This window comes from Quercus lobata, chromosome 3 (genome assembly GCF_001633185.2).
Source record: "Quercus lobata isolate SW786 chromosome 3, ValleyOak3.0 Primary Assembly, whole genome shotgun sequence".
NCBI lineage: Eukaryota > Viridiplantae > Streptophyta > Magnoliopsida > Fagales > Fagaceae > Quercus > Quercus lobata.
The window spans coordinates 68233293-68305381 of NC_044906.1; the positions used below are offsets into that span (position 1 = coordinate 68233293).

Genomic DNA, 72089 nt, shown 5'->3' on the forward strand with positions numbered 1-72089 from the left:
GAGTAGAAGAGTCATGGGGCTGGAGCTGAGTGTGGTCACAAAATTGAAAGAACAATTTATTCATCATACGTGGCTCTGCAACTAGCACACATGTTTAACACACATCCCAACCGTGACTTCATTTTTTTTTCTTTTTTCTTCCAAGCTATCAAATCCTAAGCTAACAACAGAAAGAAAAAGGCTACAAATCCCAAGATGTGCCGTGCACCAAGTGCACATTTTATTGCTAATTCTGGCCGGTCCTCACAATGGGTGTAGCAGCACTTGAATTCCATGTTGTGGACGAAGGGTAAAATGTTGAACTGGTGAGTGGACATAGGTTGGGGATATGGTGAAGGCATAGCGTTGTAGAATCATTGAAAGAGCAATCTTTGCTTCATTGGTGGCAAAGTTCATACCCACACAAGTCCGAGGTCCCATTCCAAAGGGAAAAAAAGCAGCTATGTTGTTGTTAGTAGCCTTGGCAACACCTTCTGAAAATCTCTCTGGTTTGAAAAGATGCACGTCCTCTCCCCATATTTGAGGGTCATGATGAAGTGCAAGAGGTGGGATGTACAATGATAGATTAGCTGGAAGAATGAGCTTCCCCAGTCTAGCTTCCCTTTCAACTATTCTTAGTACTGAAAGTGTAGGAGTATATAACCTCAAAGTCTCATTGATGATCATGCTCATCTGCATATGAAAGAATATCGAAAAAATTAGAATTTAATATTTGCAATGTTAAAAATCTTATTAGTGCCTCTCTGTCTCTCTAGAAATTTTTCTCTCCCATCATTGCCCACACTTGGTAAAAACACCATCTAGATTTCTATATTCTTCTACAGGCTGTTCTGAGTAAAAAATCACCACCACTGATTCTTATGGAAGTTTGGATAAGAAAAAATTTACTGACAATAAAAGAGGAATTCAGAAGCTTCGAAATCGCTGGCTTTACCGACTTGAAGCAAGTATTAAAAGGGGGAGATGGTGCCTGTGTGTGAAGCAAGTGCATGAGTGATAATAGTGAGTGTATAAGTTTCCAGGGACTGGGGTGTGTATGCAAGTGTTTAATTGAGTGAGTGTTCTATATAAAAACTGAGTGTGTTCAAGGTGTTAAAGTGATATAGAACAAGTAATTGATATGATTTTTAGAAAATCTTACGGTCTTGAGTTTTGTGATGCCATCTGGAGTTGGATTTTTTTGGCCAAAAAAATCGAGCACCTCCTTTCTTGCTTTCTCTTGCCAATCAGGGTGGATTGCGAGAAGAAATACAGTCCATGTAAGTAAAGTAGTAGTGGTTTCTTGTCCAGCAATGTAAAATGTCTTGCACTCATCCACTATATCTTGTACTGAAATCCTTCGGTCAACATTGGCATCATGATGAGCCTTTAAAAGTAATTCAAGAAAATCACCCCCGGTACTGCTGCCGAACTCTCTAGTCATTACCTTCATTTCTCTTTTCTTAATTATCTCTAATATAGAGTCGTGTATATCTTTTTCAAGCTCCTCCGATTCAATTTCATCATTTGTTTTATAAATTTTACTGTAAAAATAGACAAATGCTTAATGTTTAGCTAAAAGGACTTTATCTGATGCTAGGAAACCCTAGTTTACTAGGACTTTACCTGATGCCGGGAAACCTGAGTTTGTAACCATTGATGGCTGTTAACGAGGCCAATTTCATCAACATCTGAAAAATCTTCTTCCCTTCTACGTAACTACTCCCAAAAGCAGTCTTGGAAATCACTTCTGATGTATATAGTCTAATTTCTTCGAATACCTCGATCTCTTTGCCTTCATGATGTTTCCACCGTTCTAGCATTTCCTCCGCACTTGTGATCATTGCTGGAGTCATATTCTGCATTCAAAAGTGAACCTCTTCTAACAATTCAAACTAAGTTATTAATAATTTAATAAGCTAGTTTGTTATTGAGTTTAGTTACAATTAAAAACAATATCTATTTATAAGAACAAGAGGATCATCAAAACTGTACAAATTAGCATGGAATTAAACTTATGAGTTACACTATGAAACTTTGGGAAAGAGTGATTGAACGTAGGTTAAGGCATGAAACAACAATATAGGAGAATCAATTTGATTTCATGCTAAGACGATCTACCATTTAAGCTATTTTCTTACTTAGACATCTAATGGTAAAATATAAAGAGGCTCGTAAAGAGAAACTATATGGTAGGGTCCCTAGAGAGGCTATCAAGTGGGTTTTGGAAAGTAATTAATTCCTATGAAGTATATTAAGTTGATTAAGGATATTTATGATGGAGATATAATTAGTGCGATAACAATTGGAGGAATCACAAGTTTCCTATTCTTATAGGTTTGCATCAAGGATCAACATTAAATCCATATCTCTTTGCAGTAGTGATGGATGAACTTACCAAATCGATCCAAGAGGAAGGCATGTGGTGTATGCTTTTTGCAAATGATATCATATCATATCATATATCATATTGTTTACTATATATAAAAGCAAAAATTGAGAGAAAGTTGAATCCTACAATTAAGGTTGTTTTGCCACGCATGAAAAAAGCCTATTTAAAATTTTACTACTTTGGTTTGGCACTAACACATTTTTATTGTCATTTTTTTTTTGCATGGTAAAAATGAGAAAATTGTGGATGACAATAAGGTGCTACTTTTTCAACTCACTCTTTTTATTTTTGTGTTATAATTTATTTGTGTATAGTAGTTAGTATTCACATGCTATCTATCTAATTAATAAATACTCACATGATATTACATACTATTTCTCTAATTGCATGTTTCCTCACATGTTATTTATGTATATATCTTACATGCTTTGATTGTAAATATTCTTTAACGTTAATATTCACATGTTACATTATAAGTAAATAAATACTCATATGTATACACATATAAATGTTTGCAAAACTTTTTCCAAAAAAAAAAAAACCAAAATGCCAAGTATCTAATTTCTTCTTTAAAAAGATAACATTTAAAATAAATTAAAATGAGATATTATCTTTTTGATAGATATTGTGGGATGCTTAATATATTCCCCCCACATATAATCAAACTTCAAATATCTAGAATCAATAATTCATAAACACAGAATCTAAATGCTTCCGATTAAGTACGACTAAAATAAGGCATAGAGGGTAAGTTTAGTAAAAGTAGAAACAAAAACAAAGGAGGGGTAGTAAAAAATTACTTTCAGGCTCTCGGCATGGAAGGCATGATTGGCCAATTTCTTCATCTTTGCCCATTTTTCACCTTCAGATGCCGAAAGCCCATCTCCGAAGAGCTTCTTCATATAGCCTACAGCCGCTTCCTTCGGATAAGCTTTGTCTTTATTGTTCAGTATCTCTTTGATAAGCTCTGGTTCTGTAATGACCAGTTGAGGTTGAGTGCCATACCATTGAAGAAAATTCTTCCCTGCACCGGAGAGAGGGGGAATGTAAGAAAATGAAAAATGATCAAATTTAGTAAAACGTACATAGTTGGAGTTTTTTTTTTTTTTGTTACCATATTTGTTGACCCATGAATGAACATGAGGCTGAACTCTGGACAATAAATCATGTGATAAACCCATTGGCCTACTCAAGGCTTCTTTTTTCATGTTCAAAATTTCTTTGGTGCTTCCACCGACGAATCTGTAAGGAAGTCCTGTGATTCCCTGTGAACGCATTTGATGTTGTATGCGAATAGGAGTCCACCATAGTTTGTGAACGACCCGGATTAGAGCCAAGACAATGTAGAGGCAGAGAGAGCTTGAAAAAAAGATTGCAAAGATTCTAACAGCACCCATTTTTTCTTTTTCCACGAAACTTTTTGGAACTTCACTTCAGAATCAGTATATATGATTTTCCTCAAGGTAGGTTTCAAAGTCTGTGTGATGGAATGGTGAGATAGAGATGAGAGAGTGAGAAATGATCCTGATGTTTTATAGTTGCAGATGAGAGACTGAACTAACTGAAGTGTGCTACCAAAGACCCTGATAACTGCAGTGTGCTAACTGACGTGTGCTACCAAATACACTGATAACTAAGTGTGCTACCAAACACACTGATAACTGAAGTATGCTACCAAAGAAACTGATAACTGTGCTACCAAACACACTGATAACTGAAGTATGCTACCAAACATACTGATCACTGAAGTGTGCTAAACAGGGGCGGAGGGAGGGGGGAGGAAATATGGTACATTGGTATGTTCTGGAATATGGAGTGGACGAAGTGGTAGCCTGGTAGAGGAGAAAAGTAAAAAGAAAAGTCACTGATAACTGAAGTGTGCTACCAAACACACTGACGTTAGTTGGAACAAGAAGCCTCACAACTGCCCAAAGTCCATTACCACAAGAAGAAAATTGGTTACAGAAAAAAGGATAGAATGATTGTCAGGTCTTCTAGATTTATAGTGTGTGGGTCTCAGCTAAAATCTTCTTAAATTTAAAAGAATTTTCAGCAATTTATTCGTATTTTTATAAAATTCAAACACCTCTAAAATTTAAATTCTAAAAAGTCAGGAGAGTAAAATTCAAACACCTCCAAACTAGTTTTAAATAAAAGTAACAAATTCAAAATGACCTCAAATGGTACAATTCACAAATTAGGCATTAATTTAGTCATTCTATCTATTTGCAGATAAAAAATTTTAGGCGATGAGAAATTTTTGACAAGATCAATGTTTTCCAAGAAGATTTGCGGATTTTACTTCGATTCATTTATTAGTTTCTCGGATATGTTCTAACTTGACTAATTCTTTCTATGCTCGATATAATTGAATTTGAAGAATTATATAAAATGTAAGTGCTTCAGTTAGATTAGGTGAAGCTTTTACAATGGTTTATTGGAGTTTGGATTAAGCTTTTACAATGGTTAATTTTTTGACTTTGATTAATGCCACTATAAAATAACCCAAGGGGTCGAACAATTTCTTAACAGTCTCTTCCCCACCACACCTTAACCCACCTTTGCTCGCACCCTACATGGGGTTTCCTGCCCTAAGGGAGGATGAGGCACCCATGTTCCAATATATACCATCCCTCCCTATTGTCATCCCTAATCAAGCTAATTTTTTTGGTTGGCTTCTAATGTCACCTCATAATTTTACAATAATCACTTTTTTGACATTAAAAAATCTCAAATTATTGTTGCAAAACATAACCAGCAAGACAACTTCATTTTGATTATGTTATGAGACCTCAAGCCTTTCTAGTTTAAGGGGTCATTTTTCATTAGAAAATAAAATATGTGACTTTTGGCTGGTATCTCTTCACATATTAAAGTGGATATCTCTTAATAGTGTAGATGATTTTTACTAAATGCTAACCACTAACTACACATAATAGTTGTTTTGAAAGCTCATAAAAGAAACCAAGAGACATTGTTTTTTAAGGCAAAAAAGAAAGTCATTTAATTAATAAGATATTTCTATCAAAAGTTAACATCTAGATGGCTTTCCAATTAAATAAAACTTTGGTTAAAAAAATGTGCCAGATAATATTTAGGCTTGCTTAAGTATTGGTTTGACACTTTTCTCAACCAAAAAAAAAAAGAAAAAAAAAGTACTGGTTTGACACAATTTCTTCCAATTAGTTTAATTGGTAAAGTCTTTTAGAGTGAAGTAAGAGATCTGAAATTTGATCCCCACCTACACCAAAAATCAATTAACGTCTTGGTCTAATGTTAAAGATTAATCATCAAGTGAGGATGCCATAAATTGAAATTCAAAAAAAAAAAAAAAAAAACAATTTCTTCCATACATAGTCATATATTTTAACATGATTAAGTTTATTTTTCCTAATCCAATCAAATGTACCATCATAATGTTCAACTATCAATTTTTTTCACCCTATAAATTTGCTTCTCTATAAACACAAGTATTTTAGTAATAACTTCCATATATAATGACCATATATGTTGTCTTTTTGTTAATGAATAATAGGATGCTATGAAATCCATATATTGAATATGCATTACTCAGTAAAGCTCAGCTTGTTTAAAGCCCTAAAGTCAATAACCACCATTCATTTTCTTCCTCTATCCTTAAGATATGTAAGAAAAAAATAAAAAAAATTAACTGCAAAATGAATAGAGCTAGTGTAAATTTACATAGCTATTGTAGCAACTATGTATTTTTACACAATTTTGCATGACTAGCCTAATGTGAGTGAATTTTGGGCTTGGTTAGCTAAAATGTGGTACTTTTTTTGAAAAGTCACATGTTAACATAAAAACTATTATAAAATTAGAATAAAGTTTAATTACGAAAACCTTAGACAATAAAATAAACATTACAATATATTTTAAAAATCTAATCGTTGAATTGTATGTTATTTACGTTCTTAATACACATGTTAAATTTTGTGTCAATCATATATTATTTATTATATGATCTATACGTTTATATTTTATACATAATTTTAAACTACAAAAACTTGCAATTTAAATAATTTATTGATAATATAGCTATTGATCTTTAATTTTTTTAGAAATTTATACAAGTATGGAGGATATAAGAAGAAAATGTAATCCAATGGTGGATGTGGGGCCCGACCCAAAATAATGGGCTAGTTAAATACGAGCCCGTCCGAGAAGCATCGTGTCCGAGGAGAAGTCATAGCCAAAACATTATTCAAACCCAACTGCAGCACAAGAAACCTGTCCGAGGAGTAACACATCCTCGGACATTACGAAATCCAGACCAAGAGCTCGCCCTAACCATGGCAGTTCATCCTCCAAGCATATAAAAAAGAATAAAAACCCAAAATATCTCATGGAAAGTTGCCACCACCACATTAAATGTGTCACAACCACCCTCTTAACCGCATTAATGAGGAAAAGACCCCTGAACAGTACTACCTTGGCCACTGCAACTCACAAGGGAGTGATAAGGGTGTCTGATAGGACAGGTGCTCAAGTGGGGGCTTAGATGATCAACAAGTATAAGGTTCAGATAAGAATGAGAGGGCTATATAATGTAGTGGAGTCCCTCAAAGAGGGGGACGAAAAAAAAAAATATTCGGTACTGAGGAAATAGAATCTTCTGTTAGATATCCATGCTTGTGTTTTTGTTTCTGCAATAGTATTGTCCATGCATCAAACTGACTAAGTTCACTGAGACTAAGTTCTTTGGCCCATCCTCTACAAAGATCTATTGTGTGTTGCGCCTTGGGCTAAGGCCTGATCAGTAGGGTTTGGACCAGGAAAATCGTGTAACTACAGTGGATTTTTCAAAATTCACCTCCAATAAAAGAATATTGAATAAGGTTGTAGTCTAAGAATACAACTAATTTTGTAGCTAAACTTTATCCATAAAGTTATTTAACCTTGCCAAAAAAAATTACTTAGGATCTGTTTGGTTGGAATGGTGGAAAAGTGAAAGAATAAAAAATGATGAGAGGATGGAAAAGTGAGAGGATAAAAAATATTTTAATTTTTCTACTTTTTGTTTGCTTGGAAGTGGAAAAATGGAGGGATAGAAAAAGTGATTTTGTATAAATTTACACATATACCCTTGTTAAAAAATGATATCCAATTAAAACAAAAAAGTGACAAACAATTAAAAAAAAAATCAATCACCTAAATTTATTAAAAAATAAAAATCATGTCCATAAAAAAAATCAAATCTAAACAAAAAAAAAAAAAAAACAAAAGAAAGCAAAAGAAAAAGAGAGAATACTAGATAAGAAAAAGAAAAGAAAAGAAGAAGAAAGAGAGGAGGCATGCAACGCCTAGACGAAAAGAAGGAAAAAAAAAAACGTGTGAAGAAAAGCAACGTGGATGAAGCAGCTACAAAACATGTGGGTCTATAGCCAGGTTTTTGGCTATAGCCGCGTTTGCAAAAACCCGTCTATAGATATGCTATAGCCTAATAATGTGGCTAAGTACCGGTTTGGTTTGGTCGTTTTACTGCATTTTAGCGTTTGCGTTTTGGGCATGGGACCTACGTTACAGTTGCAGGCAGTAAACGTGTCCTTCTTTTTTTTTTTTTTTTTTTTTTCTTTTCATGGAGGAATGCAGCTACTGTTCATGCACTGTTCATGAACATTAGCCGCAAATGTTGATTTTTCTACAGTGAACAGTGTACTCGTGCATTGTTTACGGACCCATAAATTTTATTTTTCAACAACTTTTTCATTAAAAATGGATCATACAGTAGTATTCACACATTTATATTCCCAATTTGAGCAACTTTTTAAAAATGTGTTTTAAAAAAATATTTTACTACAGTATTTACAGTTTCAGTAAAAATAAACTCAATTCAAATATATCAAAAACAATGAAGGTGCGTTTTTAGTTTATGCAGCTGCGTTTTACCGGGGCCTATGGGTCCAGCACATTTTGCATTCCTTTTCCTAAAAAGAAGTCCTACTGCCGTGTTTAGAAAATGCGGCCATAGGTTGAAATCCTTAAAAAAAAAAAAAAAAAACTCTCAGACCCTCGATTTTTCTCTCTGTCTCTCCCACCCATCACCTTCTCTTCGATCTAAACAATGCACAGCCTTCTAGTGCCGTCGTGATGCCCATCCGCCGCCACCACGATGGTGCATCCTTTTTCTCTCTCTAAAACTCAGTCCCGATGGAGCTCAATACTTGGGGCTGCAATCCCCTGATCCGTTGAGCACTGGTTCTCCTAAGCCCGTTGACGCGCGATTCAGATAAATGTGTGGATTTCGGCGGGGATGGCGAGGTCTTGGTGTCTCCGCTGTCTCTAGGTGAATAAATTTTCAAGCTTTTGGCTTTTGCATGTGGTTTTGGAATCTGGGTTTTTGTTGAATTTTGATTTTTTTGTTTTTGATTGTGCCTTTTTTCTAATTTCAGGTGGAGCTGCTGTGGATGCAGAGAAATCTAAAGCGGCCGGGGTGGAGGCTCTTCGGGCAAAGAAGCGCCTTACCAAGCTTCTTTCCCAGTGCTCTCAGGTGGGTTTTATGTGTAATTCGGTTCTGCAATCTTGTTGTTGTGATTAGATTGTTGCTATGTTTAGTTGTTTGGAAGAGAAAAAGAGTTGCCTTTTTATGTTTTTGTGCTTGTTTGTCACTTAAGCATTGCTAATTATGATAAACAATTTGGTTTGTTTGTATTGTCATTCGTTTTCTAGGCAGTTGATGGTTGTGTTAATGTTTTCAATGCTGTAATAATCACAAGTTCAATTTTCTATCAATGGTCTTCCTGGATAAATCTTTATATCATACTAAAAGGTTTTATTCAAGTTAAATAGGAGACTTACATTCCTGTTTGGGGACACAAAATGAGCCTTATATGGTTTGTCCCAAGGCACGATTCTCATTAGTTTTGTCAGTTATTATATTTTCAAGTGAAACACCATACAAGGCACGATTCTCATTATAATACACATATTCACTGAGCTTTGGATCTCCCACCCCCTCTTATATATTGTCCATTAGTTGTATGTAATTGAACTACTTGAAAAAAACATAAAGGTTGTTTGTAATTGATCTATTATTCTTGGCCCTTTCAAGTTCATGTGTGTGTGTGTGAGAGAGAGAGAGAGAGAGAGAGAGAGAGAGAGAGAGAGGACATTTTTATTTTTCCTTGGACAGAGTATGGCTAGTGTAGAGTAAAAGAGTTTATCTCATATTGTCATTCCACCTAAAACTCAAATACTCTACTGTGATGATCTAGGTATGTGGATAGTAAGCCTATTAATTGTCCATGTTGAGTCACATGCCTTTTCAATTTGCATATTTCGCATCCTGCCTGTTTACTCTCTTGAAACCAAATTACATCACAGTGCAGTTTCTTTACTTTCACAAGGTTTTAGGACAAATTACATTTTAGATCCAGTTGTTTAAGGGTGATTGCAAATCAAACCATGGAATTTCAAATCTTGCATTTAAAATCTTAGACTTTCTCAGTCATCCCTAAACGAAAGATTTAAGGAAATTTTGTTACAGTTAAGAAAGTCTGAGGTCTTAAATGCAAGATTTCAAAGTTTAAGGTTCAATTTGAAACCATTATTATAAAGTTTAAAATGTAATTTGGTCAAAAGTTTTAAATATTGATTTTTAATATACAGAAGATACAATAGTTTGTTTGGGAGGGGATTGTAGGGGCTGGGGTTGGATCAGTGTGTAGGTGGCCATGTGGCCTTTTTGTTTGTTTGTTTAGGGATCAAAATGATGTTGTTTTTGCATCATTCTTGTTTTAGGTATGTGTTTGGCAAACAGTGTGAGAGAAAACTAGATGGAGGAGGTGAATTGAAATGTATTTAAAAACTCAAGGTTTTAATTGGAACTTTCAAATGTTTAAGGTCTAAATTTGAAGCCACCCCCACACTATAAGGTTTAAAATGAAGTTTTCCTTTCATTCCCCTGTTTCCTGTATTATTTAGTATTGTTCTACTTTTTTGTCTTTCTATTTTCCAGTTTGACATCTTGGCTTCTCTTCATCCAAGTCCAGCAGTTTGTGGGTTTCCAACAGAAGAGGCACGTCTGTTTATTGCAGAAACTGGTGATTGCTATTTGACTGTAGTTTTTCAGTTGCACTGTCCTAGATTTCTTTATTTTATTTTTTTGGTTATTTTATTTTACTGTAGTTTTGCCCTCTCTTGAAATGCCCAAATGGGCAAATCCTTCTTCTCATTCTCTTATTTTCCTCCTAAAATCCTCAGGTGTCTCTCTGTTTCTGTGCTTCTGTGGTGGACTAGAGGTACGAATCCAGAAGCAACATTTTTGAAGTTGGATTTCATTTAAATACTAAAATAGATATGAGGAGATGATGGTACTGGTTTGCATTGCAATAAGAATTGCATGTATATTACTTACATTAATGTCATTTTTTTCTTTGATGTAATTAATTTTATTTTGGCAATGAAAGCAGCATGAAATTAATTGACTGTGTTTTGGTGATCAACTTAAGCAGAACTATTCACACATGGCATGGCGTTCTGGATTTGGATTATTAACCCACATGAGAAACTTTCATAAGCTATTTGGCATTGACCATATGAATCTTTTTCTCATGTTCTGCCATATGCGGGGCCATGCCTTTTGCTAAATTATAAGATTTTTTTCATCTCAACCTTGACTCCATTATCTGACCTTTGGCCTTGAGCACTAAATGTACCAAATTGAAGATAAAATGGTGGTTAAGTTGTCATAAGAGTGTTATGTGAAATGGAACACTAATCTTTTTAAGCTTGAACAATCAATTTTGTATTGATAAGGTGCCAACTAGCTTGGCTAATAAAGTCTCTTTTATTAGAAGCATAACCTAGATTCAAATCTCATCTTTATAGAGTTAAGGCATGAAAAAGTTATGTTTCCTATAATGCGAGCAGTCTCCAATGGAATCCACCCCCTCCACTCCCCTCTTTCTCTTGCTCCCCAAAAGAAAAGGCTTTGTTATTGCTATATGTTAATACTCATTCCTGATTACAAGGGAAACATTTGGTTCTTTGAACTCATAATGATTATGCATACAATATAATTTTTATGGTATTACACCTCTCTCTCTCTCTCTCTCCCCCCTTTAAAATTGTTGAAACCTATTAGGTAATTGGGATGATAAACATGTTTGGAAATTCTCAAGATAGATACCATAAATGGTGCATCTTGAGAGGAATAATGATTAAGTCTTTGACAATATTGGGTTCCAGTATATTATGAAGCCAAAAGTAATCTGTTTCTCATCTGTAATTTGGACTTACCAACAACCAAAAAAAAAAAAAAATCTGTTTCTCATCTGTAATTTGGAATCTGGAGCATTATTGTAGTTGGATTTTAATTCCAGGTAAGTAAAGAACCTGACCTACAGGAAAGACATTTGGGGGATCTTCAAGGCCTTGTACTGCGCGAAGTAGCCAAAGTTAGTACTAAGGCTTACCAGGCTTTTTTTTCCCAAAGCACAGATCAAGAAATCCCGGTAAGTACTCTTTACTTTAGAGTTGCAATACCCTATTGGAGAATCTTATGGCCTGTGAAGCATTGAAGTTTGTTCTATAAATGTATGGCCAAGTAATGTTGGTTCAGTAGGTGCTGGTGGATCTCAAGCTGGATGTTTGATAACTCTTTTTCAGGGGTGAGCCTACTAGATTGATTATGGGGACTACGCTTGATGGAGTGGAGGTCGCTAGTTCCTCTTTATCCCTCCCCTTGGGTGTGAACTCACTTATAAAAGTGAATAAATAAATAAGTTGGAAGTTTGAAGGGGGATACTTTAGTATCTAGAGGTTTTATGTTAAGCAGAGCTAAAATGGAGTATATGAACTGCAAGTTTAGTGACTTATCAAAAAAAAAAAGAAAAAGAAAAAAGAATTGCAAGTTAAGTGAAAAATAGAAATAAGGAGTGAGAGATAGTAAAACTTGATGGTTGAGAAATACCAAGAGTGATTGATTTTGGTATCTTAGGATGGGTAATTGAGGAAGACTTGGCTAATAGAAAATGAGTAGGTAGATGAAGTGGCAAAAAGTGTATTTGTAATATTATGTGACCATTGAATATCTACTAAAAAGAAAGGAAAACTCTATAGGACTACTGTAAAACCAACTATGCTTAATGAACAAAATTTCGAGCTCTTAAGAAGCAACTTGTTTGTAAAATGAGCTTAATCAAAATGAGAAATCTTAGAATAATGGTTAAATAATTAAATTCAACATTTCCTAACAGCTTAAGCCCTTTGGACAATCGGTAATTTATCATATTATCATAGAATGTTTGATGCTAGACAGAAGCCTGCATGGGCGTTGATACCAATTTTGATGTAGATAGACTAGGATTACTAATAATAAATTAGAAGGTACTCGAGAACTTCTAAACAAAAGGACTCTAAACTCCAAATAGACTCCAACAGAAATGTCCACTGTTCAAAATCCGTCCACCCCTAATTATCGAATTATCAAAAAGGAGATGACAGTCTATTATTCTAGATAGGATAAATTGGGGGAAAGAATACTTAGGGTTGATCGAACTAGTTGATGAGAATTTGTATCTGCCCCAATTTAATTGAGATGAGTTAAACCTGTTCCATATGATTGATTCTGCTATGTGCTTTTTTTTTTTTAGAAAAAAAAAAAAAAGCAAAATAGTTCGAAAAATATGATTAAAACAACAAGTACTATAATATTGAATGTGCATGAAATTTTAGTTTGGAAATAAGCAGAAAAATTGTTGGATCAATCTCTTTCATTACATGCAGGGTAGTGGAGAAAGTCTTGATCAACTTTATGAACATTGCACGTCTTCATTGGAGAGAATTGGTAGAAAGCATAAAGGTATGGCATCATTTGGCTTGTCTCTTTTATAACTTTTCCATTTGGAACATTTTAAAAAGTTAATTTTACGTACTTCAAAAACCTTTTCAATTTGGGAGTGAAGAAATTTTACTAAGTGTTACAATTCATGAAATGTATGTGTGCCAGCCATTTTGTTTTATGGTTTGTATTAGTACTTCAGTAAATTGCAGTACACATAAGTTCTACCTCTATGGGGATATGATAGCAGAGGCTTGACTTGGATTCCCAACCACCCTGACTTTGGTTGGGGGACAACATTAAAGTTTCAATATCGTTTCTGTGCTTTTGTGCAGTAGATTTACACAGTTTTACATGATTAGAAGTTCAGGGTTAGTTCAAACTTTGGAGAATAGAACAATTTTTATACCATTTTTTTTTTGGATTTATAGATAAGCAAATAAATAAAGAAAGAAATTAGCGCTACTGAGTGATTTGATATATATAAGTGATTTAAGTGAATGACTTTACACCAATTAGCGCTACTGAGTGATTTAAGAAATTAGCGCTACTGAGTGATTTAAGTGATTTGATTTGTCTTCTATTAGGTTTTCATAAACTCAAAACTTTTGCTATGATTTAACTTATAACTGAGCTACTCTTCCCTGCTATCTTTGATTCTTAAGGTGCAAAAGCCCAATAGCCCTACACCTGTGACAATTGACAAGGAGTAAATCTTTATAAGTTTCTCTTATAGATTAATAATGAAAAATTATGAGACAGAAAAATTTGGCTTACTAGCTTAAGATGTTTAATATCCTAAATTTGTTTAATATTATTTATTTATAATGTGCCAATCTGCCTATCAGTCAAATATTGGATTGACTACAAGATTAGAAATCACTCACTTTTCCAGTTCTTTGTCTAGTCCATTGGCCAAACCTTGGTTCAACTAAAAAATAAGGTATCACTCTCTTTTCCAGTTCTTTGTCTAGTCTAGTTTTTAAAACCATGGGTGGGATGAAGGCTTAATTAAGTTGAGGGTTGATGACATGGGTAGAGTTAGGAAAACTTGTCTATGTATGCTTATGATGGGCATAGGGCTACAAAAATTTGCAGATTTAGGATTTAGTATCTTCAAGAAAGGGTTAGGATTTGTAAGAGTTGGAAATTTTTTAATTTTGTGGCTGTTTGGTAGGGAAATCTGATTTGATAAGGGAAGGGCATGGATTTGATTTAGGTTTGTAAAAAGAGAAGAAAAGAGAGACTAGCCACATGAAGCAGTAACTGTGAGCCAAAAGACAAGAAGAAAAGAGAGATTGAAAGAGAACACTCTAGGCACTCTTGCTTCAAAATTAAAATAACTAAATATTCTGTCAATCAATTTCGGAATTCTTTGAGTACATTGAACACAAATATAAGGACTTTTCCTAGCATTTGTAGCATTAGGACTCCTAATTTGACTTGAGAACTAAAAATCTAGTAAGGTATTAATCAATATGAGACCAAATGATTGGGAAATGGGTGGTGTGGATGAATTTCTCCGTACTTTGGGTTTTTTTTTTTGATAAGTAATAAGATATATTGATAAAAAAGGAACTCCCAAGTGCACCGGAAGTGAACAAGGGAAAGGAAATCAAATACAAAAATTTCAAGAGTCTAGGAAAACAATAAAAGAATGGAAAGATTTATTTTGCAAAGCAAACAACCAATCCCTTAAAGTTCTAAAAAAGAGAAGCTTGAGGTCTGGAATAGATCTCTCAGAATCTTCAAAACATCTACTATTCCTCTCCCTCCAAAGGCACCACAATAAGCAATGAGGAATGATAGACCAAATAAAACCATTTCGATGACGACCAAAGCTGCCTTGCCAACACCGCAGCAGCCCCAAAACAGAGTGTGGCATAACCCAAGAAACTCCAAAAACACCCAAAACCATAGACCATAGATCTGTAGCAAAAGGACAATGAAGGAATAGATGGTCAACCGATTCACCATTTCTCTTACACATGTAGCACGAATCCAAAATCCACACCTTCCTTTTACGTAAATTATCAATCGTCAAGCATTTCCCTAAGGTAGCAGTCCAAACAAAGAAAGCTACTCTAGAGGGAATCTTCTACTTCCAAATACTTTTCCAAGGAAACCCAAAGAAGGCGGAGCCAACTAAAATTCTATAATAATCACTAACCAAGAAACCCTTAACTTTGCTAGGAATCCAACACATTTTACCCTCACCTAGCCCCCTTATAGGAGAACCATAAATGGTTTCCATGAAATCTGACATAGCCTCTAGATCCCGAGCATGCACACCCCTAACGAATCTCACATCCCAAAAGCGGACACCATTGGTGGACATCATAAGCTCAGCCACACTGACATCCTTATTCCTGCAAAATCTGAACAAGTCCGGATATCTAACAGCAAGAGAAGTCTCTCCACACCACCGGTCCTGCCAAAACTTCACTCTAGACCCATCACCAATATCATATAGAATATGGCGAGAGAAGGAAGGCCATCCCTAATTGATATTTTTCCATAAACCAACACCATAAGGGCCAATCACAGCTCTGGTACACTAGCACCCCCACACACATCCATATTTTATCTCTATCACTTGCCTCCAAAGGGCATCTTCCTCAATCCCAAATCTCCAAAGCCACTTCCCAAGCAAAGCTTCATTGAAAAGTCTTATCTTCCTTATCCCTAAGCCACCCAAAGAAATAGGAGAAGAAACAGCAGCCCATTTAACCAAATGAATTTTAGGATCATCTCCAAAACTGCCCCATAAGAAATTCTGCTGGAGCCTCTCAATTCGGTTAGCCACACTAGCAGGAATAGGAAATAACGATAGAAAATAAGTGGGTAAATTAGAAAGGGTGCTTTTGATTAGGGTGAGTCTACCTCCCTTGGATAAGTATAAGCGCTTCCAACCCGCCAATCTCCTCTCCATTAATCTTCCTCCCACTGAGAATGGAGATTGTATACGATGGAAGTTGACAAAGAATGGGGATTTTGATATCCGTTCGTTTTACAATAAGTTGAGAAGCCCCTTGCCCATTATTTTTCCTTGGAAAGGTGCTTGGAAGGTTAAGGCTCCTCGGCGTGTTTCCTTCTTTGTGTGGACTGCTGTATGGGATAGGATCCTTACAGGTGACAATTTGAGGGGTAGAGGGATGGTTTTTGTTGACTGGTGTATCATGTGCTATTGTAATGGGGAGACGGTGGATCATTTATTACTTCATTGTGGTAAGGCTTATCGGTTGTGGAGTTTGGTGTTTAGATCTTTTGCTATTTCTTGGGTCTTGCCAAGATCGGTTGTAAATACTCTTTTTGGTTGGTGGAATTGGCCTGGAAAGCATGTGTCTAGCATTTGGAATTTAGCTCCATTATGCTTGATGTGGTGTCTTTGGAGGGAGTGAAATAGGAGGACGTTTGAGGACATGGAAAGTTCGGATGACCAGCTATTGGCTTCTTTCAGTGGCTCTCTGTTTGATTGGTCTAGGGATTGGGGACTCACCTCTAGTGATTCTCTCCCTTTGTTCCTTAGCTCTCTCCTGTGTAATTAGTATCTTTTCCTTTCTTTTTCTTTTTTCTCTTTCTTTCCCTTTGTATTTTTCTCTCTGCCTTATGTTTTTCTGCATAAGGTAGTGTTCTTGAATATATCTTTATTACTTATCAAAAAAAAAAAAAAAAATCTGAATATTTTAAGTAAATTGAGCACAAAAATATAAGGACTTTTTCTTGCATCCAAGACACTTGGCAACTCCTAGGAAATTATAGACTGAATGGCCAAATAAAAATTGTTTCAACCTATAGAATCATACAATTTGTGCTTAAATTGGACTTCACAATTTCACTCATAAATAAATCTTGATTGGATGCAATTGTGAACTAGCAACAAATTAATGTTTCATCATTGCATCAATTGAGGTTTATGAACTAAAAAGTAAAGGGCTATGGTTAGCACTTGAAGGTGCTCAATATACAGCGTTTGTATACGGTTTCATGAAATAATAGAATAGGTGCTTACGTGTACTACTGGACTGATTAACTTTTATTTTTGGTTTCACCTCTCAAAAAATTGAATTGGTAGTTACTACTTTACTTAGAAATCCTTGTGTATTTATCATAATTAAGTTGAGTGTATTATAATATATATATATATATATATATATATTTTGTAAGTGAACATTATACATATTCAAATAAATTTGAGTCATTGTCTACCATACTTTAGGAAAATCACTTGCATGTGATGCATTAGATTTGTAATTGGCACTGAACTTGTTGAATACAATTCATTGTCCCATATAAAGTTTAATAAACTATTTATTTGTGCTTGTGCGAATTACAATCAAGGGCATTCATCCCCTGTAGGACACAAAAATAGAAGGCTAAATAGAAGTATAACCAGGTAATGCACTAGTATCATTAGTGACTCTAACTAAAATTTATGAAGAACCATCAGTATTGAAGGTGTGAGTTTCAAAATCTTTACTGAAGATGTCAGCGAGTTGGTCCTTGCAGACAGAGCAAACTGTAATTAGATTATTGGTAATCAAGTCTCTTAACAAAACAATATTTAAAGTGCTACACTAGAGCTTGAAGTACTTGTTTTGGCAGCATGATGAGTAGTACTAACATTGTGAAATGAAGAACCAAGAGTGGTTGGAAAGGTCTTGAAAAACATGGAGTAAGGATCCATAGCACTTTGGAGGTCATGATGGCTAGTGTTTTGAACTCAGCTTCTCCACTAGATGAAGAGACAAATAAAGTTTTGACCTTACATAAACTAGCTGTAGTCACAATGAAAGGTCCAGATGAGGATAGAGTCTAAGAAAATTACGCCTTTTAGGTTGTAAAGGCTGTGTGAAATCATTTGATGGCTTAGAAGTGAACAGTGGTTTGTTTGTCACTAATTTGACAAGTGTGATTGCCAGGACAATGCAAGGCTGCCATTTGTCATTTTGGTGTAGGTCAAAGTAACATAAGCCAGGCTGCATTGTTGTTCAATATTGTGAGGCACTAACAAAATTCTTCAATAACTCATAGGTTTTGATAAGGGAGCTCTACTAGTGCTAGAGATTTGGAGCCTATGCGGACAAGGTTTGTAACTAAGAGCCCATTTGAGAAAAAACGATGATTATTTGGTTTGAATAAGAATTAGACCAGCAGGTTTGCTGTGAGCTTCAATACTAAGAAAAGTAACAAATTCTGAGGGACAAAAATAGTCATTACAGTGACATTTTAAAATTTGAGTTTGGGTAATTCCTTTGACATTGAAAGAGGGAAGGGATTTTTCAACTCCATGAGAAAAGAGAGAATCTCTATTAAGGAAAAAAGTTAAGGGAAACTTCGACCCTCGAGGGCTAGTTGGGGTAAAGGAGGAAGGAGAGACAAATAACTAAAATAAAACATTTAAAGAATTTTCCTTTATTTTTTCTCATTTTTTTTATTGTGCTAAGATAACTAGGAAGAAGGTTTTAGAATTGAAGTTTCAAGTTTTGGTTCCTTTGCACATACATCTCTCCTGACTCTATAAACTTAGGAGAGTTCAAATAAGTAATTGACTTCCCCATTGGTTGTCTGCATTCCACAGGGTGAAGATTATATATGTAATATACATCCCTCTTCTTTCAATCATGAATTTTGTTTTCAATTTACTTTTTTCTTTTTGCTTTTCAACACTAGTTCTAATTTTTCTTTCATAAAAGAACATAACTGGATGAACAAACGTGTTTAAGTTCTAGAATACAAATTTTAAGCAAGCATATACTTTGTGATATTACAAGTACAAATATCAAGGTTTTGGACATGATACCATTGCAGTTTCTCTTTTCAAATAAAAAAGAGAAACTAATAGAATGCTGGAAATAAAAAATGGTAGTCAAGTGAATCTGAGTTAAGTCGAATTTATTAAATTTAATTACCTTTTTTTAGAATCATTAAAGTTAATTACCTAATAATCAAGTTCCAGGCCATTTAAACCTTATTAAACTATGTACTATTATTCTTAAAAAAAAAAAAAAAAAAACAATGTACTATTTGCCTCTTCTTCTTTTTTTTTTTAATTTTAATTTTTATTATTTATTCATAGAAAGGTAGTACTAATATTTACGATTTACTTGTCAATGTTGATTAGATGAAGAAATGGAAAGCTTGGGAATCGGAAACTGAATCCTTGGAATATAAATTCACAAACGGTAATTCCTTCTTGAAACTTTTTTTCAAGAATTCTACGTATTTCAGTTGTGAGATTCTTATTAACATTATATACGTATTTCAGTTGTAACTGTTACTGATTGGTCTTTTTTTTTTTTCACTCTTGTCGCAAACTCACCACCTCATGCAGGCTATACAAATGATAGTGCAGGTGGGTTACATGTCAAATATAAATCCTCTTCAATGCTAGTTGAATATAAATTATATATAACTTTTCAGTCATACATTTGGATTATGTGTTCATCTCCAATTTCAATATTAAGATATCTATTTAGAAATTTTTATTGATTGGCTTTTTATCCTTTTTAGGCCAAATGGGGGAGGAGCCAACTAGGGATGAGGTTTATATATTAACCAGCACACATAAAGATGGGAAACTTGTTAATTAGGAAGCAGCAGCCAAAATTGTATGTTTTTTTTTTTTTACTTTTTAAAGTAACTTGCATTTTACCAATCTAATTTTTGGCATGAGTTTGCCTTTTCTATCTCTGAGTGTTATTCTGCCTGCTTCTGCTTCATTATGTTATGCATTTTGTTAAAATTGTTGTGTCTTAGGAATACAGGTAGATGAGGAGAGTGGAGAAGAGGCCTCACTTCACTTTTCTCTTCATTTTTGGGAGAAAACTTTTTGGTAGGTTCGGGGAGAAAACACCTGGGTCCTACCATTTATTTTCCTTCCTACTCTCTTAGCCAAACACACTCTAAAAAAGTTTTCCTTCCCATTTTCTCTCCAAAGTTTTCCATCCACCATATTTCACCTCCAAACAAACACATCCTTAGACTAGAGGCCATTTAAATTGAAAATGTTCATTATATATATATATATATATATGCTTATACTTCAAAAAATCATAATTATTAAACAGTACCTATTTGATAAAAAAAAAAATTAGAATAAATTGAATTTATAAATTATATTATAATTGGACAAAAGTTTGGCTGCAATTTAGTTTGTAGCTAGTGGCTACAGCATCACTCAATATGTTTTTATCGTATGTAAATTTTGATAAATCCACAATTAGATTACATTTTCTTCTTATAACCTTTATGCTTTTAAAATTTTCAGAAAATTAAAGATGAATAGCTATGTCATCTATTAAATGTTTAAATTTCAAGTTTTGTAGTATAAAATTATGCACAAAAATAAAATTATAAATTGAATAGTAAATAACATCTGATTATCACAAAATTTGACATGTTTGTTAAAATATAAAGAATATGCAATCCAACAATTAGATTTTTAAAATATGTAGTCATATTAGTTTTTTTAGTAAACGTATTAGCTATTGGTTACAAATTAGTTTATAGTCAAACTTTATCCATTATCTTTGTATCAAATATGTATAATCATTTAGTTGTATATAAAGGAGAAGGGTTTAAGTCATTATAAATTTAACTTCATAAATAAGAAAACTTATAAGGTTGGAAAGAATTGATGGCTAGGAAATTTATGAGAAAACTCATGGTGACAATGATAGATTTACTTATCCTTATTCTCCTTGAAGTGCAAGCTAATAATCTTGTCTCTACTTTTTCCTATCCTTCACTTTCAAACCCACTTCCAATTCCCTTTGAACTTGACAATGTTAAGGACCAGTGTATAATTGCCTTGATGTAAATGTCGCACATTGTAATAAAATGGCTAAAAAATCTTTTGTCATCTTCTTTGCAGAATGTGTTAGTATGTGTTAGAGATAACATTCATTGAGACGACCAAGTGTGGTCAAAGGCTCAACAAGGCTTGCATCATTGTACTGTAGAGAATGAGCGGACCCCTAAGTTTTTCGTTGATTTTGCAGATTGCTTACTTTAATGGTTTGAAAGAATGAAAAGGGATTGAGATGTCATTTATATATTTATATAAAACCGAAGCCTCTGAAACTCTCACAATTTTTCACGTCAGCACAATATTATAAAAAAAAAAACTTAATAAAACTTTTCTAAAACCCGAACTCGATGCTCTGCCTTCTCTTTCTCCAAAATGCACGCTCTGCCTTCTCTCCTTCTACCAGCTCCCCCAACCCAATGCTCCTCTATGCTCCTCGTCTACCAACTTCCCCAACGATCAGACCCACGGCAAACCAACAGCAAAGCATCTAAAGACACCATACCCACCATACCCACAGATTCCTTAATCAAAACCCACCATACCCACAAACCAACAGACAACTTCTTCCTCAGAACAAATCTATAATAAATACTATATAACTGAAACTTTTGAACCTTTATTAATCTCTCGAGAGAATGCCACATCAGCTTTGTTGGCTCCTTACTCACCAGCCACAGCTAAGGAGGTCGATGGTGTGTTGTACATGACAGAAATTTCCAAAAGTGAAAAAGAAAAAAGAAAAAAAATTTAGTGGCAGAACTCACGCCGATGCCGTTGTTATCACTTTTTTCCTATTGTCATCTCACGTCACCAGTCATCTCCCTATACTACTCAAGTTTTCTCAATCTGCCCTACCTTTCTCTTTCATCTCCTTCTTCTCATGTTTTGAGTTGTACTACCATCCTTTATTTTTCTTTTATATTATGTGGTAGTTGTGGGCTCTTGGTTTACGAGCCACCTGACATCTCATGTGAATTTACTATAATGTTTTGAAACTTGAAACAACTTTTTGAAATATTAAATTTCAATTATACATGCTTTCATTTGTTATTATTAGTTTTTTATTGTTATCATCCAAGTCCTTTTTTTATATCACCACGTTTATTATTATTAGGGTAAATTACGTTTTTGGTCCTTATCTTATACATCATATTTCAATTTGATCCCTAACCTTTCAATTGTGACAATTTGGTCCTTAACCTTTTAGTACCGTGTTAATTTAGTCTACGTTGTTATCTTTTGGATAAAAATTGATAACATGTCTAATGGCCATTAATGTGAGAATAAACTAAAATTTTATTTTGGTCGTTTTCCATGTTATCAATTTTCATACAAAATATAATAGTAGGGTCTAAATTGACACGAGGCTGAAAAGTTAGGGACCAAATTGACACAATTGAAAGGTTAGGGATCAAATTGAAATATGGTGTAAAGGTTAGGGATCAAATATATATTTTACCCTTATTATTATTATTAATGCTGAAATTTAAGTACTAATAGACAGGTATATTAGTTAAAATATATGCACATATAATTTTAAGTATTTTAAACAAATTATATGAACTCTAATTAATAAATATTTAAATATATTCAAAATCTAAGTACTCCAATCAAAAGAATTCAATTATTTAGTTTACGACCTCGTGTCTACAATTTGTCATTTAAATTTTATATTTGCCCTCACATAACATATAGGGTGTGTTTGTTATTGTTGCTTAAATAATAGTTTTTAATATTTAAACAATATTACACGTATTTCCACACACTTTTTCACCCACACGTATTTACATAAAACAACAATAACATTACTAGAATTTTCTTACCAAACAAGCCCTAATAACTTGGACTTCTAGAACCTTTTAGACATGAAGAGACTTTAGCCTCATCATTACCATTAAAGGTGTGTGACAAAATGTCTGATAGAAATTTGAAATTATTTCAATTATTTTCTTTTATATGTTTTGATCTATTCACGTAGGGAGTAACGAGGGTTTTCCCTATTTTAATAGTCATAGATTACAAAATGAACATTTGGTGAATATATCTATAAATTTCTATAATATGGTTTTTTTGTTTCATGTTGTTATTAGTTCTTGAGATTGATGAGGGCTATGATTCCTAGGTATAACCTATTAAAAAAATAAACCGAATTCCTAGGTATTGATGTTGATCTTTTACTCAAATTTTGTTGCTTAATAATTGATAATCAAGTAGATGGTTTAGTAAATATACTTTTTTCATTCTAATAAAATTTAATAAATTCAAAGTAAAAGTATGATTTCTCCTGCATTGTACGGGATTAGCGACTAGTTTATACATAAAATCCAGCTAGCTCGAGTTTTGGATTTGGTAATATATATATATATATATATATTTTGTCTTCATTTAATTTGTTGGTTTCTAAATTACATGCTTGACATGTGAAAGTCTATTATTACAGTGAAAATACGAACAAATTCTTGTTATGGCACCTGAAAAAAATAAAATAAATATTAATCTTAATTTTTTAATACTAGAGTAAGTTATTGGTGATGATTTTCGAGGTCAAAATTTGTTGTGCTGGCAAGTGCCCTTGGGCCACCCAAATGATTTATTGCAAGTATGAGTATGGGTATCGGCCCTATCAGGCTTTCCAAATTTGGGAGTACATGTTCCTACTATCCAACTAGTTCTCTCAAACTCTTATAGAAGCGGTGCCTTATGCACTAAGAATGCCCTATTTTCAATTTTACTATGAAAAGCTTATAATTGACGTAGAAATGAATACTAATGATGCTACTTTAACAACTTAATAAATAAATATTTGAATTACTTTTTATGTAAATGGTGCTACTTCAACAGCATAATAACTAAATGCTTAAATTACTTTTTTATAATTGGTAATCAATTTGTAAGACTTGTGTTGTAAAAGTTATAGTATTCTAGCGTCACTTTAGTTGAAAACTTCTTTAATATAAATGATTAATTTCTTACTGTGGCTATTCAATGGCGAGCTTAGTGGTACCACAAATATAATAAGCTTTTATATTTTCTTTCTTTTCTTTTATGCATTATGCATAATTCTTATAGACTTGAGCACCTACTTTTTTAAATAGAAGCATATTCTTCTTTATCTACTTTATTTAATGAGTTTTGTTTCACTTTTTTTTGTGCGCTATGGTTTTAGATTTGATCGAAGTGGTTTCAAGGTTGATGCAATAGCTAAACTTGATATATGAAAGTGTTTAAGAGTATGTTTTTAATTGTAAAATAAAATTATTCAAGGATACTATTTTACCTAATTTTATACTATTGTATTTTTCAATTTTAAATTATTGAGTAGTGTAACATCATTTAGAATTATAATAGGTATAACTTGAACCCAACTATATATATATATATATATATATATAGTCTATCAAATTTATGGATTGTGATGTTGGATAGTATCGAGCAATATACATATTTTATTTTGTTCAGAATAAGTGTTTAACATCTATAAGTGTAGTGATACAAGAAGGAATTTCCTCTTCCTCTAACCATATCCTCGTAGACTCTACATATATAGCATCCAAGGAAGGGGCATGGGCTACTCGGTTACTCCTATTGGAAACGCATTGCAAGCCTACTTCAGTTTTTTTTCTTTTCTTTTAATAGTTTGATAATTGAGGGGAGGAGATTTGAACATTGGATGTTTCTGCTAAAACTATTAGGAAGTGCTAGTAGAGTACAAGACTCCTGGCCATCTAATTGGAGTGTTGAATTATTTGTGCAAAACTTTCATAAGATTTGTCAGATGATTGTAGTTTTTGAGAATAACAATGGCAACTCTTTTACTGTAGTATCTTCCTTTGCTCCAGTTTCCATCACATACTTATTGTTTTATAAGCAGTGAATTCCAATGAAAATATTCCAAAAGAAATGGACTAGTGTTGTGTGATTAAAGCAACCCTAAGTCACACAGTTCTAATTTAAACTATAATAAAACATATGGGGTGTTATTAAAAATAGTCAGATATAGATACATTTTACTTTCTTTTTTTTTTTGGGTTTTTGTTGTGAAAATTTGTGAAATAATCTATTTACGCTAGGTTAAAGAATAGAGAAGAGAAAATATATGACATAAGGAAATTTACGTGGTTCAACAATATACCTACGTTCACGAGAGGCGACAAACTAAAGTTTTATTATGACTTTGGAGATTACAACAATAACTTGAAGACTCTCGCACAAACCCAAATCTCAAATACAACCTTATTAGTTCTCTTACAAATAAATAGAGAACACCGTATTGTATTTAGACAAGATTTGCAAGACACTCTAGCTCCCTATCTCTGGTGCACACACATGGAAGAAATTCTTTGCTATCTCACACAGGAGCTCTCTTACATCTTCTCTCAAACTCACCATCTATTTATAGCTAGAGATTCAGCCCAAGTTGAAACAGTTTGATCACATGAAAATAATGCAACACTTAATGCAACATAGTGGCCAAGAATCCATGCAACATTTAACGCAGGGTGTAGTATTTCTTCACACACTCATTTGCTGGATTGCAAATCTTTGGCTTGGTTGAATATCAAGCCATACTTTCATCCTTTCTGACATGGGCATGCATGCAAACATTTAATGGCTTGTTGGCTAATGTCAAGTCATCAACTTTTGACAATTCAAGCCATTCCAATAGTTTCTAAATTACATGCTTGACATGTGGAAGTCTATTATTAATTAAAATGAAAATACGAATAGGTTTTGTCTTTGATGTGTATTTGTGAGTTCAATATGAAGACCTAAGATCTGTTGAAGAAAATGATGTTTCTAGAATATTAGTACATCCTCGATCAATCGAGAATTGTGGATTCAATTGTTGATCTAATGCGATTTTATTAAGTTTGTTATACAAGTGGGTTTTTGTAATCTTAATTAGGGAGCCTAATAAAGGCCTATTAAACAAGTTTTAGTTAAACAAGAGATAATATTAATTAAACACACTCAAAATGTTAAAATGAAATATTTGAAAAGATGGATAGATGAAAAATAATTTTTTTTAAAACAATTTTTTAGGGAGAAAAAATTATCTTCTACAAAATTTAAAGAACAATTTACACATCATACCACAATTACAAAGTGATGTTTATTCTTACGTATCACGTAGAGCTGCAACTAGTACACAGATTTACACACATCCTATTTTTGAACCGGAACCGTGACTTCATTTATTTTTCTTATTTCTTCCAAGCCATCAAATCCCAAGCTAATTAACTAACAACTGAAAGAAAAAGGCTATAAATCCCAAGATGTGCCATGCACCAAGTGCACATTTTATTGCTAATTCTGGCCGGTCCTTACAATGGGTGTAGCAGCACTTGAATTCCATGTTGTGGACGAAGGGTAAAATGTTGAACTGGTGAGTGGACATAGGTTGGGGATATGGTGAAGGCATAGCGTTGTAGAATCATTGAAAGAGCAATCTTTGCTTCATTGGTGGCAAAGTTCATACCCACACAAGTCCGAGGTCCCATTCCAAAGGGAAAAAAAGTAGCTATGTTGTTGTTAGTAGCCTTGGCAACACCTTCTGAGAATCTCTCTGGTTTGAAAAGATGCACGTCCTCTCCCCATATTTGAGGGTCATGATGAAGTGCAAGAGGTGGGATGTACAATGATAGATTAGCTGGAAGAATGAGCTTCCCCAGTCTAGCTTCCCTTTCAACTATTCTTAGTACTGAAAGTGTAGGAGTATATAACCTCAAAGTCTCATTGATGATCATGGTCATCTGCATATGAAAGAATATCGAAAAAATTAGAATTTAATATTTGCAATGTTAAAAATCTTATTAGTGCCTCTCTGTCTCTCTAGAAATTTTTCTCTCCCATCATTGCCCACACTTGGTAAAAACACCATCTAGATTTCTATATTCTTCTACAGGCTGTTCTGAGTAAAAAATCACCACCACTGATTCTTATGGAAGTTTGGATAAGAAAAAATTTACTGACAATAAAAGAGGAATTTAGAAGCTTCGAAATCGCTGGCTTTACCGACTTGAAGCAAGTGTTAAAAGGGGGAGATGGTGCCTGTGTGTGAAGCAAGTGCATGAGTGATAATAGTGAGTGTATAAGTTTCCAGGGACTGAGGTGTGTATGCAAGTGTTTAATTGAGTGAGTGTTCTATATAAAAACTGAGTGTGTTCAAGGTGTTAAAGTGATATAGAACAAGTAATTGATATGATTTTTAGAAAATCTTACGGTCTTGAGTTTTGTGATGCCATCTGGAGTTGGATTTTGTTGGCCAAAAAAATCGAGCACCTCCTTTCTTGCTTTCTCTTGCCAATCAGGGTGGATTGCCAGAAGAAATAGAGTCCATGTAAGTAAAGTAGTAGTGGTTTCTTGTCCAGCAATGTAAAATGTCTTGCACTCATCCACTATATCTTGTACTGAAATCCTTCGGTCAACATTGGCATCATGATGAGCCTTTAAAAGTAAATCAAGAAAATCACCCCCAGTACTGCTGCCGAACTCTGTAGTCATTACCTTCATTTCTCTTTTCTTAATTATCTCTAATATAGAGTAGTGTATATCTTTTTCAAGCTCCCCCGATTCAATTTCATCATTTGTTTTATAAATTTTACTGTAAAAATAGACAAATGCTTAATGTTTAGCTAAAAGGACTTTATCTGATGCTAGGAAACCCAAGTTTACTAGGACTTTACCTGATGCCGGGAAACCTGAGTTTGTAACCATTGATGGCTGTTAACGAGGCCAATTTCATCAACATCTGAAAAATCTTCTTCCCTTCTACGTAACTACTCCCAAAAGCAGTCTTGGAAATCACTTCTGATGTATATAGTCTAATTTCTTCGAATACCTCGATCTCTTTGCCTTCATGATGTTTCCACCGTTCTAGCATTTCCTCCGCGCTTGTGATCATTGCTGGAGTCATATTCTGCAATCAAAAGTGAACCTCTTCTAACAATTCAAACTAAGTTATTAATAATTTAATAAGCTAGTTTGTTATTGAGTTTAGTTACAAGTAAAAACAATATCTATTTATAAGAACAAGAGGATCATCAAAACTGTACACATTAGCATGGAATTAAACTTATGAGTTACACTATAAAACTTTGGGAAAGAGTGATTGAACGTAGGTTAAGGCATGAAACAACAATATAGGAGAATCAATTTGATTTCATGCTAAGACGATCTACCATTTAAGCTATTTTCTTACTTAGACATCTAATGGTAAAATATAAAGAGGCTTGTAAAGAGAAACTATATGGTAGGGTCCCTAGAGAGGTTATCAAGTGGGTTTTGGAAAGTAATTAGTTCCTATGAAGTATATTAAGTTGATTAAGGATATTTATGATGGAGATATAATTAGTGCGATAACAATTGGAGGAATCACAAGTTTCCTATTCTTATAGGTTTTCATCAAGGATCAACATTAAATCCATATCTCTTTGCAGTAGTGATGGATGAACTTACCAAATCGATCCAAGAGGAAGGCACGTGGTGTATGCTTTTTGCAAATGATATCATATCATATAATATATCATATTGTTTACTATATATAAAAGCAAAAGTTGAATCCTACAATTAAGATTGTTTTGCCACTAATGAAAAAAGCCTATTTAAAATTTTACTACTTTGGTTTGGCACTAACACATTTTTATTGTCATCTTTCTTTTTTCTTTTTCTTTTTTGCATGGTAAAAATGAGAAAACTGTGGATGACAACAAGGTGCTACTTTTCCAACTCACTCTTTTTATTTTTGTGTTATAATTTATTTGTGTATAGTAGTTAGTATTCACATGCTATCTATCTAATTAATAAATACTCACATGATATTACATACTATTTCTCTAATTGCATGTTTCCTCACATGTTATTTATGTATATATCCTACATGCTTTGATTGTAAATATTCTTTAATGTTAATATTCACATGTTACATTATAAGTAAATAAATACTCATATGTATACACATATAAATGTTTGCAAAACTTTTTCCAAAAAATAAAAAAACCAAAATGTCAAGTATCTAATTTCTTCATTAAAAAGATAACATTTAAAATAAATTAAAATGAGATATTATCTTTTGGATAGATATTGTGGGATGCTTAATATATTCCCCACATGTAATCAAACTTCAAATATCTTGAATCAATAATTCATAAACACAAAATCTAAATGCTTCCGATTAAGTATGACTAAAATAAGGCATAGAGGGTAAGTTTACTAAAAGTAGAAACAAAAACAAAGGAGGGGTAGTAAAGGATTACTTTCAGGCTCTCGGCATGGAAGGCATGATTGGCCAATTTCTTCATCTTTGCCCATTTTTCACCTTCAGATGCCGAAAGCCCATCTCCGAAGAGCTTCTTCATATAGCCTACAGCTGCTTCCTTCGGATAAGCTTTGTCTTTATTGTTCAGTATCTCTTTGATAAGCTCTGGTTCTGTAATGACCAGTTGAGGTTGAGTGCCATACCATTGAAGAAAATTCTTCCCTGCACCGAAGAGAGGGGGAATGTAAGAAAATGAAAAATGATCAAATTTAGTAAAACGTACATAGTTGGAGTTTTTTTTTTTTTTTGGTTACCATATTTGTTGACCCATGAATGAACATGAGGCTGAACTCTGGACAATAAGTCATGTGATAAACCCATTGGCCTACTCAAGGCTTCTTTTTTCATGTTCAAAATTTCTTTGGTGCTTCCACCGACGAATCTGTAAGGAAGACCTGTGATTCCCTGTGAACGCATTTGATATTGTATGCGAATAGGAGTCCACCATAGTTTGTGAACGACCCGGATTAGAGCCAAGACAATGTAGAGGCAGAGAGAGCTTGAAAAAAAGATTGCAAAGATTCCAACAGTACCCATTTTTTCTTTTTCCACGAAACTTTTTGGAACTTCACTTCAGAATCAGTATATATGATTTTCCTCAAGGTAGGTTTCAAAGTCTGTGTGATGGAATGGTGGGATAGAAATGAGAGAGTGAGAAATGATACTGATGTTTTATAGTTGCGGATGAGACTGTACTAACTGAAGTGTGCTACCAAAGACCCTGATAACTGCAGTGTGCTAACTGACGTGTGCTACCAAAGACACTGATAACTGAAGTGTGCTACCAAACACACTGATAACTGAAGTATGCTACCAAAGAAACTGATAAGTGTGCTACCAAACACACTGATAACTGAAGTATGCTACCAAACATACTGATCACTGAAGTGTGCTAAACAGGGGCGGAGGGAGGGGGGAGAAAATATAGTACATTGGTATGTTCTGGAATATGGAGTGGACGAAGTGGTAGCCTGGTAGAGGAGAAAAGTAAAAAGAAAAGTCACTGATAACTGAAGTGTGCCACTAAACACACTGATGTTAGGTGGAACAAGAAGCCTCACAACTGCCCAAAGTCCATTACCACAAGAAGAAAATTGGTTACAGAAAAAAGGATAGAATGATTGTCAGGTCTTCTAGATTTATAGTGTGTGGGTCTCAGCTTCATTTGTCGGTATTCCCCACTCGTGGTTCACAGCTAAAATCTTCTTAAATTTAAGAGAATCTTCAGCAATTTATTCGTATTTTTATAAAATTCAAACACCTCTAAAATTTATGAAGTAAAATTTAAATTCTAAAATATTAGGGGAGTAAAATTCAAACACTTCCAAACTAGTTTTAAATAAAATTAACAAATTCAAAATGACCTCAAATGGTGCAATTCACAAATTAGGCATTAATTTAGTCATTTTGTCTATTTGCAGATAAAAATTTTTAGGCGGTGAGAAATTTTTGACAAGATCAATGTTTTCCGAGAAGATTTTGAGATTTTACTTTGATTCATTTACTAGTTTCTCAGATATGTTCTAACTTGACTAATTCTTTCTACACTCGATATAATTGAATTTGAAGAATTATATAATACGTAAGTGCTTCAATTAGATCAGGCAAAGCTTTTACAATGGTTTATTGGAGTTTGGATTAAGCTTTTACAATAGTTAATTTTTTGAAGTTGATTAATGCCATTATAAAATAATCCATTTCTTAACAGTCTCTGCCCCACACCACCCTAACCTACCTTTGCTCCCACCCTACATGGGGTTTCCTGCCCTAAGGTAGGATGAGTTACCCATGGTCCAATATATACCATCCCTCCCTATTGTCATCCTTAATAAGCTGGTTTATTTTGTTGGCTTCTAATGTCACCTCATAATTTACAATAATCACTTTTTTGACATTAAAAAATCTCAAATTATTGTTGCAAAACATAACCAGCAAGACAACGTCATTTGATTATGTTATGAGACCTCAAGCCTTTCTAGTTTAAGGGATCATTTTTCATTATAAAATAAAATATGTGACTTTTGGCTGGTATCTCTTCACATATTAAAGTGGATATCCCTTAATAGTGCAGATGACTTTTACTAAATGCTAACCACTAACTACACATAATAGTTGTTTTGAAAGCTCATAAAAGAAACCAAGAGACATTTAGATGGATCTCCAATTAAATAAAAATTTGGTTACAAAAAATGTGCCATATAACATTTAGGCTTGTTTAAGTATTGGTTTGACACTTTTCTCAACCAAAAAAAAAAAAAAAAAAAAGGTACTGGTTTGACATAATTTCTTCCCATTAGCTTAATTGGTAAAGTCTTTTATAGTAAAATAAGAGATTTGAAATTTGATCCCCACCTACACCAAAAATCAATTAACATCTTGGTCTAACGTTAAAGAGCAATCATCAAGTGAGGATGCCATAAGTAGAAACTCAAAAAAAAAAAAAAAAAAAAAAAAAACTTCTTCCATACATAGTCATATATATTTTAACATGATCGAATTTATTTTTCCTAATCCAATCAAACTTACCATCATAATGTTCAACTATGAATTTTTTTAACCCTATAAATTTCCTTCTCTATAAACACAAGTATTTTAGTAATAACTTCCATATATAAAGACCATATGTGTTGTCTTTTTGTTAATGAATAATAGGATGCTATGAACTCCATATATTGAATATGCATTACTCAGTAAAGCTCGGCTTGTTTAAAGCCCTAAAGTCAATAACCATCATTCATTTTCTTCCTCTATCCTTGAGATATGTAAGAAAAAAAAAAAAAAAATTTAACTGCAAAATGAATAGAGCTAGTGTAAATTTACATAGCTATTGTAGCAACTATGTATTTTTACACAATTTTGCATAAGTAGCCCGATGTGAGTGAATTTTGGGCTTGATTGGCTAAAATGTGGTACTTTCTTTGAAAAGTCACATGCTAATATAAAAACTATTATAAAACTAGAACAAAATTTAGTTACAAAAACCTTAGTCAATAAAATAAACATTACAATATATTTTAAAAATCAAACCATTGAATTGTATGTTATTTACGTTCTTAATACACATGTCAAATTTTGTGTAAATCAGATTTTATTTACTATATGATTTATAAGTTTATATTTTATACATAATTTTAAACTACAAAAACTTGCAATTTAAATAATTTATTGATAACATGGCTATTGATCTTTAATTTTTTAGAAATTTTTGCAAGCATGGAGAACATAAGAAGAAGATATAATCCAATAATAGATTTTTCAAAATTCACCTCCAATAAAAGAATATTGAATAAGGTTGTAGCCTAAGGATATAACTAATTGTGTAACTAAACTTTGTCCATAAAGTTATTTAACCTTGCCAAAAAACATTACTTAGGGTCCGTTTGGTTGGAATGGTGAAAAAGTGGAAGGATAAAAAATGGTGAGAAAATGGAAAAGTGGGAGGATAGAAATAATTTTAATTTTTTTCCTTTTTATTTGGTTGGGAGTGGAAAAATGGAGGGATGGAAAAAGTGAGTTTATATAAATTTACACTTATACCCTAACTAAAAAATGATGCCCAATTAAAACCAAAAAAGTGACAAACGTCCAAAAATAAAAATAAAAATCAATCACCTAAATTTATTAATAAATAAAAATCATGTCCATAAAAAAATCACATCTAAACAAAAACAAAAAAAAAAAAAAACACACACACACACATACACACACACACAAAAGAAAGCAAAAGAAAAAGAAAGAGTACTAGACAAGCGTGCCGAGTAAATCAAAATCAAAATCAAAAGGAAAAAAAAAGAAGAAGAAAGAAGAAGAAGAAGAGGAGGAGAGGAGGCATGCAACGCCTAGAGGAAAAAAAAAAAATAGAAAAAAAAAAGTGTGAAGAAAAGCAAGTGGATGAAGCCCATGTGCAATTGCATATGGACATTTTTGACCAAAAATGATGCCCAATTTCTCCTTTCAATTTTCTCTTCATTTTGGGAAGAAAACTTTTTGGTGGGTTCGGGAAGAAAACACCTAGATCCCACCATTTATTTTCCTTCCTGCTCATCCAACCAAACACACTTTAAAAAAGTTTTCCTTCCTATTTTCTCTCCAAAGTTTTCCATCCACCATATTTCACCTCCAAACAAACACATCCTTAGACTAGAGGCCATTTAACTTGAAAATGCTCATTATATATATATATATATATATGCTTATACTTCAAAAAATCATAATTATTAATCAGTACGTATTTGATAAAAAAAATTAGAGTAAATTGAATTTATAAATTATATTATAATTGGACAAAAGTTTGGCTACAATTTAGTTTGTAGCTAGTGGCTATAACTTCACTCAATATATTTTTATCTTATGTAAATTTTGACAAATCCACAATTAGATTACATTTTTTTCTTATAACCTCTATGCTTTTGAAATTTTCATAAAATCAAAAATGAATAGCTATGTCATCAATTAATTGTAGTATAAAATTATGCACAAAAAAAAAAATATATATATATATATATATAAATTAAATAGTAAATAACAGCCGATTATCACAAAATTTGATATGTTTGTTAAAAATATAAAGAATATGCTTTCTAACAATTAGATTTTCAAAATATGTAGTCATATTAGTTTTTTTAGTAGACGTATTAGCTATTGGTTACAAATTTGTTTATAGTCAAACTTTATCCATTATATTTGTATCAAATATGTATAATCATTTTATTGTATGTAAAGGAGAAGGGTTTAAGTCATTATGAATTTAACTTCATAAATAAGAAAACTTATAAGGTTGGAAAGAATTGATGGCTAGGAAATTTAGGAGAAAACTCATGGTGACAATGATAGATTTACTTATCCTTATTCTCCTTGAAGTGCAAGCTAATAATCTTGTCTCTACTTCTTCCTATCCTTCACTTTCAAACCCACTTCCAATTCCCTTTGAACTTGACAATGTTAAAGGACTAGTTTATAATTGCCTTGATGTAAATGTCGCACATTGTAAAAAAATGGCTAAAAATCTTCTGTTATCTTCTTTGCAGAATGTGTTAGTATGTGTTAGAGATAACATTATGCATTGAGATGACCCAGTGTGGCCAAAGGCTCAACAAGGCTTGCATCATTGCACTGTAGAGAATGAGCGGACCCCTAAGTTTTTCGTTGATTTTGTAGATTTTTTACTTTAATGGTTTGAAAGAATGAAAGAGGATTGAGATGTCATCTATATATTTATATAAAACCGAAACTTCTAAAACTCTCACAATTTTCCATGTTAGCACAATATTAAAAATAATAATAATAAAAATAATAATAAAACTTTTCTAAAACCCGAACCCGATGCTCTGCCTTCTCTTTCTCCAAAATGCACGCCTTGCCTTCTCTTCTTCTACCAGCTCCCCCAACCCAACGCTCTTCTATGCTCCCTCTCTACCAACTCCCCCAACGATCAGACCCATGGCAAACCAACAGCAAAGCATCTAAAGACACCATACCCACCATACCTATAGATTCCTCAATCAAAACCCACTATACCCACAAACCAATAGACATCTTCTTCCTCAGAACAGATCTATAATAAATTCTATATAACTGAAACTTTTGAACCTTAATTTATTAATCTCTCGAGAGAATGCCACATCAGCTTTGTTGGCTCCTTACTCACTAGCCACTGCTAAGGAGGTTGATAATGTGCCGTACATGACAGAAATTTCCGAAAGTGAAAAAGTTAAAAAAAAAAATAGTGGCAGAACTCACATTGTTGCCATTGTTATCACTTTTTTCCTGTTGTCATCTCACGTCGCTGGTCATCTCCCTATACTACTCAAGTTTTCTCCGTCTACCCTACCTTTCTATTTCATCTCCTCCTTCTCATGTTTTGAGTTGTACTACCATCCTTTATTTTTCTTTTATATTATGTGGTAGTTGTGGGCTCTTGGTTTACGAGCCACCTAACATCTCATGTGAATTTGCTGTAATATTTTGAAACTTGAAACAACTTTTTGAAATTTTTAATTTCAATTATACATGCTTTCATTTGTTATTATTAGTTTTTTATTGTTATCATCCAAGTCCCTTTTTTATATCACCACGTTTATTATTATTATTATTATTATTAATGCTGAAATTTAAGTACTAATAGACAGGTATATTAGTTAAAATATATGCACATATAATTTTAAGTATTTTAAACAAATTATATGAACTCTAATTAATAAATATTTAAATATATTCAAAGTCTAAGTACTCCAATCAAAAGAATTCAGTTATTTAGTTTACAACTTTATGTCTACAATTTGTCGTTTAAATTTTATATTTGCCCTCACATAACATATAGGGTGTGTTTGTTATTGCTGCTTAAATAATAGTTTTTAGTATTTAAACAATATTACACGTATTTTCACACACTTTTTTATCTACACATATTTCCAATAAACAACAATAACATTATTAAAACAAGCCCTAATAATTGAGACTTCTAGAACCTTTTAGACATAAAGAGAGTTTAGCCTCATCATTACCATTAAAGGTGTTTGACAAAATGTCTTAGAGAAATTTGAAATTACTTCAATTATTTTCTTTTATATGTTTTGATCTATTCATGTAGGGAGTAATGAGGGTTTTCCCTATTTTAATAGTCATAGATTACAAAATGAACATTTGGTGAATATCTATAAATTTCTATAATATGGTTTTTTTTTTTTTTTTTTTTTTTTTTTTTTTTTGTTTTTGTTTTTGTTTCATGTTGTTATTAGTTCTTGAGATTAATGAGGGCTATGATTCCTAGGAATAACCTATTAAAAAAATAAACTGAATTCTTAGGCATTGATGTTGATCTTTTACTCAAATTTTGTTGCTTAATAATTTATAATCAAAATAATTGATAATCAAGTAGATAGTAAATATACTTTTTTTCATTCTCATAAAATTTAATAAATTCAAAGCAAAAGTATGATTTCCCATGCATTGCACGGGATTAGCAACTAGTTTATACATAAAATCCAGCTAGCTCGAGTTTTGGATTTGGTAATATATATATATATATATTGTGTCTTCATTTAATTTGTTGGTTTCTAAATTACATGCTTGACATGTGAAAGTCTATTATTACAGTGAAAATACGAACAAATTCTTGTTATGGCACCTGAAAAAAAATATATTAATCTCAATTTTTTAATACTAGAGTAAGTTATTGGTGATGGTTTTCGAGGTCAAACTTTGTTGTGCAGGCAAGTGCCCTCGGGCCACCCAAGTGATTTATTGCAAGTATGAGTATGGGTGTCGGCCTTATCAGGCTTTCCAAATTTGGGAGTACAGATGCCTACTATCCAACTAGCTCTCTCAAACTCTTATAGAAGCAGTGCCTTACGCACTAAGAATGACCTATTATCAATTTTACTACGAAAAGCTTACAAAATGACGTAGAAATGAATACTAATGATGCTACTTTAACAACTTAATAAATAAATATTTGAATTTAATTTTATGTAATTGGTGCTACTTCAACAACATAATAACTAAATGCTTAAATTACTTTTTTTATAATTGGTAATCAATTTGTAAGACTTGTGTTGTAAAAGTTATAGTATTCTAGCGTCACTTTAGTTGAAAACTTCTTTAATATAAATGATTAATTTCTTACTGTGGCTATTCAATGGCGAGCTTAGTGGTACCACAAACATAATAAGCTTTTATATTTTCTTTCTTTTCTTTTATGCATTATGCATAATTCTTATAGACTTGAGCACCTACTTTTTTAAATAGAAGCATATTCTTCTTTATCTACTTTATTTAATGAGTTTTGTTTCACTTTTTTTTTTATGTGCTATGGTTTCAGATTCGATCGAAGTGGTTTCAAAGTTGATGCAATAGCTAAACTTGATATACGAAAGTGTTTTAAGAGTATGTTTTTAATTGTAAAATAAAATTATTCAAGAATACTATTTTACCTAATTTTATACTATTATATTTTTCAATCTTAAAGTTATGTTGATTGCCGCATTTGACCTAAAATTGATATCATGTGGGAGTTGAATTATATTGGATCATACATACATACATATATATATATATATATATATATATAATTTGGTTCAAGTTACACCATTCAATATTTTGTAATTAGATGCGACTTTTAACAAATCCACAGTTAGATTATATTATCTTCGTATATTCTCCATATTTGCAAAATTTCAAGATGATGAAAGATTAATAACCATGTCATCAATTAATTGTTTAAATTCGAGTTTATGTAATTTAAAATAATGCATAAAAAATGAGTTTATGGATAAAAGAGTAAAAAAATCAAATTGACATGAAAATTGGCATGAAAATAAAAAAACAAATAGAACATATTATTCAACGGTGAGATTTTCAAAATATGAATTCTATAATAAATTATTTGGTAGTATAACATTGCTTAGAATTATATCAGGTGTAACTTGAACCCAACTATATATACATATATATAGTCTATCAATTTTATGGATTGTGATGTTGGATAGTATCAAGCAATTTACCATTCTTCTTTTTTTCATGTCAAACAACATATTTTATTGTGTTCAGAAAAAGTGTTTTACATCTATAAGTATGTGTAGTGATACAAGAAGGAATTTCCTCTTCCTCTAACCATATCCTCGTAGACTCTACATATATAGCATCCAAGGAAAGGGCATGGGCTACTCGGTTACTCCTATTGGAAACGCTGTGCAAGCCTACTTTAGTTTTTTTCTTTTCTTTTAATAATTTGATAATTGAGGGGAGGAGATTTGAACATTGGATGTTTCTGCTAAAACTATTAGGAAGTGCTAGTAGAGTACAAGACTCCTGGCCATCTAATTGGAGTGTTGAATTATGTGTGCAAAATTTTCATAAGATTTGTCAGATGATTGTAGTGTTTGAGAACAACAAGGGCAACTCTTTTACTGTAGTATCTTCCTTTGCTCCAGTTTCTATCACGTACTTATTGTTTTATAAGCAGTGAATTCCAATGAAAATATTCCCAAAGAAATGGACTAGTGTTGTGTGATTAAAGCAACCCTAAGTCACATAGTTCTAATTTAAACTATAATAAAACATATGGGGTGTTATTAAAAATAGTCAGACTTAGAGATATATAGATACATTTTACTTTCTTTTTTTTTTGGTGAAAATTTGTGAAATAATCTATTTATGCTGGGTTAAAGAATAGAGAAGGGAAAATATGACATAAGGAAATTTACGTAGTTCAACAATATACCTACGTCCACAGGAGGCGACAAACTAAAATTTTATTATAAGTTTGGAGATTACAACAATTACTTGAAGACACTCTCACACAAACCCAAACCTCAAATACAAACCTTATTAGTTCTCTTACAAATAAATAGAGAACACCCTATCGTACTCAGACAAGATTTGCAAGACACTCTTAACTCCCTATCTCTGGTGCACACACGGAAGAAATTCTTTGCTATCTCACACAGGAGCTCTCTTACATCTTCTCTCAAACTCACCATCTATTTATAGCTAGCGATTCAGCCCAAGTTGAAACAGTTCGATCACATGAAAATAATGCAACACTTCTATCGTTAAAGAAGTCACATAGTGGCCAAGAATCCATGCGACATTTAATGCAAGGGTGTAGTATTTCTTCACACACTCATTTGCTGGATTGCAAATTTTTGGCTTGGTTGAATATCAATCCATACTTTCATACTTTCTGACATGGGCATGCATGCAAACATTTAATGGCTTGTTGGCTAATGTCAAGTCATCAACTTTCGACAATAGTTTCTAAATTACATGCTTGACATGTGAAAGTCTATTATTAATTAAAATGAAAATACAAACAGGTTGAGTCTTTTGATGTGTATTTGTGAGTTCAATATGAAGAAAATGATCTGTTGAAGGAAATGATGTTTCTAGAATATTAGTACATCCTCGATTAATCGAGAATTGTGGATTCAATTGTTGATCTAATGCGATTTTATTAAGTTTGTTATACAAGTGGGTTTTTGTAATCTTAATCATGGAGCCTAATAAAGGCCTATTAAACAAGTTTTAGTTAAACAAGAAATAATATTAATTAAACACACTCAAAATGTTAAAATGAAAAATTTGAAAAGCTGGATAGAAGAAAAATAATTTTTTTTTTTTTTCAATTTTTAGGGAAAAAAAATTATCTTCCACAAAATTTAAAGAACAATTTACACATCATACCACAATTACAAAGTGATATTTATTCTTACATATCATGTAGAGCTGCAACTAGTACACATAGATTTACACATCCTATTTTTGAACCGAAACCGTGATTGCATTTATTTTTCTTATTTCTTCCAAGCCATCAAATCCCCAGCTAACTAACAACCCAAAAAAGGCTACAAATCCCAAGATGTTTCATGCACCAAGTGCACATTTTATTGCCATTTCTGGCCGGTCTTCATAGTGAGTGTAGCAGCACTTGAATTCCATGTTGTGGACGAAGGGTAAAATGCTGAATTGGTGAGTGGACATAGATTGGGGACAGGGTGAAGGCATAGCGTTGTAGAATCATTGAAAGAGCAATCTTTGCTTCAGTGGTGGCAAAGTTCAAGCCCACACAAGTCCGAGGTCCCATTCCAAAGGGAAAAAAAGCAGCTATGTTGTTGTTAGTAACCTTGGCAACACCTTCTGAGAATCTCTCTGGTTTGAAAAGATGCACGTCCTTTCCCCATATTTGAGGGTCATGATGAAGTGCAAGAGGTGGGATGTACAATAATAGATTAGCTGGAAGAATGAGCTTCCCCAGTCTAGCTTCCCTTTCAACTTTTCTTAGTATTGAAAGTGTAGGAGTATATAACCTCAGAGTCTCATTGATGATCATGGTCATCTGCATATGAAAGAATATCGAAAAAATTAGAATTTAATATTTGCATTGTTGTAAATCTTATTAGTGCCTCTCTAGAAATTTTTCTCTCCCATATCATTGCCCGCACTTGGTAAAAACACCATCTAGATTTCTATATTCTTCTACAAACTGTTCTAAGTAAAAAATCACCACCACTGATTCTTATGGAAGTTTAGATAAGAAAAAATTTACTAACAATAAAAGAGGAATTTAGAAGCTTTGAAATCGCTGGCTTTACCGACAAAGGGGGAGATGGTGCCTATGTGTGTGAAGCAAGTGAATGAGTGATAATAGTGTGAGTGTATAGGTGTCTAGAGACTGAGGTGTATGTGCAAGTGTTTCATTGAGTGAGTGAGTGTTCTATATAAAAACTTAGTGTTCAGGGTGTTAAAGTGATATAGAATAAGTAATTGATATGATTTTCAGAAGTTCTTACAATCTTCAGTTTTGTGATGCCATCTGGATTTGGATTTTGTTGGCCAAAAAAATTGAGCACCTCCTTTCTTGCTTTCTCTTGCCAATCAGTGTGGATTGCTAGAAGCAATATAGTCCATGCAAGCAAAGCAGTAGTGGTTTCTTGTCCAGCAATGTAAAATGTCTTACACTCATCCACCATATCTTGTACTGTAATCCTTCGGCTAACATTGGCATCATGATGAGCCTTTAAAAGTAATTCAAGAAAATCATCACCCCCAGTAGTGCTGCCAAACTCTCTAGTTGTTACCTTCATTTCTCTTTTCTTAATTATCTCTAATATAGAGTAGTATATACCTTTTTCAAGCTCCTCCGCCTCAATTTCATCATTTGTTTTATAAATTTTACTGTAAAAATAGACAAATACTTAATGTCAACTAAAAGGACTTTACCTGATGCCAGGAAACCTGAGTTTATAACCATTAATGGCTGTTATCGAGGACAGTTTCATCAGCATCTGAAAAATGTTCCTCCCTTCTAAGTAACTACTCCCAAAAGCGGTCTTGGAAATTACTTCTGATGTAAATAGTCTAAATTCTTCAAATACTTCGATCTCTTTGCCTTCATGATGTTTCCACCATTCTAGCATTTCCTCCACGCTTGTGATCATTGCTGGAATCATATTCTGCATTCAAAAGTGAACCTCTTCTAACAATTGAAACTAAGTTATGAATAATTTTATAAGCTAGTTTGTTATTGAGTTTAGTTATAGTTAAATATAATACCTATTTATAAAAACAAGAGGATATTCAAAACTATTCAAATTACCATGGAATTAAACTTATGAGCCACACTATAAAACTGTGGGAAAGAGTGATTGAACATAGGTTAAGACATGAAACAACAATATCGAATAATCCTTTTGGTTTCATGCTAAGATGATCTACCATGGAAGCTATTTTCTTAGACATCTAATGGTAAAATATAAAGAGGCCCATATAGATCTTCACATTGTTTCCATTGATTTAGAGAAAGTATATGGAAGGGTCCCTAGAGAGGTTATGAAGTGGGTTTTGGAAAGAAATTAGTTCCTCTAAAGTATATTAAGTTGATTAAGGATATGTATGACAGAAATGTAATTATTAGCGTGATAACAACTGGAGGAATCACAACCAAGTTTCCTATCCTTATAGGTTTTCATCAAGGATTAACATTAAATCCATATCTCTTTGCACTAGTGATAAAACAGAAAAATATTCAAACTATTTATTGTGTTTGAATTTTTTTCAAGATGGAATTTTAGATGCAATTCCTCTAGCATGCATGTGCTTCAACTTTGGACATCAATTTATAAAAAATTGCTATAGAACTATTTGAATTACTAGAATTATGTGCTTTTAATTATTAATAAAAATTTGCTTGACACAAGTGGAAATTTGCATTCTTAGAATTCAAAAGTCAAACTACAAAATATTGAGCAAAGTATAACGTGGAAGAGAAAAATATGTATTTATTTTTCTTTTCCAATTTTGTTTTAGGTTATTTTTTTCTTTTATGGTTTTCAGAGATTTAATTTACATGTTGTTTGTCTATTAAAAATTGCCATTGTTAACTATGTTCGATGCATTTTTTATCTATTTAACATTCGAACATCAATCATGGGAATCTACATCCCAATTTGGATTTCCCTATCAAGTGTAAGTGATTATGCCAGTTAGTGCTAAGGCTATAAAAGATCTTATAATACTAACAAATATATTAGAGTTCCTTTGAAGTATCAGCTATGTTACCTCTTATCAATCGGTTACCATATCAAAGTCATGTAGATCTAGACCACCAAACTTATAGAGTTTAAGGTGATGTTTTTTCCATTAAGGTTTGATTTCGGTTTGTCCATATTTAAATTTTGCTTCTTAGAGAATTTCTACATATAAAAATTGAAAAATTGTTTCTTTATATATACATTGGAATTTTACCTTATATTATTATTGAATATGCTCTCCTTAGTTTTTGTGATTGTTAAAATCAGTAGAAATAAATTATTAAAGTTAAGTGTATCCCAATGTATTTTATAAATAGTGTAATTAAAAGCAGGACAAATGAATGGATATACAACATTACTTGGATGAATTTTAAAGAGTTGATTGTATTTTAAATATGTAAAATTTTTCTGCACATTGCGCAGTTTAAATACTAGTATTTTTAATGGATGAAACTAGAAGTGTAACTACTACATAGTTAGAAATTTGGCAAGACACCCTAGAATGTAAATGCTTATGGTTCAGTACGACTAAAATAAGGCAAATAGAGTGCAAGTTTAGTAAAAGCAGAAACAAAAACAAAGAGGTAGTAAGATTTGATGGTCAAGAGATACTAAAGAGCGAAAATTTTCGATATCTTGAATCAATAATTCATAAACACTGAGAAATTTCGTAGGATAAAAGACATATGTGATCATGTTAGGAACATATGTTAATATAGAATTGGCTAATCCTTTGACAAAACGCACTTTACTTGTAATTGGGTAGATCTAGGATGTGTTTAATACTTCAAGGAACAAAGTTTCAAGTCCAAGTGTTAAAGCCATGCAAATTTGTCCAAGAATCAAGTAAAGAAGTACTAGATTTTAAAACTGGACAGCTAGCTCGACAGATAGCATCTATTGAGGTTTAAAAGACAACTTTTGCCTGATGCTCGACAGTTGCTCGATAGATACCCTATCTATCGAGATTTATGAAAATCAAATTTTCAGTTCTGATTTTCATCCAATCCGTGTATACATGTTTGGGCTTTCTTTTTTTACAACCCTAAACATATATAAGGATTATTTTAAGAACTGTCACAGTTGATGCAAGTGAGTGCAACTTAATGTAAGTGAGTGCAACTTGATGCAAAGGTTTTCACAAGCATATTGTGATCGGAGACAATTTGCCCTACTTCATCTTTCTCTTCAAGAAGCTGCTACGTTTGTATGCCGTAGGGTTTTGTAAATAAGGAGCTTCGTGATCTTCGTCGTGTTGATGAGCTAAAGAATTTTGCAGCCAACATCCTTCTTAAGTTGGTGATTAGTTACGTACTAGGAGTCGTGCATTGAAAAAGAGAGATTGTTACTATAAAGCAAGTCCAATTGAGTATTGGGGTAAGGGTTCAACTGTAGGTTGGTATAAGGTATTGGGATTCTTTTACTTGTAATCGCTTGTTGTGATAATAGTGAATTCTCGGGAGTGGTAACCTTAAAATCACCCGGTGGAGTTTTTGCCTTGGAGGTTTTCACCATTCATAAACAAATCACCATGCCAACTTTATTTTCCACTGCATATTAACTTAGTTGGTGATTTGTTTGTGCTACCACGTGTATTGCATGTTAATCTGATTAATTAATTAACTTGGCTAATTAATTCATCACAAGAGGTCAATACATTCTTGGCCTATCAAAGATGGATATAATGGAGAAGTGCATAAGAAGTGTTGTACAATTGTAGAATACCTATTAAGCTAAAAAGAAAATTTTATAAGACTGTTATACGACTAGCTATGCTTTATGGTGTGTTGGGTTGTTAAGAAGTAACATATTCATAAAATGAGTGTAGCTGAAATAAGAATGTTAAGATTGATATGTGAAAATACACATAAAGATAATATTAGAAATGAGGAAATTTGCTTAAAGATAGGGATAGCCCCTATTGATGAAAAGATGGAGAGGTCGCTTAAGATGATTTGGTTATGTTTAGAGGAGAGCCACTAATACACCGGCAAAAAGGAATAAGTTGATCTGAGTTAAGGGAACAAAAAAAGGTAGAAAAAGACCCAAAATCACATTAATAGAAGTAATATAAAAACATGTTAATTAAGGGAGTAACAAAAAATTTAACTTTAAGTAAAATAGAATAGAGGAAAAGAATATATATTGACCCTTACTAATCTGTTGAGCATTTATAGTTGACTCAAAATTTTGGGATCAAAGCTAGACCTGTTTGGTAACGTAACTCAAATAACAGTTTTCAGTGTTTAAATACTGAAAATTGTGGGCCTCAAAATAATAACATGTTTGGTGGGAGTGTTTTTTTAGGAGTGTTTGAGTTACGTTTCTCATTTTAGGGTGTTTAAACACTAAATTTAGAAAACTCCTTTTACCAGTTTTCATTTTTCAAATAACATTGTTTGATGGCATTTTTGTAAATATTTTAAAACTGTAGGCCTCACTGATTAGGCTACATGTCATAATTTTTTTTTTTAAAAACACACACACACACATGTACCAAACACAATTATATTTTTTTACTTTTGAAAAGACATTATTAGAAATATAGTATTAAACACATTTTTTTGCTTACTTTAAATATGTGTTTTTACAACACTTTTTAAACCACATTTTTCACATTATTTTGAACAATAATACTCAAACACGTCTACCAAATTTGTTGTTGTTATTGTTCTAAACTTTTTTGATAAAATTATTGTTGTAAACTTAAATGTAATAAATTAAACATGTTTTTCAAAGCAAATAAGAGATTACTTTCAGGCTCTCGGCATGGAAGGCATGATTGGCCAATTTCTTCATCTTTGCCCATTTTTCACCTTCAGATGCCGAAAGCCCATCTCCGAAGAGCTTCTTCAGATAGCCTACAACCTCTTCCTTCGGATAAGCTTTGTCTCTATTGTTCATTATCTCTTTGATTAGCTCTGGTTCTGTAATGACCAATTGAGGCTGAGTGCCATACCATTGAAGATAATTCTTTCCTGCACCGAAGAGAAGTGGGGGAATGTAAGAAAATGAAAATTGATCAAATTTAGTAAAATTTACATAGTTGGAGGTTTTTTTTTTGGTTACCATATTTGTTGATCCATGAGTGAACATGAGGCTGAACCTTGGACATTATGTCATTTGATAAATCCATAGGCCTGCTCATGGCTTCATTTTTCATGTTGAAAATTTCTTTGGTGCTTCCACAGACGAATCTGTAAGAAGGACCTGTGATTCCCTGTGAACGCATTTGATGTTGTATGCGAATAGGATTCCACCATAGTTTGTTAACGAGCCGGATTAGAGCCAAGACAAAGTAGAGACAGAGAGAGCTTGAAAGAAAGATTGCAAAGATTCCAACAGCACCCATTTTTTCTTTTTCCATATATGAATATGATTTTCCTCAAGGTAGGTTTCAAAGTCAGTGTGATGGAATGGAATGGTGGGAGAGAAATGAGAGTGCGATGTTTTGTAGTTGCAGATGATTGACTGAACTGTGTTACCGAACACACTGATGTTTGAATGTCATTATTGTTTGGTCTAACAAGGAGGCTAGCTAAAAGTCTATTATATTACAACAAAAAGATTATTTAATTTATGTAGTTGAAATTGAAAGAGAGATTGAGGGAAGGAAAAGATTTTGCCAACGTCTCTGATCACGTGGTTATAGGAAAAAGGATCGAGTGATGTCAGGCCTTATAGATTTCTAGTGTATGGGTCTTAGCTCCATTTTTCTGTACGTGTTCATATATACTTTTGGCTCACAGCTAAAAATCCTCCTTAATTATTATTATTATTTTTTTTTGGAGAAGAAAAATCTTCCTAAATCTAAATACTCAAAATAGTCATATTGTAGAAAGAGATTAGATATAAGAGTGATAGGAGAAAAGGAATAAATTGAGTACGTACCTCCCATTTTGAGACTTTCAACGGGTATTTGAGGGTTGGCTAAATAAATAATAAATCTATATCTATATATATAAAATTAAAGCCAAAACTTAGAAAAAATTCAATTAGATTTCAAATTAGAAAGCCTAATTTTAAGCCATATATCTCATCTAAATTTTTAAAATTTTTGTGCCAAAATAAATGATACATTAACACCTAATATAGAAACCAAGTCTCTCAAGCTCCTCTCTCTCTCTTAAATATTTCTCTAAAGATAAATCTCAAAGAACTATCATCATAAAAGAACTATCAACAACACACCAAACCCCCCCCCCCAAAAAAACACCAATGTAGTCGATATCGTACCAATACCGTACAGTATGTACTGTATCGGTATGTATATCGGTATCAAAACACCAATGTTTTGTACCGGTTTAAATACCGGCCAATTTCGGACAATACTGGCCAATTTCGGGTAATACTGGTCGATACACCAAAAAAAAAAAAGCTTTTTTTTTTTTTTTTTTTTAGTTTTGTAATTTTTGAATTTTTGTAAGAGTAGAATAGTAACTTATTTGCATTAACTTATTAGTATTATTTGTTTTCTTAGTATGCAATGAATTTTTAAGCTTTCTATTTTTTATATTGTGTGTTTTTTTTTTTCTTTTAATTGATGCTAAGGTTTAAAACCATGAATAATTTGTTCTGAATTGAGGTAATGTTTTATGGTAAATTTTTATATTTATCATAATACACACACAATATTTATAAAAATAAAAAATAACGGTAAACCCAAAACAGTACATCGGTATTGACCGATACCGAAATATATCATTCCACCAATCAAACCGATATAGCTTCCAGTACGAGATTGACTCCCTTGCCCAACACACAACAAACAAATTTGTAAGTAAACTTGCAACCCCTTCTCTACTCATATTTATTGACTTATGAAACATTGTCAATTTCTTTTCTCACATCTTTTTTTCACAGTTAACAAATCCTTTGCTTCATAACTAACCATTGAATTTAACAATATGAAAAATTTAAATGTATAAAAGAACTTTAAATCCCATATGAGGATTAAAATAAGCAACTATAGGAATTTGAAAAATATGGCTTTTGGAAACCATACTTCATTATAATGTTATTTAGAGATTTTATTTATTAGTATTAATTTTGTTGTTGTCGAATGCCTTTTTTGTTTTGGGTTGCATCTTAACAATAAACAAAGCCAGTAACAATGACTAGACTTTAATACAAGTTTTTTATATATACAGTTAGGTAGATGAGATTTATCAATTAAAAATTTAAAATATATTTAGTTTCTCAATAGGTAAATCTAAAGAGATAGTATTTACTTAATATGGGGGATGACACTCAAAAGCGGTAAATATTCATCAATAGCTAAAATATAGCATTCCATATGAGTTGTTGTTGTAACTTATCTTTGAAAAGATCCTATCCAAAAAGAAACACCAAAAAATGAGAAAAATTATAAATTCAACACATTATCAGAGAAATTTGATTAGCTTTCTAGCTTTTATAATAGGTTTTTTTTTTAGTCTTCCATAGTGCTCTTCAAAGTATATACTTAGTTATGTGTGACTTTTAATGAAGCTAAGCATTGCTAGAAACAGTGGTATCATAGTAGAAAATATAGTGGAACAAATGAAAGCTCTAAGTGAAAGCTATTTATTTGTCTTAATTCGTGAGTGAATTTTGGTTTGGAAGATTCACAAATGAATTGAATGAATCTGAAAATATTTCATATGAGAATCATATAGCATAATATAATAGTTGGTGAATGCCATGCTTGAGAGAGAAGAGACTTTAAAGTTTGATTTGTGAGCCGGGGGATAATAGTGGGTGCATGCCGTTTGATAATTGTGTCTTTGACCATATAATAGTCTTTGCTCACAAAACAATACGTAGGTTTGGGTATGTTCTTATTTGTATGACTTTTATGGTGTCAATATGGACTTTCATTTTCATTAATATTTTTTATCTTTACATTTTCTCATCTTCCTGCCACATTGTAGGTTAGAACATTGTTCGCCTAGCGACAGCCTTGCCTTAATGTGCAGTGTATGCTTGAGACATCGACTACAAAATACTAGTGCTATTACGGCTCTTGCAAAACGTCACTATAAATCTTAAAAATGCTGCTATAGGACCATCAGGTCTCATGAACGAGTTGAATCCCCCTATAAGCTTTGCAAATCAAATGTACATAACTTAACGTTGACTCTTGAGGCATTGTCATTGTCCATATAGTTCAAGGCAAGCTCTGAGTTTTTAATTTTTTAAGACAAAACTTTTTCTCCTAATTATTGTCATTCATACTCATTTTGTGTCATGTTGAACTTGATATCAGAATCATATATGAAGCATAGCTCCTACATGCGCCCATGGAATGAGGCTTATAGTACATGTAACCTAATCGCCTTCTCAAAAAAAGTGAATACTAAGGTCCCTATTCAAGCAAAAGCCAAAACTTTTTTATGTGTAGCGGAATTAGTAGGTCAAATGTATGTAGCTTTAGAATGTGGTAATTGAGGGTAATTCCAAAAATTGTGTTGAGGTAGTGATCAATAGATCCAAATTAGTGCACTGGAGAACTGTTAATTTTGTTGTTGAAGTTAGATTGCTACATGCAAGATTTGACCAGCTTGAGTTTGTCAAATTAAGCTGCACATGTCTTAGCAAGATGGACTTTGTCAAACTCTTTTCCAAGTTATTTTGGAGAAGGGGATTGGTCCCTTAGGAAGAATTGTCTTGGCATGACTAATTCTATTGTATATTTCTTTCGTGGTCCCTATTTAAGATTTTGCTTCGATTCATTTACTAGTTTCTCGAAGATGTTTTCACTTGACTAATACTTTCTACATTCGATATAATTGAATTTGAAGGATTATATAAAACGTAAGGTCCGCCAGTTAGATCCGGTGAAGCTTTTACAATGGTTTGGAGTTTGGATTAAGCTTTTAGAATAGTTAATTTGTTGAAGTTGATCAACAACACTATAAAATAAACCAAGGGGTTGAACAATTTTTTAATAGTCCCTGCCCCACCACACCCTAACCTACCTTTGCTCCCACCCTACTTGGGTCACCCATGGTCCAATACCATACCTCCCTATTGTTAACCTTAATCAAGTTGGTTTATTTTGTTGGCTTCCAATGTCTCCTCATAATTTATAATAATCACTCTTTTTACATTAAAAAAATCTCAAATTATTGTTGCAAAACTACATCATTAAGCCTTTCTAGTTTAAAGGGTCATTTTTCATTATAAGATAAAATATGTGAGTTTTGGCCGATAACTCTTCATATATTAAGAATCCATTTGGAATCTGCTTATTTTGCTAAAACTAAAAACTTTTACCTGAAAGTACGGTAAATAAAGATAAAAGTTAGCTGAAATAGTACAATGAGACCCATGAATAGTACCAAAAAGTGCAATAGGACCTTTAAATAGTAGCAAAAATAAACTGAATAGAAAAATAAGTTGGCAAAAATAATCTTTACCAAACGGACACTAAAGTGGATATCCCTTAATAGTGAAGATGACTTTTACTAAATGCTAACCACTAACTACATAATAGTTGTTTTGAAAGCTCATAAAAGAAACCAAGAGATATTATATATTTTTTTAAGGCAAAAAAAGAAAATCATTTAATTAATAAGAAATTTCTATCAAAAGTCACCATTTAGAATTAGATAGCTCTCCAATTAAATAAAACTTTGGTTAAAAAAATATTGTGCCATATAACTTTTTTTTTTTTAAGGCAAAAAAGAAGTGCACACAAAAAAAGCATGGGAAGAAGCCAAAGAAACAATTGTTTAAAAAAAAAAAAAAAAAAAAAAAAAAAAAAACACAAGAAAGAGCATGAAGTTCCAATGAATTAGAGAAAGAGAAGAAAAATACTGAGGTTGAAAAAAGAAATGGAAAAGAAAGCATCAACCGTTGGAGAGAAGGAAAAATTCAAAAAAAGAACTGTTCATCTAATCCCTAAGAATTGCTGCAAGGCGGCGAAACTAAAAGCGTGCAAAGAAAGAAAAGAAGTCCACTGCCTCCAAGAAAAATCTATAGAATCAACCTATTGGGCCGCCCATTCTTGGGTTTGTTTGTACACTTGCTACATGCAGGTCAAATGTTTCTTTTCAAAACTTGATTGAAGCTTGTAACAATGGACTTAGTTTTATATTTTCAATAGTTGGTCCAACAAGACATGTTCTGGTCCTCATACAAGTAGGACCAAGATGATGAACACCAAGCACCTCTAGTTGGGCTTTCCAATTAAGGTGATACTACGCCAGCTAATTGGGCCGAATTATTACAAGACAATTCTTTGATATGGGAACTGTCTATATGTGCCTACAGATTTTATGACTCGTTCCTATGTGCATGAAGTGGCAAGTGAAGTCTAGTATCATTATCAAACATCTGCAAGTTGAAGTTGTTAAGACTTAAGAATAATAATATTCATGCAGTCTAAGGCTCGTCAGTCGTGCATCAAAATTCAAGTTTCGAGACTTGCTCACTCACCATGTTCAAAGATTATGTATGTGAACAAGTCTCGATGGGAAATTTGTAGAAGTGGAAATTTTGCAACCAATCACAGAGCGCCATATTCTCCTTTTTTATGATTCTCTCTGACTCTCTCACACCCTCTTTGACCTCACATGGCAAAACATGCAAAGAATTTCAATTTGGAAAAATTCATTTGTCCATTGTAGTAGATGCATAATAGTTATGTCAACAAGCTAGATTTTCACTGCACATGAACCATGTTCAAAGAGATATATAATCTGCTACATTAAAACAGTTTAACAGATAATTGTATCCCTGCAAACCGTTTGGTTATTTTTGTGAACAATCTTAGTATGCCACAGCATGACTAAGAGAGAACCCTTTACACTATGCTGGATGAGAAAGGCTAGTCTACCAATTGTATGGTCTAATTTTTATGGTGATACAACCAAAGCACCCTTCTTATGAGTGACAATGTTAGGTACTTAGGCCTCAAGTGTATTTTTTGATGCAAAACCTCTTAATTGGAGCATCTGGAAGTCAGATAGACATGGAGGTCTTCAATCTAATCTTTCCATAGGTTTGCCATGAATACCTGAAGCTATTGTTAAAATTCCTATTACATGCCAAATAGTGCCTTTGCATTGCCACTAAGGATCACTCATCCGAGTGCTACATTTATAAGGTTCTCGATATTCATTACATGTCCTTCATTTTATCTTTTTGGCAATGAAATATTGTAAATGATTAAGAGTCCATAAGGATCCCTTTAATTATTCTTGAATTAAAATTCTTTGAAATGCAAAGGTAATAGCATATGTCTGATATTGGCAAGAGTTTGGGTATGGGTGCTATGGGTTTTGAGGACCTCAAAGTTTCTTTTAGTTGGAAAATAAAGTTCTACTTCTTGAGCTGCTCAAATTTTCTTTTAGTTGAGCAATTGGTTAAGAAAAAAGGAATATATTAACATAAAAAGTGAGTTGTACGCTCTCTAGTCTATCCTTTAGAAGCCTCTCAAAATTGATAGTCAATAGAAATCCATCTCACATGAAAGCCTAAGTTGTTTAAATAAAAAATAATGAGTGTCAATTCATCGTTGACAAGCAATTTATCTTAGCAACTTGTGACTTCAATTTTTAGTAGTTAGTATCTCTCATGGTAAGTAGTTAACATTATCCACTAAATTTCTCACACGGCCAAACACCAAACAAATTTCAAAAGGTTTCATTTGGCACCACACTCTACGTACTACTCACTCTAATCAAAGGAGACTCAATCATGATTACGTCTCTAGGAAGGGCAACAAATTCAAGTTCTAGTTCACATCATATGAGTATCAAATTAGATGAAGTAGATGAGGGAAATGATGGGGAGTGACTAATATTTTACATAAAGTTGATGCGAAAGATGATGGGGGTTACAAAGTTTGTGATGACTATAATAATGGTCTATTGCTCAATGAGGTTGATGATCATACACTTTTAGGATTGCACGGTATTACTTTTGTTAGGCATAGAAATTACTAGCTAACATTTTTGTGCTTTTTTAGCCTTTTCCTTTTAAGTATGTTGTCATATAACCATGTACATGATGTCTTCATTTTGATCATGGTTATTAAATATCATATTTGTGTATATCTTGTAAATTACATGATTACATGATTATTTTATTAATAATTAATATTAACTTTAGCAAACATTTTAAAAAAAAAATAATGTAGGGTTCACTTCAATCAGGCACACACCCTAACATTTCATTGTTTTTTATTTATTTATTTTTTTAATGTGGGCTTCACTTTTTATCATATTATAATATTATATGATTAGTTAATCGCTTCAATCAGATTGGATGGCAAGATTGTTGGGTCAAGCATGGAATCATATTGGGTTGTAAGATTGTTGGGCCAAGCATAGACAATGTAGCGAGAGACATAAAATATAGATGTGCAGACCTACTGGTCTAAAGTGGAAAGGAGCCTATCAACCCAACTAGTAGAATATCAGCAATGTCTACCATTTGTATTTGTAATTATTATTTTGACAAGGGAGTTGTAATTGTTTTTTATTATTTTCTTGGAGTGTGATATCGTGGGTTGTAATTATTTAATAAATAAATTGAGGGGAAAAAAATAATTAGAGGCCCAAGCCTAAAAACAAATACACAATGCTATCTATCTAGTTTAACAGAGTTGACCCAACCCATTTAATAAATTGTCATTAAAAAAAAAAGTATTGGCACCCAGCCTACACCTAACCTAAGATAGCGATTGAAGAAGAGCAAATAGGAAAGTCTACACCCAACCTTAAGGTAGCCATTGAACAAGAAAAACAAACACACAATGCTATCTATCCAAACCAACACCCAACCCTTTTAATAAATTGTCATTTAAAAAAAAAAAAAAGTATAGGCACCCAGCCTATACTTTACCCTAAGGTAGTCATTGAAGAAAAGCAAACAGTAGAGCCTACACCCAATCCTAAGGTAGCCATTGAAGAATAACAGACAATGATCTAAACATGAGGAAAAGAGAGGTACGGTATATATTGTGTTGCAGGATTGTTGCAATAAAATAGGTAGCCATTGAAGATCATTCCAAAAAAATGATAACATTGAAGGTCTTTCCAAAAAAAGCAAACACAGTAAAGTTTCTTTGGTGATTTAAACATAGGGAAAAAAGAGACACTGTAATTTTTTGTTGCAATGACCACTAAATCTTTCACCATCAGCATTCCTTAAAATTTAAGAGATTTGTAGTATCCAGTAAAAAGATGACAAGATTACAACTTAGAGTTTAGTATGCTTAATTTTCTTACATTTATCTGATTTATACCCTAGTTTTCAATTTTTCTTATTTTTAATAGAGGAAGATAATCTGAATTTGAAAGTTTGGAACTTTAGGAAAGCTTTGAAGAGTGACGGCACTTATAAAGTAGAAGTTCTAAAGGATTCCACAACTTCTGTAGAAGTGGAGGTTGTTGAGAAGATCGCCCCAAGAGAGGTAAAGTTAAGTTTAGCTCTAGACTTTGCTAGGAGGCGTTTAGAAGGCCAAATGATTAAGGAGAAAGGATTTGAGGAGATAATTGAGGAGAAAGACGTTGAGGAGAATATCAAAACTCTTGAGTTCAATTCATTGAATGAGACTGGGCAATTTTTTTTAGGTTTGATTGAAGGTAATATAAACTTTAAAGTGTTATAATTTATTATTTTTAAATTGAAATTCCTTTTTTTAAATTGAATTTTTTTTTCTTTGCAGATATAAGGCAAGGAATTGAGGATAAAGTTTTAGACGTTGTTGTTGTCCAAATTTGGAGTAAAAAGTAAACTGCACCAGTTGTGGAGCTAGAGACCCCTATATTCTACGGCCCTATATTCAACCCAAAGAGTGTTGGTCTATATGAAGATAAAATATTGTGAGCAGATGATGAATACCCCTTAGAGTGGTTTTTTTTTTTTTTTTTTTGGGTGTGTATATATATATATATTTTGTATATATTTTTTTCTTGTTCACATCTTAGGTTTAAATCAATGAAATCGCTGATTATCTTTTGGAAACATCACTCGCCCATACCTGGCACAGATTTGAAGGATTTCATGTTCAACGATGAAGAGACAAGGGTTTAATTGTTTTCATTCATAATGTGTTTTTTTTTTTATGATTATTTATTCATAAAGACTCATACTTAGACTACTAAATTGACACGACCTTCACTTCAATTTTACTTCACATGAGGATCCAATAAAATAATTCTTGAATAGGCGAATTTGCAAAGTTGTAGCAAATTAATCTTCATAACTTCATCATGCTTGTTTTGATACATTGAATTTTTTTATGTAGGTATTTAAGAAATTGCTTATTGAGAAGAGGTAAGGTTATGAAACCATTTGTGTTTTTCAATAACATTTTTCATATTTGGCATATTTTATAATTATAAATAGAATTTTAAAATTAATTTATATGTTATTATCATTTAGGAATGAGATGCAAGAAGCAGCTCATAGCTATACTATAGTTGACGATGAGGATGATTGTGTAAGTATTATGACAGAAGGTATTATTATTATTATAGTTCAAAATGATGATATTTTTGTTTATTTGATAGCATGGATATGTTCGCATACTAGGAAAGTACAGCATTAATCGTCACTCTAAGGTGTCTCTTGATGATTACCGCTTGAAAGACCTCCTCATATAACAGAGGTTCCAACTAATAGGGTCAACCAATATTTTAGAGAAAGATTCATTAAACTTTGATCAAAGCAATTTATGTTTAAATTATTTCTAATGAATTCTTACTTACTTTAAAAAAAAAAAAAAAAAAAAAAAAAAAAAAAAAAGTTAAAAATTTGCAAACCCATGGAAGTGAAGAAAAAAGTGTTTTCAAAATTTCTAAATTATGGAGACAAGTTGTTTGGGAATGATTTTATAGATGATACCTCTGATGAAATTTTTATGAAGATAAGAAGTTAATAGGATCACTACACCAAAATAAATCTATTACATCAAGTGTTAATATAACAAAATTAGTATAGTAACATTAAACGTAATTATTTAATATAATTATTTAGTAAATAAACTGAGAGGAAAAAAAAAAAAGAATAACTAGAGGCCCAAGTCTTAAAAAAGAGATATGCTATCTACCTAGCCTAACATAATTGTCCCAACCCATTTAATAAATTGTCATAAAAAAAATAAAAAAATAAAAAGTATAGGCACCCAGCCTAAATCTAACTCTAAGATAGCAATTGAAGACGATAAACAGTAAAGTCTACACCCAACTCTAAGGTAGTCATTGAAGAAGAAAAACAAATACACAATGCTATCTACCTAGACCAACAGAGTTGACCCAACCCATTTAAGAAATTGTCATTTAAAAAAAAAAAAAGTATAGGCACCCAGCCTATACTTTAGGCTAAGGTGGTCATATTTTATTATCGTGTAGGAAGAACATAAAAGAAGTGTTTGCTATCTATACTATGGTTGATGCTAAGAATGATTGTGTAAGTATTATTATTATTATTATAGTTCAAAATTATGATATCATTGTTACTCTTTTCTTGATAGCAGGTATATGTTTGCATACAAGGAAAGTACAGCATTAATCGTTAATCATTACTCTAAGGTGACTCTTGATGATTACCGCTTGGAAGACCTCCCCATATAATAGAGCGGTTCCAACTAATGGGGCCAACTAATGTTTTAGAGACAGATTCATTAGGCTTTGATCAAAGCAATTTACACTTTTTGGTAAATTATTCATAATGAATTCTTACTTACCATAAAAAAAGTTAAAATTTGCAAACATTCTAAATTTCTAACTTTTTTTTTTTTTTTTTTTTTTTTTGTAGGCACAAACCATGGAAGTGAAGAAAAATGTGTTTTCAAAATTTCTATATTATTGGGACAAGTTGTTTGGGAATGATGATACAGATGATACCTCTGATGAAATTTTTATGAAGATGAGAAGTGATTAGGATCACTACACCAAAATAAGTCTATTACATCAACTGCTAATACAACAAAATTAGTATAATTACATCTACAAGTTAAAAGTCATTGCAATAATAACTTAAAATTGGTAAATTATTACATCAATAATAAGTAGTTGTAATAACTTATAATTTTCTGTTACAATAGAGGCTTTAATACAAAATTGCATTAGGAAAATTTGTTGCAATAACTTAAATTAAAGAAATCATTGCAATAACTTGATTCAAATTATTCATGCAATCCATTACAATGAAAATTTCAAAATGATAGCTTATTGCAATGAAGACATCTTTGCAATAACCAAATATCAATTATTTTACAATTTATTGTAATGATAAACATGAAACAATTAACTATTATAACAAAGATATCATTGTAATAACTTGACCTGAATTAGTTTGTCAATTATTTACAATCTATTACTATAGAATTTGTGAAGTAATAGCCTATTGCAACAAGAGATTCAAAACAATAAATTGTATTGCAACAAAAATTATACATTGCATTAAAGTTATCATTAAAATATCTAAAATTTATTGCAACGAAATTTTTTATTCTACAAACCTATTACTTCAAATTTTATTGCAACACCTTGCATCAACTATTGCAATGTCCCCAATATCATTGCAATGGTTTTTTTCATTGTAATAAACATTTTTTTGCAGGTATGTATGAAAATAAAGTCCCTGAGGATGTTAAGAAATACCTAAATTTAATTGTTCAGATAAGTTCGGACAATTGTTTTTAGGTTTGATTGAAGGTATGTATCAAATTTATATCAATTACAAAATTACAATTTAGATTTTAATTTATTTTTTTGCAGATATAGGGCAAGGAATAGCTGATGAAGTGTTAGAGTCTATTGTTATCCAAATTTGGAGTAAAATGTAAGTAGCACCTGTTGAAGAATTAGAGATCCCTTTAAGCTACGGCCCACACAGAAATTCATGGTCAACGATGAAGAGACAGGGGTATGTTTGTTTTCATTTATAATTTTTTTTAATGATTATGATTTGATGTAGGACAAATTAGGGATTTGTCTACTTTTATTTGTGGTGGATTTAGGGTTAGGAAAGAAGAAGAATTAGAGAGAAATAAGGGCAGGGAGGTGGAATAGATGGAGAATAAGGTTTAGGAAAACAAAGTTCATCAAAAAGAACATGTTTGGTAGATCTTGCCAATAGAAGGGTAAAAGCAAATGTAACCCTTGGTATTAGAAGGATAACCTAAAAGTAGTAGTTCTGAATTGGAGTTTATGTTTGTTGTAAGGCCTTAGCAGAGGATAACAGTTGCAGCCAAAGGTTCTAAGCTGAGAAAGATCAGGTTTGGAAGGAAAAAGGGCCTCTGAAGCGGAGTGAGAATTAAACACTGAGGAGGGCAGTCTGTTAATCAGAAAAATTGCGGTTCTTACTGCATAGGACCAATGAGTGAGAGATAAATTGGCTTGTGACAACATTTAGTGTAGACTCTACAATGTGTCTATGTTTCCATCTGACCTAAGAACCTTTAGTTGAAAATTGAGTTTCAATGAGAGATTTAAAGTGAATAAAAGTAGGTAGAACTTTTAGATTTAGGTTTTAACAAAAATAGTCAAGTGAATCTGCTGTAATCATTGACAAAGAGCAAATAAAAACAAAATCCATGACTTTCACTTAATGACACATGTCCCTATGAGTTAACTTTAGCTTCCATTGAATTACATGTAGCTTTGGTCATTGTATTACTGTATTTGTATTGTCGTTTCGCCCTATGTCTCTATATATCTCTTTACAAAAGACACATACTTAAACTATTGAAATGACATGACTTTCACTTCAATTGGACGTCACATGAGGATCCAGTAAAATAGTTCTTGAATAGGCGAATTTGCAAAGTTGTAGCAAATTAAGCTTCCAGAACTTCATCATCCTTTTTTTGATACATTTCTTTTTTATATGTAGGTATTTAAGAAATTGCTCATTGAGAAGAGGTAAGGTTATGAGACCATTTTATATTTGGTTCATTTTATAATTATAATTTTAACATTAATATATAATGTATTATCATTTAGGAAGAATATGCAAGAAGGATTTGATAGCTGTACTATGGTTGATACTAAGAATGATTGTGTAAGTATTATGAGTTATGATAGAAGGTATTATTATTATTATTATTATAGTTTAAAATTATGATTCACTGTTATTTTTTTCATACGGTAGGGATACGTTCGCATATTGGGAAAGTACAGCCCTAAGTATCGCTCTAAGGTGGCTCTTAAGCGTTACCACTTGGAAGACCTCCTCACAACAAAGAGGTTCCAAGTAATGGGACCGACCAATGTCTTAGAAATAGATTCATTCAAATTTTATTTTTTGGTAAATTATTTTTAATAAATTCTTACTTACCTTAAAAAAAATGTTTAAATTTCTACCTTCTTTTTTTTTTTTGTGCAGACACAAGCCATGGAAGTAAAGGAAAAGGTGTTTTCAAAATTTCTAAAATATGGAGTCGAGTTGTTTGGGGATGATGATATAGATGATACTTCTGATGAAATTTTTATCAAGATGAGGAGTGAATGGGATTCATTCAAGCTTGGTCTTGCAAAAAAAAAAAAGGATAATATAGGAGTACATTTTGGAGGTGCTGTGAGGGAAAGGTTTGTTCTTGTTAGATCTTAGCATTAATTGTTTTTTCTCCTTGATTTTTTTTTCTGTGCATGTGCTTGGAATGCATACTGAAGTGATTCTAATGGTTTGGTAGGATCATTTGAGCCTTTTTGGTTGGAAGAGCAATATATCGTGTTTTTGAACTCTTTTTGATGTTTTTGGGTTGTATTTTGAGATTTTGTTTTTGGTTAAGTGCCTGTATTTACCAGATCCAAAAAGTTAATTTTTAATTCTACTTGGCATTTGCAAATACACTATGAGTCTATGACAAACTTAGAAAGGTTTGTAGTTATATTGTTTGAAAACAAGAGAGAACGAGAGCGCAAAACATGGACTTGAAGCAAGCATGATCAAACTCTAGCAAGAGTCTCTAGGGACTCCCATGGTTCCTCTTTGCCGAAGGAGGCGAAATCTTTGTGACGAGATTCCCCACATCATGATGCTTTACATATGTAGATCTTGATGTTTTATTTTGCGTCCTTCTCAAGTTCTGAATATATTGCTGCTTGTGTATCTTGCAGCCCTTGTAACTAACTTGGTGTTCTCTTATGTTGTTACTTCAATGCTTTTTGCGAAGTTTACCTTATGCTTATCCAAAACATGCTAATGTACCTTTAATTGTTTTGGTGCAAGTGGCATTTGTGATTTTAATGGTTTTTGTTAAACAATCTATTACTTTATTTTTGATGAGTAAGAAAAATTTTATTGAAAAAGATTACTTAATGCAAGATGAAATAAGTACCATAAAAATATGTACAAGAAAGAAAAGTAGAAAAACAATCTACTACTTGTACATTTTTCTAAAAAATATGTCCAATTACTGGCCAAAAAAAAAACAAATATTGCATCTCAGAACAAGCATTTTAACTTAAACTAGTTTTGTGATTTCTAATATCCTATGTTTCTTCACTTCTTCTCAAAACCAAATGGATGGTTGTTGTATTACTTATTTTTTGAAAGAAGGAAAAGATAAGATGGTTTTTATTTTTTATTATTATTATTTTTATACATTGTTAAGTAGAGCATTTTTTAGCATGATTTTGCAGAAGAAGAGAAAGCAACCGAGCTGAAAGAGCCATCTGTTGATCTTTTGGCTGAAGCACCTACAATATCACCGATCTTTTCTTTTTCTTTTTTCTTTTTTTTTTTTTTTTTTTTTTTTTTTTTTTTTTTTTTGTAGACACAAGCCATGGAAGTGAAAAAAAAATGTGTTTTCAAAATTTCTAAATTATTGGGACAAAGATAAGTTTTTGGTGTAGGTGAAAATTGAACCCCAGATCTCTTATACAACCATAAGAGACTTTACCAGTTGAAATTTTAATTTATTATGGTTAGTTTCCTACGGTTTCTTTTGTTTATGCAATTAAACCTAATAATCAGTAATCACTGCTAATTTACAAATCTGCTATGTATTAGAACTGTTCCGATTTATAAAATAAAAAATAAACAAACAAGCTTTTGGGCTTGGCTTCTAAACAATAATATATGTGCCCAAACACAAATAAAATTGATGTGGATTGGTATTAAAATTTCGGAACTGGTGGACTTTTTAAATGGTATTTGTAGTGTTTAAAAAAAGTTTAATACTCTTTTTTTTTCTTTTATATATATAAATGGATGTCTATTAGGTGGCCACCTTTTAGGATTATAAATAACTTCATAACTCCTATAAAAAAATTTGCCTCATTATAATAATTTTCATTTTATAAAAGTTAATAATCTCCATTCATTATAATTCGAAATTGTTATATTTTATAATAACAAAAATATATAGAGATGTTGATACCATATTTTGTCCGGTTTTAAATTTTGATAGAAGGTTTAGCATTGAAGTAAAAGATTTCATGGTTTTTAATGGTTAAAACTCATTTTTTGCTGATTTTTATGTGGTTTACTAAATTTGATTGAGCTTAAATTGAAATCTAACCTTGTGATTAGATTAATTTAGATGTTATATTTAAAACCATGAAAAATTGTGTAATTTGATTGGTCATGGGCGAAAATCAGACTTGATTTGAATGAGATATCACTGATTGAAATTACTTGTGTTGCATTATTGTTGAAAAAATATGTAATTTTCTATGTAATACGTTCTAAAATTTCAATATGATTTCTATGAAAAATTAATACTAAATATACTATTTGGGTTTCCTTACTATAGCATGCCATTAAGATTTGAGCATCAAATTGATTAAAGAATTTAACTAATTTTCTTAAACTATATGTCCCGTTTTTATCTAGGTCTATTTATTTTGTCATATTTAGTCCTTTTATTTATTAGGAGCATGTGGTTTAATAAGAGGTCAAGTTAATTTCTTTTAATTAATGACCATGTCAAGCTTTATTCATAGCTATAGATTCTAGGTTCTAATTCAATGCACAAGAATATTAAGGTGACCTTGAAGGGTGACACATCACATTCTTATCTACTACCATCCTTATTCACATACCTTAAATTGCTAAACCCTATCCTAAACCCTAAGAGCATCTCAAGCTGTCTCTCCAAAATTTTGTATACTTTGGAGAGTGAACATTTCTTTTTATCTTTTAACTACATATTTTTTCAAATACGCTTTTCAATAGATTCTTTATCTTTTATCTATCTCATTCAAATATTATTTCTTCATTCTTTTATTATTTTTTTTAATCTTTCTTTGTTTGTTTTTTCAATCTTCCTTTATTTATTTCTAATAACTATATTTTTTTAAATACCCAACAGCCATATTTTTAAAATCTCCCAATGATAATATTTTTAAATTTTTTTTAATGATATTTTATTAACAAATCTCGTGAATCACTTGTGATAACGATATAGTGATTTGTAGGTCATCAAATTTTAACTAAAAATCATTATAAAAAAAATAAACTAAAAATGTTATATTCATAATATTTTTCACAACATATTCATAGTAAATCTTATATGATAAGTTATTGTTGATTCTAATTTGAACTCATCAGTCATCACTAAAATTATTTTTTTTACTCACCAATAACAACCTATCTCTTAAAATTTATTGAGAAAATATTGTAACAACCTTTCTTTTTAATTTCTTATTCTTTATTTTATTTTCCCCTTTTTTTTTCCCGCGCTCTATCTTTATTTCTCCCTTAGACAATAACGGCCATTTGACTCCCAAAACAAAGTCAAAAAAGCAAAAACACCAGAAAAATTCTTCCTTTCATACCCAAAGCCTCACAAAAAGCTCCCACCAAAATTTATTTTAATTAATTAATGGACATGTCAAGATTTATTGTGAATCAATTGTTGATTTACAACTCTGACGGACCCCTTTTTATTAAAATGCGTGGGCCAATGGATGTTGGGCTTTTCTGATCCAAGTGAATTCCGCAGTAGTTTTCAGGCTCTATCTCTCTCCAATTATTAACGTCGTGAGTGAAGCGTGAGAATGCTACGAAAACTGAACAACTTGAATTGGTTGGACAAAGGATCAAACCCAAAACCGAAATAACCAAAGCGTTTTGGAAGGTGAACAGTGAAACACTCTGCAGTATTGATCTCGGCTGTGTTGATATTGAAGATATCTATAGTACTGCCTTTCACAGCATTATCTTTGCGAACAAGCAGAAATCCTTCTTTGATGAGTGGATCATAAATTTTATGAGGAAGATGATAAAAATAATGGTCCGTTAGAGCTGATAAACCAGGAACTGTGAAGACGAGAGTGGCGGGTCCTATATTTTTGCCTCCCTCATTGATCTCTGCAGAATAATAATGTGCCACGGTTTCTGATCCAGCATTCTTTCTAGTTTCTCTGTAGCATATCAGGATTCGGCTCGTGCAGGTGTGCTGATGATGACAACGCTGTTGTTGTTCTTCTTCTTCATGGCAGCTAGATAAGGATAAGCGGCGGAGGATTTGTTTTACAAGGGAAGTAGTACAAGCAGTAGCAGTAGCAGTAGCAGTAGCAGTGGTGGTCGTCTTCAACTTCAACTTCAATAACGCCCTTAGAGACATCACCCTCTGTTGTTTGTGTGGTGTCAGCGGCGCTAGACATATAGGGATTATCAATTTCGTTTTTCAGGTTTCAAATGTAAGAGCGGACCACTTCAGTTAGTTTGAATTTTTGTTACAACAGTGACCATACTCGTTGTGGCTTTTATAGCTTTTTTCAATAGGCCTTTTCGGTTATCTAAGGTGGCTGACATTGGAATGGAATTTCTTCAAGGCTCTGCTTTATGTTTGAGCTGTTTTCTTATTGAGATCTTCGCTTTATGAATTAGTAGAAGATGGTTTAATTGTCAAAACGTACACTATATCATTAAATTAGCCTAAGTATATTTTCACTAACAACAGGGATATTTCCCCAAACATTACATTTACATCTAAATTCTTGGCTACTTTCATAAAATAATTTGTACCCAATGCTTCCACTTTTACAGGGTCTAGAAGCGGTGATTGGTCGGTAGCCCTATCCCCATTTTTTTGGAGTCTTGGCTACTTCAATATGTAATATTTTACTGTACAGGTTCAAACTCCTTGTTTATAACTTTATAGGTATCATCTTTTTCGACCAAAAAAGCAAAAAACGTTTTTCTTTGGTTATGATGCTGACGAGAAAGTGCAATATATTGTGTTTTTGGACTCTTTTGATGCTTCTGGGTTGTATTTAGAGATTTTGTTTTTGGTTACGTGCCTGTATTTACCGGATCCAGAAAGTTAATTTTTAATTCTTCTTGGCGTTTGCAGATACACTATGACAGACTTGGCAAGGATGGACTTTTAAGCCATAAGGTCACCGTACTGTTTGTTCCAGATTTGTCTGAATGTCTCCCTTCTTTGAATGCATGGAGAGACCAATGGGCAATGGCTTGCTCACAAGAAGGCTGTTGCAGAGAGAGAGCGCCAACTTTCTTTGAAAAAAGAGGTCTGTAATTATATTATCTGAAACTTTTTTTGATCAGTTTTACTCATGCTCAAGTTTGTTGCCAAAAGGCATCTAATTCACACACTGGCAGAGACAAACACAAAATATGTACATGTAGTCATGCGCATATGTATATCTGTTCTGAGATTGAGTGAAGATCAAATTCAGTTGTTGAAAATATTGTTACTCGTGCACTTTGAGTGTGATGGTTGTTGTCAATTCCAATTAACTCAATTCTGAAAGGAAATTTGAGCATGGAGCTGTATTTGTAGCAATCAACCTGGAAAGAACTTGATATCCTGGTTCTCATGATATGGGCATGTAACCGAAAAGTGGGTTGGTCAAAATATCTTTAGATTCCGGACACAACGTTGCTGAATTCACCCCATTAAAGTCTTAATACCAATTACATTGGGTTATCTATTATTTAACATTCTGGCCCTATTTAGAGCGACATTAGTGCTCAACGTTTGGCAATCATGTCTATTCTTGCCTAGGTCTTTTGAATTTGCTGCTTTCTTCTTACTAATATAATGCTTTATTCTTTTCAGAGGTCTAGAGAGAAGAAAGATGGGCTGAAAGGTAACTTGTTGTGCATGGTCTCATTTTATTTGATCTCTCTTTTCTTCTTATGTTTTTCATCAGTTATCAAATTGATTTTTTTTTTTTTTTTGGGGGGGGGGGGTTGTAATTTAGATAAGGAAAAGGATTCCTCAAAAGATGTCAAAAGACTAGACAAATCAGGAAAAAAAGAAAGAGTCCACATCCTCTGGACAAGCAGAAGATTCTATCAAAAGGGAGAAAAATGGAAATGGAATGAAAAGGGTGATTGGATGAGAAGGATAGTTGACAGAAGAACGTAAATTCAGAGATACCTGATCAACAGGATAAATTGGTTGCTCCCACTAAGACATTTGTAAGAAAAAAGATGGAAAAAAAAGGTTCCAGCAGGAAAAACTGCTCAGAATGACAGATCCAAGCAGTACTGCAGTTGTGGAAGGTACCAGCGTAAAAACAACTGTGAAGAAAAAAATAATTAAGAGGATGGCTAAAAAAATGGTCTCTGGTTTGGAATCCAGTGATGGGGTTCCTTGAACTAATAAAGATGCTGATGGGAATGAAATAAAGGCTGTTCAGGCAGTGCATGAAACCAAAAACACGGAGATGCAAGTAGCAGATGATTAGAGTGGTAAGGAGCAACTGTTGTCTTTCAGGTTGAAGATATGAGGTTGATCATCCACAACTTGGGGAAGTTCCTCTCGCACAGGGATGTGAAGGTGAAAAAACCTGTAATTCAATTACTGTTCCATATTTGATACTTTTTGGGTTTTGTCCATATTTTCTATTTTTAATTCCTTGCTTGATATTTTTGTGTTGATTGTCTGGTAGCTAATGTATCTCATGCATCAGGAACTTGTGCAAAGTGCATTGTTAGAGAGCAACACCGGTAGGGGATGACCGCATTCTTTACAATAAGCTAGTGCGAATGTCTGTTATTTGAGATTGGAAGGGTCTACATGTTTTCTTGAAAATGAATTTCAGTATGACATTGCCTTATTATGGCCCTTGAAAGGGGACAGATTCTTACAAGGTTTTGGTTTGGAATTGGATTGTTGTCCTCTATTTGATTTCTTTTAATGCCTGTCAAAAAATAAAAATGAAACATTTGTTAGTACTGCTTTTTATTTTTTAGTCCAAGTGAGAATTTCAATTTACAACTATAAAAAAACTAGGGACGTGTTCTAACTTCTAACTTTTACCTCCAATGAAATGTGATTCTTAATCTCATGCCTTAATATAAGGAGGAAAAAGCTATAATGGATTTGATGATTTATATCCTCAACTCAAGCCACACCCTTGCAAGTAGCAACAAGTTGCTTCGGCCCTTAGGAAAACGTCTTCTCCTATCAACAAGTTTATAGATTTCTTTGCTAATAAACTTTGGCCTTGAAATTAGCTAGGGTAACAAAAAGGAGCAAATATAATGATATAACTACCATGCATAGTCTACATTGTTAGCTTTTCCTGATTGTGAGAATAAATCCTTTTCTAAAAAAAATTCGCGTCTTTCATAAATATTTTTATTTGAATATTTTGAACATATAATTTTACATCTCTACTCAGATTGAAAAATTATGACATAGTACTAATTCATTCAATGTCAATTTTGCCTCATGGATCTATAGGTGTACAATTGTTGAACAATAAATATTTAAAAAATTATGTTTATAAAATGCATAATTTTTCCACTACTTTTGTTCTTAAATTAAATGCGTTACTAATCATTTTATTTTAAAATGATTGCATTATAAATCAATTAGTGTGTTCACCAATGAGTTTATTGTTCTTATCTTTTATGAAAAAATAAACAAACATTTATAATCTAATTTAGCCACGAATCCGAAGGCCTCCTATTCCTTTGGGACCTGAGGAATCCAAAGCCAAAGCATTAGAGGAGGGAGTCCTCTTTGCTTGGAATGTGGGCTAAGAGAGGTAGTCTTCAAAAGTGACTCAAAGATAATCATTGAGTCTTTACGGGAAGAAAGTGAAACACCTACTACAATTTGTAATATCATTGAGGGGATTCGGCAGAAGCTATAAGAGTTCAGAAGCGTGCAAGTGAATCACGTCAAGCGGAAAGACAATCGTAACTTGACACAACATGCTAATGATGTTTTTGACTATATAACTTAGATAGAGGAAAATCGTAATATGATTGAGTTTTCTTTTACTCAAGATGTACTATTTTTTATTTTCTTCTTTAAAAAAGTTACAACTTTTTTATTAAAAAAAAATATTCAGCCACGAATCAAAAGTGGCCAGCACAAAAAATCTTTATATAATAATAAATAATATATTTTTAAAATTAAAAAAAAAAAAAAAAACTTTTAAAACTTGTCTACATAAAACACTTATCCAATTATAAATTAAAGAAAAAACCCTACTAACCACGGGTTAAAAGCCCTAGGAATTGCTGCGAGGCGGTGAAAAATAAAAGAGTGCAAAGGAAGAAAAGAAGTCCACTGCCTCCAAGAAAAGTCTAGAATCGGGCTCTACTACTCAGAACTCAATCTATTGGGCCGCTCATCCTTGCTTGGGTTTGCTTGTAATAATGGACTTAGTTTTATATTTTCAATAGTTAGCCCAACAATACTTGTTTTGGTCCTTGTACATGCAAGTAGAACCAAGATGATGAACACCAAGCACCTCTAGCTGGGTTTTCCAATTGGGCCGAATTATTACAAGACAATTCTTTGATATGGGAACTGTCTATATGTGCCTACCGATTCTATGACATGTTCCTATGTGCATGCAGTCGCAAGTTAAGTCTAGTATCATTATGAAACATCAGCAAGTTGTTAAGACTTAAGAATAATACTAGGTGAAATTATAATATTAGTCCCTCAAGTTTACTCTGTTGGGATAATTGGTCTCTTAAGTTTGAAGTTAGCACACTTCGTTTTTTTAAGTTTTAAAACTAAGTTGTATTAGTCTTTTTTTTTTTTTTTACTGTCATTACTAGTGTTACATATGTGGCTAACAAAAGTACGAATCAATAACTTGGCAATTATTTTAATGATGTGACAATTTTTAAGTAAAAAATTAATAAAATCAAGGGATAATTACACATTACCCACTTGTGGTTTACCTCGAATTCTAAGTGCCTACCCGTGGTTTGAACTTTGACACTTTACCCACCTGTGATTATCTCCGTCTATGTGCCGTGTGCCCACCTCTCCCTCACCGTTACTCTAACATAGGAAATAGATCAAAGTCACTCCCATCCAGATCAAAACACTCACTTTTCCAAAAACCACTCAGTCACTCTCATCCGACTTGCTCACCAAAAATCACTCAGTGTCACTCCCAAAAAATCACTCAAAATCACTCACTCACTCACTCACTCACTCACTCACTCCCATCATTCATGCAAACCGAACCGAGATAAACAGCTTCTCCGTTCAGCTGTGCCAGGAAGACTCGCTCATGGGTATCGCGCTTCGCTTCAATTGACTGGGAGTTGAAAGCTTGAGGTCGTGCATGCAAACCGATTTGAGGAAGATTAAGATTATTGCTGTTCTGTTCAGCCGTTGCAGGTAGATTAGGATTTTGCATTTTAATCTTTGAAATCTAGGGTTCTGAATTGGATCTTAAAATGCCGGTGGATTTTAAAATGCCGGTGCCGGTGGTGGGTTTTAAAATACCGGTGCCGGTGGTGGGTTTTAAAAACCCATTTTTGCCGGTGGTGGGTTTTAAAATGCCCGGTGATAATTGTATTTCTTCCTTCCTCACTTAATATGCACGGTCACTTTGTTAAAATTCCTGTGGGTTTTAAAATTGGGTAGTCTTTCTTCCAAATTCTTTCTTCCAAATTCGATTCTTGCTTAACCATGGAACTGGTTTATATCTGCATTTTCTTATTACTGGCTTAACAATTATGAATATTATGAATATAGGTCTGTGGCCCATCAACGTTTTTAACAATGTGGTTGTAGCATGAGTAGTTGTTACTAAATTTAGATGAGTTGATTCTTGCCACTCGTAACAGATTTGTTGGTCTATAAGCTTGTAACAAATTTTTGCTATGTCGTCATCAACTGGCAATGGCTCTACAACTAGTGGTTTCTACCGTGCCGGAGATGGTCATTTATGTACCCTTGAGAATTGTGCCCTAAGAACAAGTCGAAAAGCTGGTAACTATGGAAGAAGATTCGTTGGTTGTAGTCAATTTAATGTAAGTAACAATTACATTGTTGTATTTGAATTGAGTTGAATTGAATTATTAGTTGTGATTAATTGTGAACTGTGAAATTAATTGTTATAATTGTAATGCTCAGGTTGGTCCCAAATGTGGCTTCTTTCAGTGGGTGGATAACGAAACTTGTAAGAGTGACCGTGAAAGGATAAGTATGCTTGAGAATGAATTGCAGCTTGCCAATCAGAGAGAAATGACAACTAAGGAAATGGAAGAAAGATGTAATCGGAGGGAACGAGAAACTTATGAGCTTTATGTAGAAATTAGAGAGAAACTTAAGAGAGTTAGAGAGAGTGAGAGATTGTACAAGATGGCATTAGTTTTGTCATGGTTATTTTTCATTTTTGTAATGTTGTTGTTGTGTTTTGCCTCAGTGAACAATAATGTAAGAGCGAGGAACCTTAATCTGCCATGATGCTTGGTGGGATGTTGAAATGTTATTGGGTAATTGAAATGGAAAATGTTGTTTTTGTGCAAATATTGTTTAGTATAATTTTTTTATTCCTTTTTACTTCATCCTGTGATTGATATATATTGGCATAATCTGCCATGATGCTTGGTGGGATGTTGAAATGTTATTGGGTAATTGAAATGGAAAGTGTTGTTTTTGTGCAAATATTGTTTAGTATAATTTTTTTATTCCTTTTTGCTTCATCCTGTGATTGATATATATTGGCATAATCTGCCATGATGCTTGGTGAGATGTTGAAATGTTATTGGGTAATTGAAATGGAAAGTGTTGTTTTTGTGCAAATATTGTTTAGTATAATTTTTTTATTCCTTTTTACTTCATCCTGTGATTGATATATATTGGCACATTGTGTTATGTGGAAATGTTAATAACATAATAACTTGAATGGAACATGTTGGTTCAATATATACACCTGTGTTAATGCACAGCTGCCTATAAATGGAACATGTTTTACACATATACATGATTTGTTGCACACCTACCTATAAATGGAACCTGTTATTGTGATGATGAAGTAGCAAATGATGGCTTGTTTGTTAACAGGGTATGCCCTGTTATAGCTAGTCCTGTTTAGTGTTGGTTCTTGTTGTAATGCATCTTTTTTCTACCAAAAAAAAAAAAAAAAAAACATGTTTTACACAGACACAGGATTTGTTGTGTGAATACATACACCTGTGTAAATCCACCAAAAGAACAAGACAAGAAAAACAAAGTCCACCAAAAGCACAAGACAAGCACAACACAAGAAAATACTTTATCCTATTTCAATGCACGTTAACATTAATAAAAGTAAAGAGTCATTGAGCACATCCTGTGACTTCACAAAATAAAAGAAGAGCAACCTATTCAGTGACTTTACAAAATAAAAGTGGAGACATTAACAAAGTTTTATGCCACATGCATACAAAATTGCCAACATTGTTTTTGGCACATCCTGTGACTTTACACATCTTCTAATTAAAACCCACCAACTAGTCCACTAGTGCTCAGACATACACATTTCCAATCGAAATTGCCAATATTGTTTTTGACACTTGACATATACATTAAACAAGTGAACTATAACAAAAAAAGTTGTTGAAACTTTAACATCTTCCAAGTTGTCATTTAATACTTTAGGTGCCCTTGCCAGCTGCATTCTTGCCCTTTCCACCAACTGGTTGAAACTTTCTGCCTTTAAACCCCCTAGCAGATGCACTTGGCTGCATAACCAAAATCCAATAGTTAGCAAGATGATCCAACAATAGCAAGTAAGAGGAAAAAAATAAACAAAATAAAACAAGCTAGAGGTGCCTGAGATGGTAAAGAATCCCATGTCTCTCTAGGGGTATGGAAGCTTGGTTGTGAGGATGAAGAGAACCAGTTAGCCTTAGATCTAGTTGCAGGTTGAGTTGCAGCCTCAGATCTATTGTTTGGTGCAGGTTGAGATGCAGTTTGACCAAAAGTACTGTATGAACTCTGAGATCTAGTACTTGGTGGCTGAGATGCAGTTTGAGGTGTTGCAGTCTGCTTTGTTTTTGTAGATTTACTGCCTTGTGCCTACAAAGAGGGTAGTACAAGTTACATACACACGAAATACTTGAGGAAATGAATATAGTTCAAAGCATGGAAATACTTACAGCTGCTGATTTAGCAAGTCTATCTCTTCTCTGCCATGGAGTTTCACCAGTGATGCCTGCCTTGCACCCTCTTGCATTATGTCCTTCTTTCTTGCACTTCCCACACTTGATTGTCTTGTTCATCCTAGAAACTCTATAAGGGTTCCTTGGCTCTTCAGGATCTCTTTTTCTTTGCTTTGGTGGTCTGCCAGGTGGTTTATACACATGAGGAGCAACAGGAGCAGGTTGGTTAGTCTTAACCCACTCAGACTGGCCAGGCATTGGCTGTATTATCTCTTTGTATGTTTCAGCAAATGTCTCTTTTAAGTAACAAGGATGCACATAGTCCTCCACTTTCTCCAGGTTCTTAACAATAGCAGAGATCCCATGTTTGCAGGGAAGTCCTGTCAAATCCCAAATCCTACAGCTGCATGCTTTCTTAGCCAAGTCAACCACATGTCTCTCACGACCATTATCAACCTCATACATGAAGCTGCCTGCTGGAGTAGCACTGAAAGGTATAGATTCATGTTTTAACCTCTCTAATTTGTCTTGAATATTAGGACAAACTTTTCCAGTGTATTTTGCTATACCTCTCATCTTTTTGTATTGTTTGGTCATGAGTCTAACTCTAATCCACTCCAACATTGCTAAAATTGGCTTATCCCTAGCTTCTAAAATCATGGCATTAAAAGACTCACTCGAATTATTAGCTAAACAATCACACAAAGCTCTACTACTAAAGTGAGACTTAGACCATTGTGCAGGGTTGATGTCAGCAAGATACTCCCATGCCTTGACGTCCAAATCCTTCATTTCCTGCATTCTTCTCTCAAACTCCCTGACTGTTGTGGCTCCAGCACATCTCCACAGTGCATCCTTCAACTCCAAGCCCTTATGATCCACTTTGAAATTATTATAGATATGCTTCACACAATATCTATGCTCACAAGTTGGGAACAGCATCTCAATTGCAGGTATAAGGCCCTTATACAAGTTACAAAACAGAACAAGTAAATATGTTAGTACAATTGTTACAAAACAGCATCTTTGTTACAAAACAGCATCTCAGAAATTATTGAACTTTAAAAATGTCTACTAAATATGTTAGTACAATTGTAAGTCATACCTTTTGTCTATCACTGATGAAGACCAGATTAAGTTGTTCTGGATCCCCAATGTCATCTGAAAACTGCTGCAGAAACCATACCCATGAATCTTTGTTTTCTTGCTCAACAACAGCAAATGCAACTGGGAAAATGTTGTCATTTGCATCTCTAGCTACGGCAGAAAGTATTTTCCCCCCAAATCTGCCTTTCAAGTGGCACCCATCTAAACCAATAATTGGTCTACAACCTCCCAAAAACCCTACTTTTTGTGCATTATACCTAATATACATTCTCTTAAATTTCGGCTGTGCATTTTCATCTTCCATTTCAGTTTGCAAAATAACCCTACTTCCTTTATCAGTCAATCTTATCATCTCTGCATAATCCCTAAGTTTC

General features: G+C 32.8%; 5 protein-coding genes, 1 long non-coding RNA gene and 1 pseudogene across 6 annotated transcripts in view; 2 read left to right on the forward strand and 5 right to left on the reverse strand.

Annotated features, from left to right (window-relative positions):
* The window catches only part of LOC115978700 (cytochrome P450 CYP749A22-like), a 3992-nt gene extending 70 nt beyond the window's left edge, over positions 1-3922 (reverse strand). Inside the window, exons 1-5 of the mRNA XM_031100548.1 lie at positions 3486-3922; positions 3172-3395; positions 1606-1838; positions 1142-1523; positions 1-672 (exon numbers count right to left, since the gene is read on the reverse strand). The exon at positions 1-672 is cut by the window's left edge and continues 70 nt beyond it. Coding sequence (XP_030956408.1) covers positions 244-672; positions 1142-1523; positions 1606-1838; positions 3172-3395; positions 3486-3768 — 1551 coding nt within the window. The 5' untranslated portion in view covers positions 3769-3922 and the 3' untranslated portion in view covers positions 1-243. The remainder of the gene's footprint in view (positions 673-1141; positions 1524-1605; positions 1839-3171; positions 3396-3485) is intronic.
* Positions 3923-8584: 4662 nt separating this feature from the next.
* LOC115978703 lies at positions 8585-28859 on the forward strand (the record flags this gene model as incomplete). Its single annotated transcript, XM_031100550.1, has 10 exons — positions 8585-8678; positions 8785-8882; positions 10350-10434; positions 10595-10632; positions 11716-11847; positions 13121-13196; positions 19300-19360; positions 19510-19530; positions 19689-19786; positions 28386-28859. Coding segments are annotated over 7 exons (558 nt in total), but the record flags the coding sequence as incomplete, so codon positions are not given.
* On the reverse strand, positions 26077-30562 carry LOC115978701 (cytochrome P450 CYP749A22-like). The gene is made up of 5 exons (XM_031100549.1): positions 29560-30562; positions 29244-29467; positions 27675-27907; positions 27211-27592; positions 26077-26741 (listed from the first exon to the last, which is right to left on the reverse strand). The coding sequence occupies exons 1-5, from the start codon at positions 29840-29842 to the stop codon at positions 26313-26315; spliced, it is 1551 nt and encodes a 516-aa protein (XP_030956409.1). The 5' UTR covers positions 29843-30562; the 3' UTR covers positions 26077-26312.
* An 8975-nt stretch (positions 30563-39537) lies between these two features.
* Positions 39538-45767, reverse strand: LOC115978699 (annotated as a pseudogene).
* Positions 45768-63659: 17892 nt separating this feature from the next.
* On the forward strand, positions 63660-64543 carry LOC115979322. The gene is made up of 3 exons (XR_004089026.1): positions 63660-63758; positions 64310-64340; positions 64455-64543. It is a non-coding gene; the product is annotated as an uncharacterized LOC115979322 (long non-coding RNA).
* A 5558-nt stretch (positions 64544-70101) lies between these two features.
* LOC115981326 lies at positions 70102-71184 on the reverse strand. The gene is made up of 3 exons (XM_031103479.1): positions 70606-71184; positions 70280-70525; positions 70102-70188 (listed from the first exon to the last, which is right to left on the reverse strand). Exons 1-3 carry the CDS (start codon positions 71182-71184, stop codon positions 70102-70104), a joined length of 912 nt encoding a protein of 303 aa, XP_030959339.1.
* Positions 71185-71765: 581 nt separating this feature from the next.
* The window catches only part of LOC115981327, a 1517-nt gene continuing 1193 nt past the window's right edge, over positions 71766-72089 (reverse strand). The window contains exons 1-2 of the mRNA XM_031103480.1: positions 71973-72089; positions 71766-71811 (exon numbers count right to left, since the gene is read on the reverse strand). The exon at positions 71973-72089 is cut by the window's right edge and continues 1193 nt beyond it. Coding sequence (XP_030959340.1) covers positions 71766-71811; positions 71973-72089 — 163 coding nt within the window. The remainder of the gene's footprint in view (positions 71812-71972) is intronic.

Bases quoted from the DNA above. Each gene is read 5' to 3' on its own strand.
- LOC115978701 (XM_031100549.1), bottom strand. From the start codon at position 29,842: ATGGGTACTGTTGGAATCTTTGCAATCTTTTTTTCAAGCTCTCTCTGC. The intron at 27,593-27,674 runs GTAAAGTCCTAG...CTATTTTTACAG, and splicing joins CTCAGGTTTCCCGGCATCAG to TAAAATTTATAAAACAAATG. The intron at 26,742-27,210 runs GTAAGATTTTCT...TTTCATATGCAG, and splicing joins GCATCACAAAACTCAAGACC to ATGACCATGATCATCAATGA.
- LOC115981326 (XM_031103479.1), bottom strand. From the start codon at position 71,184: ATGAGAGGTATAGCAAAATACACTGGAAAAGTTTGTCCTAATATTCAA. The intron at 70,526-70,605 runs GTAAGTATTTCC...CCCTCTTTGTAG, and splicing joins GACTTGCTAAATCAGCAGCT to GCACAAGGCAGTAAATCTAC. The intron at 70,189-70,279 runs GCACCTCTAGCT...TTGGTTATGCAG, and splicing joins GGGATTCTTTACCATCTCAG to CCAAGTGCATCTGCTAGGGG.